The 72089-nt window shown below is 46.8% G+C and overlaps 11 non-coding genes across 11 annotated transcripts; 5 read left to right on the top strand and 6 right to left on the bottom strand.

Annotated features, from left to right (window-relative positions):
* The first annotated feature begins 55034 nt into the window (after positions 1–55034).
* On the top strand, positions 55035–55198 carry LOC134899116 (U1 spliceosomal RNA). Its single transcript, XR_010172799.1, has one exon. It is a non-coding gene; the product is annotated as a U1 spliceosomal RNA (small nuclear RNA).
* Positions 55199–55350: 152 nt separating this feature from the next.
* Positions 55351–55512, top strand: LOC134899390 (U1 spliceosomal RNA). Its single transcript, XR_010173066.1, has one exon. It is a non-coding gene; the product is annotated as a U1 spliceosomal RNA (small nuclear RNA).
* A 670-nt stretch (positions 55513–56182) lies between these two features.
* Positions 56183–56346, top strand: LOC134898927 (U1 spliceosomal RNA). Its single transcript, XR_010172616.1, has one exon. It is a non-coding gene; the product is annotated as a U1 spliceosomal RNA (small nuclear RNA).
* Positions 56347–56498: 152 nt separating this feature from the next.
* On the top strand, positions 56499–56661 carry LOC134899598 (U1 spliceosomal RNA). Its single transcript, XR_010173251.1, has one exon. It is a non-coding gene; the product is annotated as a U1 spliceosomal RNA (small nuclear RNA).
* A 671-nt stretch (positions 56662–57332) lies between these two features.
* On the top strand, positions 57333–57496 carry LOC134898972 (U1 spliceosomal RNA). The gene has a single exon (XR_010172660.1). It is a non-coding gene; the product is annotated as a U1 spliceosomal RNA (small nuclear RNA).
* Positions 57497–57853: 357 nt separating this feature from the next.
* Positions 57854–58016, bottom strand: LOC134899540 (U1 spliceosomal RNA). Its single transcript, XR_010173211.1, has one exon. It is a non-coding gene; the product is annotated as a U1 spliceosomal RNA (small nuclear RNA).
* A 152-nt stretch (positions 58017–58168) lies between these two features.
* LOC134899012 (U1 spliceosomal RNA) lies at positions 58169–58332 on the bottom strand. The gene has a single exon (XR_010172699.1). It is a non-coding gene; the product is annotated as a U1 spliceosomal RNA (small nuclear RNA).
* Positions 58333–59003: 671 nt separating this feature from the next.
* Positions 59004–59166, bottom strand: LOC134899580 (U1 spliceosomal RNA). The gene has a single exon (XR_010173234.1). It is a non-coding gene; the product is annotated as a U1 spliceosomal RNA (small nuclear RNA).
* A 152-nt stretch (positions 59167–59318) lies between these two features.
* LOC134899046 (U1 spliceosomal RNA) lies at positions 59319–59482 on the bottom strand. Its single transcript, XR_010172732.1, has one exon. It is a non-coding gene; the product is annotated as a U1 spliceosomal RNA (small nuclear RNA).
* Positions 59483–60152: 670 nt separating this feature from the next.
* LOC134899431 (U1 spliceosomal RNA) lies at positions 60153–60315 on the bottom strand. Its single transcript, XR_010173108.1, has one exon. It is a non-coding gene; the product is annotated as a U1 spliceosomal RNA (small nuclear RNA).
* A 152-nt stretch (positions 60316–60467) lies between these two features.
* Positions 60468–60631, bottom strand: LOC134898861 (U1 spliceosomal RNA). The gene has a single exon (XR_010172549.1). It is a non-coding gene; the product is annotated as a U1 spliceosomal RNA (small nuclear RNA).
* Positions 60632–72089: the final 11458 nt, after the last annotated feature.

The following is a 72089-nucleotide window of genomic DNA, read 5'->3' as shown; positions in this document are numbered from 1 at the left end:
TAAGCTGAAAATCGCTGCGATGCGAAGAAAATTACCGAGCGAACAACTCGGAATGACCACCTATGTGCACTGCAGGGAAGGCAGATTTAACATGTGCAGAGAGAGTTAGATTTGGGTGTGGTGTGTTCAATCTGCAATCTAATTTGCAGTGTAAAAATAAAGCAGTCAGTATTTACCCTGCACAGAAACAAAATAACTCACCCAAATCTAACTCTTTCTGCACATGTTATATCTGCCTCCCCTGCAGTACACATGGTTTTGCCCAACTGCTAACAAAATTCCTGCTGCGATCAACTTGGAATTACCCCCATCGAATTACCCCCATTTTCACACTGCTCGTGTATATAAGACATAGGGCCTAATTCAGTTTGGATCGTAATACGCGTTCCAACCGCAAAAACTATGAAGAGGATGGGGGCATATACGCAGGGTCCATCCTGTGCGTGTGCCTACATTTTCTCCGGGTGCCCCGCAGAAAATGCGAATGCCTCTGCCTGTCAATCAGTAGAGGGCGTACCTTCGCAGGTATATCGCGATCATGAGCCATGTCTCCCATTTTTGTCATTATAGGTGCTCTGTGAGCTGCTGGCCATGCCCCAGCCCCTCTGTCTCCCGTGAATAGACATTGAGGCTTATTCAGACCAGATCGCTTCAATTTATTTTCACCCAGCGGGCAATCAGGTCTGCACATGCGTATGCGCCACAATTAGAGATGAGCGCCTGAAATTTTTCGGGTTTTGTGTTTTGGTTTTGGGTTCGGTTCCGCGGCCGTGTTTTGGGTTCGAACGCGTTTTGGCAAAACCTCACCGAATTTTTTTTGTCGGATTCGGGTGTGTTTTGGATTCGGGTGTTTTTTTCCAAAAACACTAAAAAACAGCTTAAATCATAGAATTTGGGGGTCATTTTGATCCCAAAGTATTATTAACCTCAAAAACCATAATTTACACTCATTTTCAGTCTATTCTGAATACCTCACACCTCACAATATTATTTTTAGTCCTAAAATTTGCACCGAGGTCGCTGTGTGAGTAAGATAAGCGACCCTAGTGGCCGACACAAACACCGGGCCCATCTAGGAGTGGCACTGCAGTGTCACGCAGGATGTCCCTTCCAAAAAACCCTCCCCAAACAGCACATGACGCAAAGAAAAAAAGAGGCGCAATGAGGTAGCTGTGTGAGTAAGATTAGCGACCCTAGTGGCCGACACAAACACCGGGCCCATCTAGGAGTGGCACTGCAGTGTCACGCAGGATGGCCCTTCCAAAAAACCCTCCCCAAACAGCACATGACGCAAAGAAAAAAAGAGGCGCAATGAGGTAGCTGTGTGAGTAAGATTAGCGACCCTAGTGGCCGACACAAACACCGGGCCCATCTAGGAGTGGCACTGCAGTGTCACGCAGGATGGCCCTTCCAAAAAACCCTCCCCAAACAGCACATGACGCAAAGAAAAAAAGAGGCGCAATGAGGTAGCTGACTGTGTGAGTAAGATTAGCGACCCTAGTGGCCGACACAAACACCGGGCCCATCTAGGAGTGGCACTGCAGTGTCACGCAGGATGTCCCTTCCAAAAAACCCTCCCCAAACAGCACATGACGCAAAGAAAAAAAGAGGCGCAATGAGGTAGCTGTGTGAGTAAGATTAGCGACCCTAGTGGCCGACACAAACACCGGGCCCATCTAGGAGTGGCACTGCAGTGTCACGCAGGATGTCCCTTCCAAAAAACCCTCCCCAAACAGCACATGACGCAAAGAAAAAAAGAGGCGCAATGAGGTAGCTGACTGTGTGTGTAAGATTAGCGACCCTAGTGGCCGACACAAACACCGGGCCCATCTAGGAGTGGCACTGCAGTGTCACGCAGGATGTCCCTTCCAAAAAACCCTCCCCAATCAGCACATGATGCAAAGAAAAAGAAAAGAAAAAAGAGGTGCAAGATGGAATTGTCCTTGGGCCCTCCCACCCACCCTTATGTTGTATAAACAAAACAGGACATGCACACTTTAACCAACCCATCATTTCAGTGACAGGGTCTGCCACACGACTGTGACTGATATGACGGGTTGGTTTGGACCCCCCCCAAAAAAGAAGCAATTAATCTCTCCTTGCACAAACTGGCTCTACAGAGGCAAGATGTCCACCTCATCTTCACCCTCCGATATATCACCGTGTACATCCCCCTCCTCACAGATTATCAATTCGTCCCCACTGGAATCCACCATCTCAGCTCCCTGTGTACTTTGTGGAGGCAATTGCTGCTGGTCAATGTCTCCGCGGAGGAATTGATTATAATTCATTTTAATGAACATCATCTTCTCCACATTTTCTGGATGTAACCTCGTACGCCGATTGCTGACAAGGTGAGCGGCGGCACTAAACACTCTTTCGGAGTACACACTTGTGGGAGGGCAACTTAGGTAGAATAAAGCCAGTTTGTGCAAGGGCCTCCAAATTGCTTCTTTTTCCTGCCAGTATAAGTACGGACTGTGTGACGTGCCTACTTGGATGCGGTCACTCATATAATCCTCCACCATTCTATCAATGTTGAGAGAATCATATGCAGTGACAGTAGACGACATGTCCGTAATCGTTGTCAGGTCCTTCAGTCCGGACCAGATGTCAGCATCAGCAGTCGCTCCAGACTGCCCTGCATCACCGCCAGCGGGTGGGCTCGGAATTCTGAGCCTTTTCCTCGCACCCCCAGTTGCGGGAGAATGTGAAGGAGGAGATGTTGACAGGTCGCGTTCCGCTTGACTTGACAATTTTGTCACCAGCAGGTCTTTCAACCCCAGCAGACCTGTGTCTGCCGGAAAGAGAGATCCAAGGTAGGCTTTAAATCTAGGATCGAGCACGGTGGCCAAAATGTAGTGCTCTGATTTCAACAGATTGACCACCCGTGAATCCTTGTTAAGCGAATTAAGGGCTGCATCCACAAGTCCCACATGCCTAGCGGAATCGCTCCGTGTTAGCTCCTCCTTCAATGCCTCCAGCTTCTTCTGCAAAAGCCTGATGAGGGGAATGACCTGACTCAGGCTGGCAGTGTCTGAACTGACTTCACGTGTGGCAAGTTCAAAGGGCATCAGAACCTTGCACAACGTTGAAATCATTCTCCACTGCACTTGAGACAGGTGCATTCCACCTACTATATCGTGCTCAATTGTATAGGCTTGAATGGCCTTTTGCTGCTCCTCCAACCTCTGAAGCATATAGAGGGTTGAATTCCACCTCGTTACCACTTCTTGCTTCAGATGATGGCAGGGCAGGTTCAGTAGTTTTTGGTGGTGCTCCAGTTTTCTATACGTGGTGCCTGTACGCCGAAAGTGTCCCGCAATTCTTCTGGCCACCGACAGCATCTCTTGCACGCCCCTGTCGTTTTTTAAAAAATTCTGCACCACCAAATTCAAGGTATGTGCAAAACATGGGACGTGCTGGAATTGGCCCAGATTTAATGCACACACAATATTGCTGGCGTTGTCCGATGCCACAAATCCACAGGAGAGTCCAATTGGGGTAAGCCATTCCGCGATGATCTTCCTCAGTTGCCGTAAGAGGTTTTCAGCTGTGTGCGTATTCTGGAAAGCGGTGATACAAAGCGTAGCCTGCCTAGGAAAGAGTTGGCGTTTGCGAGATGCTGCTACTGGTGCCGCCGCTGCTGTTCTTGCGGCGGGAGTCCATACATCTACCCAGTGGGCTGTCACAGTCATATAGTCCTGACCCTGCCCTGCTCCACTTGTCCACATGTCTGTGGTTAAGTGGACATTGGGTACAGCTGCATTTTTTAGGACACTGGTGACTCTTTTTCTGAGGTCTGTGTACATTTTCGGTATCGCCTGCCTAGAGAAATGGAACCTAGATGGTATTTGGTACCGGGGACACAGTACCTCCAACAAGTCTCTAGTTGGCTCTGCAGTAATGATGGATACCGGAACCACGTTTCTCACCACCCAGGATGCCAAGGCCTCAGTTATCCGCTTTGCAGTAGGATGACTGCTGTGATATTTCATCTTCCTCGCAAAGGACTGTTGAACAGTCAATTGCTTACTGGAAGTAGTACAAGTGGGCTTACGACTTCCCCTCTGGGATGACCATCGACTCCCAGCGGCAACAACAGCAGCGCCAGCAGCAGTAGGCGTTACACGCAAGGATGCATCGGAGGAATCCCAGGCAGGAGAGGACTCGTCAGAATTGCCAGTGACATGGCCTGCAGGACTATTGGCATTCCTGGGGAAGGAGGAAATTGACACTGAGGGAGTTGGTGGGGTGGTTTGCGTGAGCTTGGTTACAAGAGGAAGGGATTTACTGGTCAGTGGACTGCTTCCGCTGTCACCCAAAGTTTTTGAACTTGTCACTGACTTATTATGAATGCGCTGCAGGTGACGTATAAGGGAGGATGTTCCGAGGTGGTTAACGTCCTTACCCCTACTTATTACAGCTTGACAAAGGGAACACACGGCTTGACACCTGTTGTCCGCATTTCTGGTGAAATACCTCCACACCGAAGAGCTGATTTTTTTGGTATTTTCACCTGGCATGTCAACGGCCATATTCCTCCCACGGACAACAGGTGTCTCCCCGGGTGCCTGACTTAAACAAACCACCTCACCATCAGAATCCTCCTGGTCAATTTCCTCCCCAGCGCCAGCAACACCCATATCCTCCTCATCCTGGTGTACTTCAACACTGACATCTTCAATCTGACTATCAGGAACTGGACTGCGGGTGCTCCTTCCAGCACTTGCAGGGGGCGTGCAAATGGTGGAAGGCGCATGCTCTTCACGTCCAGTGTTGGGAAGGTCAGGCATCGCAACCGACACAATTGGACTCTCCTTGTGGATTTGGGATTTCGAAGAATGCACAGTTCTTTGCTGTGCTGCTTTTGCCAGCTTGAGTCTTTTCATTTTTCTAGCGAGAGGCTGAGTGCTTCCATCCTCATGTGAAGCTGAACCACTAGCCATGAACATAGGCCAGGGCCTCAGCCGTTCCTTGCCACTCCGTGTGGTAAATGGCATATTGGCAAGTTTACGCTTCTCCTCCGACAATTTTATTTTAGGTTTTGGAGTCCTTTTTTTACTGATATTTGGTGTTTTGGATTTGACATGCTCTGTACTATGACATTGGGCATCGGCCTTGGCAGACGACGTTGCTGGCATTTCATCGTCTCGGCCATGACTAGTGGCAGCAGCTTCAGCACGAGGTGGAAGTGGATCTTGATCTTTCCCTAATTTTGGAACCTCAACATTTTTGTTCTCCATATTTTAATAGGCACAACTAAAAGGCACCTCAGGTAAACAATGGAGATGGATGGATTGGATACTAGTATACAATTATGGACGGGCTGCCGAGTGCCGACACAGAGGTAGCCACAGCCGTGAACTACCGCACTGTACTGTGTCTGCTGCTAATATATAGACTGGTTGATAAAGAGATAGTATACTCGTAACTAGTATGTATGTATAAAGAAAGAAAAAAAAACCACGGTTAGGTGGTATATACAATTATGGACGGGCTGCCGAGTGCCGACACAGAGGTAGCCACAGCCGTGAACTACCGCACTGTACTGTGTCTGCTGCTAATATAGACTGGTTGATAAAGAGATAGTATACTCGTAACTAGTATGTATGTATAAAGAAAGAAAAAAAAACCACGGTTAGGTGGTATATACAATTATGGACGGGCTGCCGAGTGCCGACACAGAGGTAGCCACAGCCGTGAACTACCGCACTGTACTGTGTCTGCTGCTAATATATAGACTGGTTGATAAAGAGATAGTATACTCGTAACTAGTATGTATGTATAAAGAAAGAAAAAAAAACCACGGTTAGGTGGTATATACAATTATGGACGGGCTGCCGAGTGCCGACACAGAGGTAGCCACAGCCGTGAACTACCGCACTGTACTGTGTCTGCTGCTAATATATAGACTGGTTGATAAAGAGATAGTATACTCGTAACTAGTATGTATGTATAAAGAAAGAAAAAAAAACCACGGTTAGGTGGTATAAACAATTATGGACGGGCTGCCGAGTGCCGACACAGAGGTAGCCACAGCCGTGAACTACCGCACTGTACTGTGTCTGCTGCTAATATAGACTGGTTGATAAAGAGATAGTATACTACTAATATTATATACTGGTGGTCAGGTCACTGGTCACTAGTCACACTGGCAGTGGCACTCCTGCAGCAAAAGTGTGCACTGTTTAATTTTAATATAATATTATGTACTCCTGGCTCCTGCTATAACCTATAACTGGCACTGCAGTAGTGCTCCCCAGTCTCCCCCACAATTATAAGCTGTGTGAGCTGAGCAGTCAGACAGATATATAATATATATAGATGATGCAGCACACTGGCCTGAGCCTGAGCAGTGCACACAGATATGGTATGTGACTGACTGAGTCACTGTGTGTATCGCTTTTTTCAGGCAGAGAACGGATATATTAAATAAACTGCACTGTGTGTCTGGTGGTCACTCACTATATAATATATTATGTACTCCTGGCTCCTGCTATAACCTATAACTGGCACTGCAGTAGTGCTCCCCAGTCTCCCCCACAATTATAAGCTGTGTGAGCTGAGCAGTCAGACAGATATATATAATATTATATATAGATAATAGATGATGCAGCACACTGGCCTGAGCCTGAGCAGTGCACACAGATATGGTATGTGACTGAGTCACTGTGTGCTGTGTATCGCTTTTTTCAGGCAGAGAACGGATTATATTATGTACTCCTGGCTCCTGCTATAACCTATAACTGGCACTGCAGTAGTGCTCCCCAGTCTCCCCCACAATTATAAGCTGTGTGAGCTGAGCAGTCAGACAGATATATATAATATTATATATAGATAATAGATGATGCAGCACACTGGCCTGAGCCTGAGCAGTGCACACAGATATGGTATGTGACTGAGTCACTGTGTGCTGTGTATCGCTTTTTTCAGGCAGAGAACGGATTATAAATAAAAGTGGTGGTCACTGGTCACTATCAGCAAAACTCTGCACTGTACACTACTGAGTACTCCTAATGCTCCCCAAAATTAGTAAATCAAGTGTCTCTCTAATCTATTCTAATTCTAAACGGAGAGGACGCCAGCCACGTCCCTATCAATCTCAATGCACGTGTGAAAATGGCGGCGACGCGCGGCTCCTTATATAGAATCCGAGTCTCGCGATAGAATCCGAGCCTCGCGAGAATCCGACAGCGTCATGATGACGTTCGGGCGCGCTCGGGTTAACCGAGCAAGGCGGGAAGATCCGAGTCGCTCGGACCCGTGAAAAAAAACATGAAGTTCTGGCGGGTTCGGATTCAGAGAAACCGAACCCGCTCATCTCTAGCCACAATGCGTAAGTGCGACGGTCCGGAGATCACAAGAATATTGACAAGAAGAGGGTGTTTGTGTGGGTGGCAACTGAATGTTTCTAGGGAGTGTCCGAAAAAACCCTGGAGGGACCGGGCGTTTTGTGGGAGGATTTGTGACGTCACCTCAATGGCTGAGTAAGTGCTGAGCTGTGCAGCTCTTGTGCACATGTGATCACACACCTGCACAGCAAATTTTCCCTTCCGCTGTAGGCGGCAACTACCTGATTACAGGGATGCAAAAAACACACCCTAGCGATCAGGTCTGAATTACCCACAATGTGCATATTTGCAGAGCAACAAGCTACAGGGAGCCATCCACACCCCCCCCCCCCCCCCCGTTCCCCATGACTATGGGACACTGCGGCCCCCACAGGGGGGGGGGGTTGTTTGGGTTAGCTGGACATTCCCAAAAAAAGTGACTGTCCTGCAAAAATTGGTATAGTTGGGAGGTATGTTCAAATACATTTATTGTTTTGCATGCAGGGTAAATACTGGCTTCTTTGACATTTAGCCACAAATGCTGCACAGCTGAATTACAGTATTACACTGCAATTAACAGTTATGCTAGGACATTCCCCCTCCCAAATCTACCTCTCTCTGCATGTTACATCTGTCCCACAGTGGCGTGCGGTGAGGTCAGTGGCTAGTGAGGCACTACAGCCATAATTTCCGCCGAATCCTGCCGATGACCCTTAGCCAATGCCCGCTACTGCCTCTGAGCCGATACCCGCTGCCACCGCCAATGGCTTACAAACTCTCCCACAATCAACTGACCCAGCCCTCCACCACTAATTTCTATCTCAGTCCGATGCCGCCAATGCCCGCTGCCTGCCTGCTCATTGTTCTTGTTATATATTATACATTTTTAAAGAAAAAAAAAATGAGTGTTTGGGACTGGGAAGGGTGAGGGAGGAGGACATGAATGCAATTTTGTTGTCCAGGGCTTCCATTAACTTAAAGGAGAAGGGTCTGAATGGGTTAAAAAAAATGCGTGAGGTCCCCCCTCCTTAGTATAACCAGCCTCGGGCTCTTTGAGCCGGTCCTGGTTATTTAAATACTGGGGGAAAAATTGGACAGGGGTTCCCCGTATTTAGACAACCAGCACCGGGCTCTTAGAACGGTCCAGGTTCCAAAAATACGTGGGACAAAAGATGTAGGGGTCCCCCATATTTTTAAAACCAGCACCGGGCTCCACTAGCCAGAGAGATAATGCCACAGCCGGGGGACACTTTTATGTAGGTCCCTGCGGCCCTGGCATTACCCCTCCAACTAGTCACCCCTGGCCGGGGTTCCCTGGAGGAGTGGGGACCCCTTAAATCAAGAGGTTCCTCCCCTCGAGGCACCCAAGGGCCAGAGGTAAAGCTCGAGGCTGTCCCCAGCACCCCTGGGTGGTGGGTGCCGGGCTGATAGCCATGTGTGTAAAAAAAGAATATTGTTTTTTGTTGTTGTGGAACTACAAGGCCCAGCAAGCCTCCCCCGCTTGCTGGTACTTGGAGAACCTCAAGTACCAGCAGGCGGGGAAATAACGGGCTTGCTGGTACCTGTAGTTCTACAACAACAAAAAATACCCAAATAAAAACACAAACACACACAGCGTGACAGTAAAATTATTGAGACAGGCTGTAGCATGTGGGTGCATGTAACCCTATAAAAGTGATGGATTGGGTGACTATTACAATACCCACTGTTGCTGTCTGAAAAATTATGGATTTATAGATTGCTCTGCCGAGACATGTTTTTTTTCTAAAATGCACCACAGGTATGGATGGATAGTATACTTGACGACACAGAGGTAGGTAGAGCAGTGGCCTACTGTACCGTACTGCTATATATTATATTATTTATTATTATTATTATCCTTTATTTATATGGCGCCACAAGGGTTCCGCAGTGCCCAATTACAGAGTACATAAACAAATAATCAAACAGGAAAACAGCAACTTACAGTTGACGACAATATAGGACAAGTACAGGGTAAATAAACATAGCTACATCAGCAGATGACACTGGAATAAGTATCAGGAGGCAGAAGACTGCTGGATTTGGTGCAGCTGAAGATTATTAAAGTAAGAAAAGAGTAAGCACATGAGGGAAGAGGGCCCTGCTCGTGAGAGCTTACATTCTAAAAGGGAGGGGTAGACAGACAGGGGTGAGACAGATGGGGTACATAGAGAGCGTGGAACAGAGGTTTAGGATGAGATTTGTCTGGGTTTGGTGAAGAAGTGGGTTTTGAGAGCCCGTTTGAAGTTTTGTAGAGAGGTGGAGAGTCTGAGGGGGAGAGGTAGGGAATTCCAGAGAAGTGGTGCAGCACGTGAAAAATCTTGGAGGTAGGAGTGGGAGGAAGTAATCCGTAGGCAGGAGTCGGTGTGCATTAGCAGAGCGAAGAGGACGGGTGGGAGTGTAAAGCGAGATAAGATCAGAGATGTAGATGGGAGAGGAGTGGGTGAGGGCTTTGTAAGCAAGTGTGAGAAGCTTGAAATGGATTCTGAAAGGGAAGGGGAGCCAGTGAAGGACTAGTAAGAGAGGAGAGGTGGACGTAGTGCGTTTGGTGAGGAAAATGAGCCGGGAAGCAGCATTGAGGATAGATTGGAGTGGAGAGAGGTATTTGTCAGGAATGCCAGTCAGGAAGAGATTACAGCAGTCCAGTCTGGAGATGACCAGTGAGTGGATAAGAGTCTTAGTAGCATCCTGGGTCAGAAAGGGTCTGATCCTGGAAATATTTTTTAGATGAAAACGGCAGGTTTGTGAGAGGTGCTGAATGTGTGGTTTGAAGGAGAGGGAGGAGTCAAGGATTACTCCAAGACAGCGCACTTGGGGGGTAGAGGAGATAGTAGTGCCATCAATAGATAATGAGATTGTAGGAGGTGAGGTTATGCGGGAGGGAGGGAAGATGATCAGCTCGGTCTTAGACATGATAAGTTTAAGAAAGAGCTGGGACATCCAGGAAGAGATAGCAGAGAGACAGTTGGAGATACGAGTGAGGAGAGTAGGGGAGAGGTCTGGAGAGGAAAGATAGATTTGAGTGTCATCAGCATAGAGATGATATTGGAAACCAAAAGAACTAATGAGCTTACTTAGTGAGGACGTATAGAGAGAGAAGAGAAGAGGACCAAGGACAGAACCTTGGGGTACCCCTACAGTTAGTGGAAGTGAGGGGGAGGTGGAGTCATGAGAGGAGACAGAGAATGAACGGTCAGAAAGGTAGGACGACAACCAAGAGAGGGCTGTGTTACGCAGACCAATGGAGTGAAGGATTTGCAGTAGGAGAGGATGGTCCACAGTGTCAAAAGCAGCAGAGAGATCAAGTAGAATAAGTAGAGAGTAGTGTCCCTTAGATTTAGCAGCATGGAGGTCATTGCATACTTTTGTAAGGGCAGTTTTAGTGGAGTGGAGAGGACGGAAGCCAGACTGGAATGGGTCAAGCAGTGAGTGTGAGGAAAGAAAGGAAGTAAGGCGGTTGTAGACAATACGCTCAAGGAGTTTGGAGGCAAAAGGGAGGAGAGAGATGGGTCGGTAGTTGGAGAGAGTGTTTGGATCAAGGGTAGGTTTTTTAAGAATAGGAGAGATGAGAGCGTGCTTGAAGGCAGAGGGGACAGTGCCTGATGAGAGGGAGAGATTGAGAAGGTGGGAAAGATGGGAAAAAGCAGAAGAAGAGAGGTGGCAAAGGAGGCAGGAGGGGATTGGGTCAAGTGGGGAGGTGGTGAGGGGACAGGAACGAATGAGGGCCATGACTTCCTCTCCAGATGCATGGGAGAAAGATGACAGAGTTGGTGCGAGGGATGGGGAGGGTTCGTAAGGGTTGTGAGAAGGCTGGTTACTGATAGTCTGGTGTGATGTGATGTCCTGACGTATGGAGTCAATTTTGGATGTGAAGTAAGTGGCAAAGTCAAGAGCAGAGAGTGAGGAAGGGAGACGAGGTGGAGGTGGGCAGAGGAGTGAGTTGAGAGTGGCAAAGAGGCGCCGGGGGTTGGAAGACTGGGAGGAGATGAGGTTCTTTAAGTATGACTGTTTAGCAAGAGAAAGGGCAGCACTGAAGGATGAGAGCATAAGTTTGAAATGGAGGAAGTCTGCCTTAGAGCGTGATTTCCTCCAGTGTCGCTCAGCCGTACGTGAGCATTTTTGCAGATATCTGGTGCATTTGGTGTGCCAGGGTTGAGGTGTTAATTTGTGAGGGTGAATAGTGGTTGGTGGAGCAACAGAGTCAAGAGCAGAAGTAAGGGAAGCATTGTATGTGGAAGTGGCTTGTTCAGGGCATGAGAGAGAGAGAATAGGAGAGAGAAGTGAGTCAAACAGGGAGGAAAGGAATGTGGTGTCAATAGCTTCAATGTTACGCTTAGTGATGGTAGCCTTAGGAGGTAGAGATGGGGAAGTCGAGAGAGATAGGTTGAAGGAGAGCAGGTGGTGGTCAGAGAGGGGAAATGGGGAGTTGGAAAAATCAGAAATATCACAGCGGTGAGTGAAGACCAGATCCAGTGAGCTCCCATTCACATGGGAGGGTGAGGAGGTCCACTGGGAGAGACCAAGTGAAGAGGTGAGGTTAAGGAGTTTAGAGGCAGGGGATTGTGTGGGGATGTCAATAGGGATGTTGAAATCGCCTAGGATAATGGTGGGAATGTCAGAAGAGAGGAAGTGAGGAAGCCAGGAAGCAAAGTTGTCGATTAATTTGGAAGCAGTGCCAGGGGGGCGGTAAGTGACAGCTACTCTAAGATGGACTGGTTGGAAGAGGCATATGGCGTGGACCTCAAATGTAGAGAATATAAGGGATGGTTCTGGTGGTATGAGTTGGTAGGAGTAACTAGAAGGTAAAAGGACCCCAACACCACCCCCATGGCGACCCCCAGGTCGGGGTGTGTGTGTGAATGTAAGGCCCCCAGCAGAGAGAGCAGCAGCAGAAGTAGTGTCAGAGGGCGTAATCCAAGTTTCAGTAATGGCTAGTAGGTGTAGGGAGTTGGAAATGAAAAGGTCATGAGTGGGGACCAGTTTGTTATAAACAGATCTGGCATTCCAGAGGGCACAGGATAGGGGGTATGAGTTTGTGGGAGAGATGTGAATTAGATTTTCAGGGTTGCTGTAGCGATGAGGTGGGATTAACTTTGAGGGCAGGGATGATGAGAGAGTAGTGTTGGTACGGGTGCCTGAGCTAGGAGGGGAAACTGCAGGAGGTGGGCAGGGAGGGAGGTCAGTGTGATGTGGATGGGGGTGTGGGGAGGTGACAGGGAAGGGAGAGAGGGAGCAGGGCTGAGTTGTGGGGTAGCAGGACCATGGGGCAGAGGTGAATGAAAGTGGGGTAACAGGAAAGGTGGGGGAAGAAAACAGAGGGATGGAGGGGAGACAGAGGAGGGGAGAGAGGAGGAGGTGGAGGAGACTAGGGGGGAAGGCTAAAGATACATTATTAGGTAGACACTGAGTGATGTGGGGAGTATAAGAAAACCTTGACATAGTGTTAAGTAGGTAAATAGGTTGAGGGAAAGTGGAAGTAGGAGAGGAGACTGTAAGGCAATCCGAGCAGAAGAATTGCAGAAATGCAGGTGAGAAAAGCAGTGTAGGCTCAAGGGGTGTAGATTTAGTATGAAATGAGTCAAAAGCGTAGATAAAGTGGGTGCAGAAAAGTATTTGGAGTGTAAGAAATGAAAGGCTTGTGAGAGGTTTAAGAAGCAATGGTAATTATGTTAGATGTTTTAAGTAGAGATGAGCGCCTGAAATTTTTCGGGTTTTGTGTTTTGGTTTTGGGTTCGGTTCCGCGGCCGTGTTTTGGGTTCGAACGCGTTTTGGCAAAACCTCACCGAATTATTTTTGTCGGATTCGGGTGTGTTTTGGATTCGGGTGTTTTTTTCAAAAAACCCTAAAAAACAGCTTAAATCATAGAATTTGGGGGTAATTTTGATCCCAAAGTATTATTAACCTCAAAAAACATAATTTACACTCATTTTCAGCCTATTCTGAACACATCACACCTCACAATATTATTTTTAGTCCTAAAATTTGCACCGAGGTCGCTGTGTGAGTAAGATAAGCGACCCTAGTGGCCGACACAAACACCGGGCCCATCTAGGAGTGGCACTGCAGTGTCACGCAGGATGTCCCTTCCAAAAAACCCTCCCCAAACAGCACATGACGCAAAGAAAAAAAGAGGCGCAATGAGGTAGCTGACTGTGTGAGAAAGATAAGCGACCCTAGTGGCCGACACAAACACCGGGCCCATCTAGGAGTGGCACTGCAGTGTCACGCAGGATGTCCCTTCCAAAAAACCCTCCCCAAACAGCACATGACGCAAAGAAAAAAAGAGGCGCAATGAGGTAGCTGTGTGAGAAAGATAAGCGACCCTAGTGGCCGACACAAACACCGGGCCCATCTAGGAGTGGCACTGCAGTGTCACGCAGGATGTCCCTTCCAAAAAACCCTCCCCAAACAGCACATGACGCAAAGAAAAAAAGAGGCGCAATGAGGTAGCTGTGTGAGTAAGATTAGCGACCCTAGTGGCCGACACAAACACCCATCTAGGAGTGGCACTGCAGTGTCACGCAGGATGGCCCTTCCAAAAAACCCTCCCCAAACAGCACATGACGCAAAGAAAAAAAGAGGCGCAATGAGGTAGCTGACTGTGTGAGTAAGATTAGCGACCCTAGTGGCCGACACAAACACCGGGCACATCTAGGAGTGGCACTGCAGTGTCACGCAGGATGTCCCTTCCAAAAAACCCTCCCCAAACAGCACATGACGCAAAGAAAAAAAGAGGCGCAATGAGGTAGCTGTGTGAGTAAGATTAGCGACCCTAGTGGCCGACACAAACACCGGGCCCATCTAGGAGTGGCACTGCAGTGTCACGCAGGATGTCCCTTCCAAAAAACCCTCCCCAATCAGCACATGATGCAAAGAAAAAGAAAAGAAAAAAGAGGTGCAAGATGGAATTCTCCTTGGGCCCTCCCACCCACCCTTATGTTGTATAAACAAAACAGGACATGCACACTTTAACCAACCCATCATTTCAGTGACAGGGTCTGCCACACGACTGTGACTGATATGACGGGTTGGTTTGGACCCCCCCCAAAAAAGAAGCAATTAATCTCTCCTTGCACAAACTGGCTCTACAGAGGCAAGATGTCCACCTCATCTTCACCCTCCGATATATCACCGTGTACATCCCCCTCCTCACAGATTATCAATTCGTCCCCACTGGAATCCACCATCTCAGCTCCCTGTGTACTTTGTGGAGGCAATTGCTGCTGGTCAATGTCTCCGCGGAGGAATTGATTATAATTCATTTTAATGAACATCATCTTCTCCACATTTTCTGGATGTAACCTCGTACGCCGATTGCTGACAAGGTGAGCGGCGGCACTAAACACTCTTTCGGAGTACACACTTGTGGGAGGGCAACTTAGGTAGAATAAAGCCAGTTTGTGCAAGGGCCTCCAAATTGCCTCTTTTTCCTGCCAGTATAAGTACGGACTGTGTGACGTGCCTACTTGGATGCGGTCACTCATATAATCCTCCACCATTCTATCAATGTTGAGAGAATCATATGCAGTGACAGTAGACGACATGTCCGTAATCGTTGTCAGGTCCTTCAGTCCGGACCAGATGTCAGCATCAGCAGTCGCTCCAGACTGCCCTGCATCACCGCCAGCGGGTGGGCTCGGAATTCTGAGCCTTTTCCTCGCACCCCCAGTTGCGGGAGAATGTGAAGGAGGAGATGTTGACAGGTCGCGTTCCGCTTGAATTGACAATTTTGTCACCAGCAGGTCTTTCAACCCCAGCAGACCTGTGTCTGCCGGAAAGAGAGATCCAAGGTAGGCTTTAAATCTAGGATCGAGCACGGTGGCCAAAATGTAGTGCTCTGATTTCAACAGATTGACCACCCGTGAATCCTTGTTAAGCGAATTAAGGGCTGCATCCACAAGTCCCACATGCCTAGCGGAATCGCTCCGTGTTAGCTCCTTCTTCAATGCCTCCAGCTTCTTCTGCAAAAGCCTGATGAGGGGAATGACCTGACTCAGGCTGGCAGTGTCTGAACTGACTTCACGTGTGGCAAGTTCAAAGGGCATCAGAACCTTGCACAACGTTGAAATCATTCTCCACTGCACTTGAGACAGGTGCATTCCATCTCCTATATCGTGCTCAATTGTATAGGCTTGAATGGCCTTTTGCTGCTCCTCCAACCTCTGAAGCATATAGAGGGTTGAATTCCACCTCGTTACCACTTCTTGCTTCAGATGATGGCAGGGCAGGTTCAGTAGTTTTTGGTGGTGCTCCAGTCTTCTGTACGTGGTGCCTGTACGCCGAAAGTGTCCCGCAATTTTTCTGGCCACCGACAGCATCTCTTGCACGCCCCTGTCGTTTTTTAAAAAATTCTGCACCACCAAATTCAAGGTATGTGCAAAACATGGGACGTGCTGGAATTTGCCCATATTTAATGCACACACAATATTGCTGGCGTTGTCCGATGCCACAAATCCACAGGAGAGTCCAATTGGGGTAAGCCATTCCGCGATGATCTTCCTCAGTTGCCGTAAGAGGTTTTCAGCTGTGTGCGTATTCTGGAAAGCGGTGATACAAAGCGTAGCCTGCCTAGGAAAGAGTTGGCGTTTGCGAGATGCTGCTACTGGTGCCGCCGCTGCTGTTCTTGCGGCGGGAGTCCATACATCTACCCAGTGGGCTGTCACAGTCATATAGTCCTGACCCTGCCCTGCTCCACTTGTCCACATGTCCGTGGTTAAGTGGACATTGGGTACAACTGCATTTTTTAGGACACTGGTGAGTCTTTTTCTGACGTCCGTGTACATTCTCGGTATCGCCTGCCTAGAGAAGTGGAACCTAGATGGTATTTGGTAACGGGGGCACACTGCCTCAATAAATTGTCTAGTTCCCTGTGAACTAACGGCGGATACCGGACGCACGTCTAACACCAACATAGTTGTCAAGGACTCAGTTATCCGCTTTGCAGTAGGATGACTGCTGTGATATTTCATCTTCCTCGCAAAGGACTGTTGAACAGTCAATTGCTTACTGGAAGTAGTACAAGTGGGCTTAAGACTTCCCCTCTGGGATGACCATCGACTCCCAGCGGCAACAACAGCAGCGCCAGCAGCAGTAGGCGTTACACGCAAGGATGCATCGGAGGAATCCCAGGCAGGAGAGGACTCGTCAGACTTGCCAGTGACATGGCCTGCAGGACTATTGGCATTCCTGGGGAAGGAGGAAATTGACACTGAGGGAGTTGGTGGGGTGGTTTGCGTGAGCTTGGTTACAAGAGGAAGGGATTTACTGGTCAGTGGACTGCTTCCGCTGTCACCCAAAGTTTTTGAACTTGTCACTGACTTATTATGAATGCGCTGCAGGTGACGTATAAGGGAGGATGTTCCGAGGTGGTTAACGTCCTTACCCCTACTTATTACAGCTTGACAAAGGGAACACACGGCTTGACACCTGTTGTCCGCATTTCTGGTGAAATACCTCCACACCGAAGAGCTGATTTTTTTGGTATTTTCACCTGGCATGTCAACGGCCATATTCCTCCCACGGACAACAGGTGTCTCCCCGGGTGCCTGACTTAAACAAACCACCTCACCATCAGAATCCTCCTGGTCAATTTCCTCCCCAGCGCCAGCAACACCCATATCCTCCTCATCCTGGTGTACTTCAACACTGACATCTTCAATCTGACTATCAGGAACTGGACTGCGGGTGCTCCTTCCAGCACTTGCAGGGGGCATGCAAATAGTGGAAGGCGCATGCTCTTCACGTCCAGTGTTGGGAAGGTCAGGCATCGCAAACGACACAATTGGACTCTCCTTGTGGATTTGGGATTTCAAAGAACGCACAGTTCTTTGCGGTGCTTTTGCCAGCTTGAGTCTTTTCAGTTTTCTAGCGAGAGGCTGAGTGCTTCCATCCTCATGTGAAGCTGAACCACTAGCCATGAACATAGGCCAGGGCCTCAGCCGTTCCTTGCCACTCCGTGTGGTAAATGGCATATTGGCAAGTTTACGCTTCTCCTCCGACAATTTTATTTTAGGTTTTGGAGTCCTTTTTTTTCTGATATTTGGTGTTTTGGATTTGACATGCTCTGTACTATGACATTGGGCATCGGCCTTGGCAGACGACATTGCTGGCATTTCATCGTCTCGGCCATGACTAGTGGCAGCAGCTTCAGCACGAGGTGGAAGTGGATCTTGATCTTTCCCTAATTTTGGAACCTCAACTTTTTTGTTCTCCATATTTTATAGGCAGAACTAAAAGGCACCTCAGGTAAACAATGGAGATGGATGGATTGGATACTAGTATACAATTATGGACGGACTGCCACGGTTAGGTGGTATAAAAAAACCACGGTTAGGTGGTATATATTATAATAATAATACAATTATGGATGGACGGACTGCCTGCCGACTGCCGACACAGAGGTAGCCACAGCCGTGAACTACCGCACTGTACACTGGTTGATAAAGAGATAGTAGTATACTCGTAACAACTAGTATGACACTATGACGACGGTATAAAGAATGAAAAAAAAACCACGGTTAGGTGGTATATATTATAATAATAATACAATTATGGAAGGACGGACTGCCTGCCGGCTGCCGACACAGAGGTAGCCACAGCCGTGAACTACCGCACTGTACACTGGTTGATAAAGAGATAGTAGTAAACTCGTAACAACTAGTATGACACTATGACGGTATAAAGAATGAAAAAAAAAACCACGGTTAGGTGGTATATATTATAATAATAATACAATTATGGATGGACGGACTGCCTGCCAACTGCCGACACAGAGGTAGCCACAGCCGTGAACTACCGCACTGTACACTGGTTGATAAAGAGATAGTAGTATACTCGTAACAACTAGTATGACACTATGACGACGGTATAAAGAAAGAAAAAAAAATACCACAGTTAGGTGGTATATATTATAATAATAATACAATTATGGATGGACGGACTGCCTGCCGACTGCCGACACAGAGGTAGCCACAGCCGTGAACTACCGCACTGTACACTGGTTGATAAAGAGATAGTAGTATACTCGTAACAACTAGTATGACACTATGACGACGGTATAAAGAATGAAAAAAAAACCACGGTTAGGTGGTATATATTATAATAATAATACAATTATGGATGGACGGACTGCCTGCCGACTGCCGACACAGAGGTAGCCACAGCCGTGAACTACCGCACTGTACACTGGTTGATAAAGAGATAGTAGTATACTCGTAACAACTAGTATGACACTATGACGACGGTATAAAGAATGAAAAAAAAACCACGGTTAGGTGGTATATATTATAATAATAATACAATTATGGATGGACGGACTGCCTGCCGACTGCCGACACAGAGGTAGCCACAGCCGTGAACTACCGCACTGTACACTGGTTGATAAAGAGATAGTAGTATACTCGTAACAACTAGTATGACACTATGACGACGGTATAAAGAATGAAAAAAAAACCACGGTTAGGTGGTATATATTATAATAATAATACAATTATGGATGGACGGACTGCCTGCCGACTGCCGACACAGAGGTAGCCACAGCCGTGAACTACCGCACTGTACACTGGTTGATAAAGAGATAGTAGTATACTCGTAACAACTAGTATGACACTATGACGACGGTATAAAGAATGAAAAAAAAACCACGGTTAGGTGGTATATATTATAATAATAATACAATTATGGATGGACGGACTGCCTGCCGACTGCCGACACAGAGGTAGCCACAGCCGTGAACTACCGCACTGTACACTGGTTGATAAAGAGATAGTAGTATACTCGTAACAACTAGTATGACACTATGACGACGGTATAAAGAATGAAAAAAAAACCACGGTTAGGTGGTATATATTATAATAATAATACAATTATGGATGGACGGACTGCCTGCCGACTGCCGACACAGAGGTAGCCACAGCCGTGAACTACCGCACTGTACACTGGTTGATAAAGAGATAGTAGTATACTCGTAACAACTAGTATGACACTATGACGACGGTATAAAGAATGAAAAAAAACCACGGTTAGGTGGTATATATTATAATAATAATACAATTATGGATGGACGGACTGCCTGCCGACTGCCGACACAGAGGTAGCCACAGCCGTGAACTACCGCACTGTACACTGGTTGATAAAGAGATAGTAGTATACTCGTAACAACTAGTATGACACTATGACGGTATAAAGAATGAAAAAAAAACCACGGTTAGGTGGTATATATTATAATAATAATACAATTATGGATGGACGGACTGCCTGCCGACTGCCGACACAGAGGTAGCCACAGCCGTGAACTACCGCACTGTACACTGGTTGATAAAGAGATAGTAGTATACTCGTAACAACTAGTATGACACTATGACGACGGTATAAAGAAAGAAAAAAAAATACCACGGTTAGGTGGTATATATTGTAATACAATTATGGATGGACGGACTGCCTGCCGAGTTCCGACTGCCGACACAGAGGTAGCCACAGCCGTGAACTACCGCACTGTACTGTGTCTGCTGCTAATATAGACTGGTTGATAAAGAGATAGTATACAATACATACAACAATATACTACTATACTGGTGGTCAGGCACTGGTCACCACTAGTCACACTGGCAGTGGCACTCCTGCAGCAAAAGTGTGCACTGTTTAATTTTAAATTAATATAATATTATGTACTCCTGGGGGCTCCTGCTATAACAACCTGCAGTGCTCCCCAGTCTCCCCCACAATTATTATAAGCTTTGCCTTTTATACATTGATGTGCAGCACACTGGGCTGAGCTGAGTGCACACAGACTGAGTCACACTGTGTGACTGGCTGCTGCTGTGTATCGTTTTTTTTCAGGCAGAGAACGGATATAGCAGAGAACGGATATATTATATTAAAATAAATAAAAGTTAACTAACAACAACTGCACTGGTCACTGTGGTAAACTCTGTCTGACTCTGCACAATCTCTCTCTCTCTTCTAATCTAATTTCTAATGGAGAGGACGCCAGCCACGTCCTCTCCCTATCAATCTCAATGCACGTGTGAAAATGGCGGCGACGCGCGGCTCCTTATATAGAATCCGAGTCTCGCGAGAATCCGACAGCGTCATGATGACGTTCGGGCGCGCTCGGGTTAACCGAGCAAGGCGGGAGGATCCGAGTCTGCTCGGACCCGTGAAAAAAACATGAAGTTCGTGCGGGTTCGGTTTCAGAGAAACCGAACCCGCTCATCTCTAGTTTTAAGTGTTTGCAGGTAAAATTGCATTGGTGCAGCTGTGCTTAAAAAACAAAATTACAATAATACAGATACAGGCATTTGTAGGTGAAATGGATGGTTTATGAAATGTCCAAGTAAGGTAGTTCTGTGCTATGTAATCAGATGCAACAATCAGGAGGTGAGTGATCTGAGGAGTAAGTGACTCACATTTGTTATTAGTTCTTCAGTTTTCTTTGTTTTGTTAGATTGGTGTGCTTCTGTTTTCCTTCTTTTTCACTTCGATTGAACGCTGATTGAACACTGCTGTTATGTGTCAATTTTATCACGCTTTGATAAAAATGCACGCTTAGATCAATAAATGCACAGCCAAATGGCTTTGCACAGCCTACACCATTGGACTTAAGTAGAAGACTATCACAAGTGAAACCAATAATTGAAATCTGTAACCACACCCCACCCCCTCAAATGCCAGGCAATAAATTACCGTAAAAACAACAACCAGGCATTCCACAAAGATTAAACTGGGTCTATATCATTCAAAACTTTAAAAAAGTACTTCAAAATCACATACTATGCAATAATGTTTCAATTTGCATAACCCAGCAGAATTAGCTTTGCATATATAGATATAGTGCAGCAGAATATATTGGTGGTTGTAGTCAATTGTAATTACCTGTAGGTGACAAGAAGAGAAGAAACGTCAATTCACAATCAATATCAGCTGAAGATAAATTAACGCTGATTGAACGCTGCTGTTATGTGTCAATTTTATCACGCTTTGATAAAAATGCACGCTTAGATCAATAAATGCACAGCCAAACGGCTTTGCACAGCCTACACCATTGGACTTAAGTAGAAGACTATTACAAGTGAAACCAATAATTGAAATCTGTAACCACACCCCACCCCCTCAAATGCCAGCAATAAATTACCTTAAAAACAACAACCAGGCATTCCACAAAGATTAAACTGGGTCTATATCATTCAAAACTTTAAAAAAGTACTTCAAAATCACATACTATGCAATAATGTTTCAATTTGCATTACCCAGCAGAATTAGCTTTGCATATATAGATATAGTGCAGCAGAATATATTGGTGGTTGTAGTCAATTGTAATTACTCAGCAGAATTAGCTTTGCATATATAGATATAGTGCAGCAGAATATATTGGTGGTTGTAGTCAATTGTAATTACCCAGCAGAATTAGCTTTGCAAATATAGATATAGTGCAGCAGAATAAATTGGTGGTTGTAGTCAGTTGTAATTACCCAGCAGAATTAGCTTTGCATATATATAGTGCAGCAGAATATATTGGTGGTTGTAGTCAATTGTAATTACCCAGCAGCAGCTCTACTGCACTCAACATCACCAGTGCTCACAATATATATAATGCTATATACTATGCCATAGTGGTGCTTACTATATAACACCTCCTACTGCGTTCCCCCTGGCAATGAGCATGACACCCAGAGAGTGAAACCCCTGGCAATGAGCATGACACCCAGCACGTGAAACTCTTGGCATTGAGCAGTTTTTGTAAAAGTAATTAGAAGCTTTACTGTAGGGCATAGTGTATCACAGATATTGTGGTGAGTGACATAATATGTTCCAAAGGGCATTAATGTGTGGGGCTTAACATGGTGGAAATTACTGTACTTTTTTCCCTGTGGTGGCCGAGGTCTGTTGGTGCAGGGTCAAGAACTGGGGTGTAAGGTAGTCTTTGCCTGCAAGGCTACGCCCATTTTATGGAGACCATACCCATTTTTGCGAGGTCACGCCCCCCCATCCCGTCCGGAGCGCTCACGCAAATATAGTTTTTTATATATATATATATATGGGGGAGGGGCACAATTTTTAATGCCAATGGTGGCGGGGGGCACGCATTTGAAGCCAAATTGTTTAGAAACACCCCTGCAAGAAAATATCTGCAAATCCAATGTTACCATAAGTGTGGCATATACCTGCGCTTGCTCGCGGGGTGAGAACATCTCCCTAATTGAATTCAGCGATATGAATAGAGGTTGTGCAGCAGCCACAGAAAGGGTTAATCTCTGCAGCTTGTCACGAAATTACATTGTTGCAATTTTAGCTGGGAGCTGCAATAATTACTCTAATACATAACACAGCCAACACTTCTATATTCACACAATATACTGCATGGTGAATATAGAAGTGGTGCTTACTAAACAGCACCTCCTACTGCATTCCACATCACCGCTGGTCACACTCATATCAGGCCCATAATGCTGTATACTATGCCATAGTGGTGCTTACTATATAACACCAGGTGCTGTGCAGTGGTCAAAACACACTAACTGGTCCCATGCTGTTGTTGAACTAAAGGCCTATACACACACGATGAGATTCGGTCTTTGCTAATAGGTTTAAAAAGGTTACATAAAAGCTACTTTATGTATTTATTCATTAAAGTTTTTAAGTTGTATTTTACAACCATACAATGATATGATATATAATGTATCGTATAATCATTACATAATGTTGATGGCATTGAATTGTCTCTGCCTTGACTAGTGGCAGCAGCTTCAGCACTAGGTGGAAGTGGATCTTGATCTTTCCCTATTTTCTCTGACGTCCTAAGTGGATGCTGGGGACTCCGTCAGGACCATGGGGAATAGCGGCTCCGCAGGAGACAGGGCACAAAAGTAAAAGCTTTAGGATCAGGTGGTGTGCACTGGCTCCTCCCCCTATGACCCTCCTCCAAGCCTCAGTTAGATTTTTGTGCCCGGCCGAGAAGGGTGCAATCTAGGTGGCTCTCCTAAAGAGCTGCTTAGAGTAAAAGTTTTGTTAGGTTTTTTTTATTTTCAGTGAGTCCTGCTGGCAACAGGCTCACTGCATCGAGGGACTTAGGGGAGAGAAGTGAACTCACCTGCATGCAGGATGGATTGGCTTCTTAGGCTACTGGACACCATTAGCTCCAGAGGGAGTCGGAACACAGGTATCACCCTGGGGTTCGTCCCGGAGCCGCGCCGCCGACCCCCTTGCAGATGCCGAAAAGTGAAGAGGTCCAGAAACCGGCGGCAGAAGACTTTTCAGTCTTCATAAGGTAGCGCACAGCACTGCAGCTGTGCGCCATTGTTGTCAGCACACTTCATAGCAGCGGTCACTGAGGGTGCAGGGCGCTGGGGGGGGCGCCCTGGGCAGCAATGATAGTACCTTATTCTGGCTAAAAATACATCACATATAGCCCCTGGGGGCTATATGGATGTATTTAACCCCTGCCAGGTCTCAGAAAAACGGGAGAAGAAGCCCGCTGAAAAGGGGGCGGGGCCTATTCTCCTCAGCACACAGCGCCATTTTCCCTCACAGAAATGCTGGTGGGAAGGCTCCCAGGCTCTCCCCTGCACTGCACTACAGAAACAGGGTTAAAACAGAGAGGGGGGGCACTTATTTGGCGATATGACTATATATATTAAAATGCTATAAGGGAAAAACACTTATATAAAGGTTGTCCCTGTATTAATTATAGCGTTTTTGGTGTGTGCTGGCAAACTCTCCCTCTGTCTCCCCAAAGGGCTAGTGGGGTCCTGTCCTCTATCAGAGCATTCCCTGTGTGTGTGCTGTGTGTCGGTACGTGTGTGTCGACATGTATGAGGACGATGTTGGTGAGGAGGCGGAGCAATTGCCTGTAATGGTGATGTCACTCTCTAGGGAGTCGACACCGGAATGGATGGCTTATTTAAGGAATTACGTGATAATGTCAACACGCTGCAAGGTCGGTTGACGACATGAGACGGCCGGCAAACCAATTAGTACCTGTCCAGGCGTCTCAAACACCGTCAGGGGCGTTAAAACGTCCTTTTACCTCAGTCGGTCGACACAGACACAGACACGGACACTGACTCCAGTGTCGACGGTGAAGAAACAAACGTATTTTCCTTTAGGGCCACACGTTACTTGTTAAGGGCAATGAAGGAGATGTTACATATTTCTGATACTACAAGTACCACAAAAAAGGGTATTATGTGGAGTGTGAAAAAACTACATGTGGTTTTTCCTGAATCAGATAAATTAAATGAAGTGTGTGATGATGCGTGGGTTTCCCCCGATAGAAAATTATTGGCGGTATACCCTTTCCCGCCAGAAGTTATGGCGCGTTGGGAAACACCCCTTAGGGTGGATAAGGCGCTCACACGCTTATCAAAACAAGTGGCGTTACCGTCTCCAGATACGGCCGCCCTCAAGGAGCCAACTGATAGGAGGCTGGAAAATATCCTAAAAAGTATATACACACATACTGGTGTTATACTGCGACCAGCGATCGCCTCAGCCTGGATGGGCAGCGCTGGGGTGGCTTGGTCGGATTCCCTGACTGGAAATATTGATACCCTTGACAGGGACAGTATTTTATTGACTATAGAGCATTTAAAGGATGCATTTCTATATATGCGAGATGCACAGAGGGATAATTGCACTCTGGCATCAAGAGTAAGTGCGATGTCCATATCTGCCAGAAGATGTTTATGGACACGACAGTGGTCAGGTGATGCAGATTCCAAACGGCACATGGAAGTATTGCCGTATAAAGGGGAGGAGTTATTTGGGGTCGGTCCATCGGACCTGGTGGCCACGGCAACAGCTGGAAAATCCACCTTTTTTACCCCAAGTCACATCTCAGCAGAAAAAGACATAGTCTTTTCAGCCTCAGTCCTTTCATCCCCATAAGGGCAAGCGGGCAAAAGGCCAGTCATATCTACCCAGGGATAGAGGTAAGGGAAGAAGACTGCAGCAGGCAGCCCATTCCCAGGAACAGAAGCCTTCCACCGCTTCTGCCAAGTCCTCAGCATGACGCTGGGGCCGTACAAACAGGTGCGGTGGGGGGTCGTCTCAAGAGTTTCAACACGCAGTGGGCTCACTCGCAAGTGGACCCCTGGATCCTACAAGTAGTATCCCAGGGGTACAGATTGGAAATTCGAGACGTCTCCCCCTCGCAGGTTCCTGAAGTTTGCTTTACCAACGTCTCCCTCCGACAGGGAGGCAGTATTGGAAACAATTCACAAGCTGTATTCCCAGCAGGTGATAATCAAAGTACCCCTCCTACAACAAGGAAAGGGGTATTATTCCACACTATATTGTGGTACTGAAGCCAGACGGCTCGGTGAGACCTATTCTAAATCTGAAATATTTGAACGCTTACATACAAAGGTTCAAATCAAGATGGAGTCACTCAGAGCAGTGATAGCGAACCAGGAAGAAGGGGACTATATGGTGTCCCTGGACATCAAGGATGCTTACCTCCATGTCCCAATTTGCCCTTCTCACCAAGGGTACCTCAGGTTCGTGGTACAAAACTGTCACTATCAGTTTCAGACGCTGCCGTTTGGATTGTCCACGGCACCCCGGGTCTTTACCAAGGTAATGGCCGAAATGATGATTCTTCTTCAAAGAAAAGGCGTCTTAATTATCCCTTACTTGGACGATCTCCTGATAAGGGCAAGGTCCAGAGAACAGTTGGAGGTCGGAGTAGCACTATCTCAAGTAGTTCTACGACAGCACGGGTGGATTCTAAATATTCCAAAATCGCAGCTGTCTCCGACGACACGTCTGCTGTTCCTAGGGATGATTCTGGACACAGTCCAGAAAAAGGTGTTTCTCCCGGAGGAGAAAGCCAGGGAGTTATCCGAGCTAGTCAGGAACCTCCTAAAACCAGGAAAAGTGTCAGTGCATCATTGCACAAGGGTCCTGGGAAAAATGGTGGCTTCTTACGAAGCGATTCCATTCGGCAGATTTCACGCAAGAACTTTTCAGTGGGATCTGCTGGAAAAATGGTCCGGATCGCATCTTCAGATGCATCAACGGATAACCCTGTCTCCAAGGACAAGGGTGTCTCTTCTGTGGTGGCTGCAGAGTGCTCATCTACTAAAGGGCCACAGATTCGGCATTCAGGACTGGGTCCTGGTGACCACGGATGCCAGCCTGAAAGGCTGGGGAGCAGTCACACAAGGAAAAAATTTCCAGGGAGTGTGATCAAGTCTGGAGACTTCTCTCCACATAAATATACTGGAGCTAAGAGCAATTTACAATGCTCTAAGCTTAGCAAGACCTCTGCTTCAAGGTCAGCCGGTATTGATCCAGTGGGACAACATCACGGCAGTCGCCCACGTAAACAGACAGGGCGGCACAAGAAGCAGGAGGACAATGGCAGAAACTGCAAGGATTCTTCGCTGGGCGGAAAATCATGTGATAGCACTGTCAGCAGTGTTCATTCCGGGAGTGGACAACTGGGAAGCAGATTTCCTCAGCACGACCTCCACCCGGGAGAGTGGGGACTTCATCGGGAAGTCTTCCACATGATTGTGAACCGTTGGGAAAGACCAAAGGTGGACATGATGGCGTCCCGCCTGAACAAAAAACTGGACAGGTATTGCGCCAGGTCAAGAGACCCTCAGGCAATAGCTGTGGACGTTCTGGTAACACCGTGGGTGTACCAGTCGGTGTATGTGTTCCCTCCTCTGCTTCTCATACCTAAGGTACTGAGAATTATAAGACGTAGAGGAGTAAGAACTATACTCGTGGCTCCGGATTGGCCAAGAAGGACTTGGTACCCGGAACTTCAAGAGATGCTCACAGAGGACTCATGGCCTCTGCCGCTAAGAAGGGACTTGCTTCAGCAAGTACCATGTCTGTTCCAAGACTTAACGCGGCTGCGTTTGACGGCATGGCGGTTGAACGCCGGATCCTAAGGGAAAAAGGCATTCCGGAAGAGGTCATTCCTACCCTGGTCAAAGCCAGGAAGGAGGTGACCGCACAACATTATCACCACATGTGGCGAAAATATGTTGCGTGGTGTGAGGCCAGGAAGGCCCCACGAAGAAATTTCAACTTGGTCGATTCCTGCATTTCCTGCAAACAGGAGTGTCTATGGGCCTCAAATTGGGGTCCATTAAGGTTCAAATTTCGGCCCTGTCGATTTTCTTCCAGAAAGAATTGGCTTCAGTTCCTGAAGTCCAGAAGTTTGTCAAGGGAGTACTGCATATACAACCCCCTTTTGTGCCTCCAGTGGCACTGTGGGATCTCAACGTAGTTCTGGGATTCCTCAAATCACATTGGTTTAAACCGCTCAAATCTGTGGATTTGAAATATCTCACATGGAAAGTGACCATGATGTTGGCCCTGGCCTCGGCCAGGCGAGTGTCAGAATTGGCGGCTTTGTCTCACAAAAGCCCATATCTGATTGTCCATTCGGACAGGGCAGAGCTGCGGACTCGTCCCCAGTTTCTCCCTAAGGTGGTGTCAGCGTTTCACCTGAACCAGCTTATTGTGGTACCTGCGGCTACTAGGGACTTGGAGGACTCCAAGTTGCTAGATGTTGTCAGGGCCCTGAAAATATAGGTTTCCAGGACGGCTGGAGTCAGGAAAACTGACTTGCTGTTATCCTGTATGCACCCAACAAACTGGGTGCTCTTGCTTCTAAGCAGACGATTGCTAGTTGGATGTGTAGTACAATTCAGCTTGCACATTCTGTGGCAGGCCTGCCACAGCCAAAATATGTAAATGCCCATTCCACAAGGAAGGTGGGCTCATCTTGGGCGGCTGCCCGAGGGGTCTCGGCTTTACAACTTTGCCGAGCTGCTACTTGGTCAGGGGCACACCCTGGCTGAGGAGGACCTGGAGTTCTCTCACTCGGTGCTGCAGAGTCATCCGCACTCTCCCGCCCGTTTGGGAGCTTTGGTATAATCCCCATGGTCCTGACGGAGTCCCCAGCATCCACTTAGGACGTCAGAGAAAATAAGAATTTACTTACCGATAATTCTATTTCTCGTAGTCCGTAGTGGATGCTGGGCGCCCATCCCAAGTGCGGATTGTCTGCAATACTTGTACATAGTTATTGTTACAAAAATCGGGTTATTATTGTTGTGAGCCATCTTTTCAGAGGCTCCGCTGTTATCATGCTGTTAACTGGGTTCAGATCACAGGTTGTACAGTGTGATTGGTGTGGCTGGTATGAGTCTTACCCGGGATTCAAAATCCTTCCTTATTGTGTACGCTCGTCCGGGCACAGTATCCTAACTGAGGCTTGGAGGAGGGTCATAGGGGGAGGAGCCAGTGCACACCACCTGATCCTAAAGCTTTTACTTTTGTGCCCTGTCTCCTGCGGAGCCGCTATTCCCCATGGTCCTGACGGAGTCCCCAGCATCCACTACGGACTACGAGAAATAGAATTATCGGTAAGTAAATTCTTATTTTACCCTCCACCTTTTTGTTCTCCATTTTTTAATGTGTGGAATTATATGCCAGTAATATATCTGGAATTAGACGGTGGTAATGTCTGGAATTAGATACCACTAGATAGATACCAGATATCACTGCATACCCTCCAACATTTTACACACAAAAATCGGTACAAATTAGAAAAAGGGGCGTGGTCACAGGTAAAGGGGCGTGGTCACGCCCCTTTTCCTATACTTTCAATGGAAGTTTGGAGAGCCAAAAATAGGTACAGACCATGAAAAAAAGGTACTGTACCTATTAAAAAGGTACAGTTGGAGGGTATGTCACTGTGACTGGAATGATGACATATGCACAGTGACAGGACACTACCACAGCACCCTACAGCAGCCATATGCGGCACAAGACACTGGAGTATTAGTAATGTACTGTAGTATACTGAGCACCACAAGACAATGAGCAGTGATACGGAGCACTGATGAGATTACTAGAACTGACACAGAGCAGCCAGATGCAGCACTGGACTATTAGTAATGTTCTGTAGTATACTGAGCACCACAATGCAGCACAAAACAATGAGCAGTGATACTGAGCACTGATGAGGATACTAGAACTGACACTGAGCAGCAAGATGCAGCACTGGACTATTAGTAATGTACTCTAGTATACTGAGCACCACAATGCAGCACAAGACAATGAGCAGTGATACTGAGCACTGATGAGGATACTACTGAGAACTGACACTGAGCAGGAGAGACACACTACAATTTCATCTTGCGCCTCTTTTTTTATTTATCTTTGCATCATGTGCTGTTTGGGGCTATTTTTTTAAGTGCCATCCTGTCTGACACTGCAGTGCCACTCCTAGATGGGCCAGGTGTTTGTGCTGCCCACTTGGGTCGCTTAGCTTAGTCATCCAGGGACCTTGGTGCAAATTTTAGGACTAAAAATAATATTGGGAGGTGTGAGGTGTTCAGAATAGACTGGAAAGGAGTAGAAATTGGTTATTGAGCTTAATACTATAGGATCAAAATTACCCCCAAATTCTATGATTTTAGCTGTTTGAGGTTTTAAAAAAAAATCACCCGAATCCAAAACCCGAAAGTGTGGTTTTGCCAAAACGCGTCCGTATCCAAAACACAACTGCGGATCCGAAACCAAAACCAAAACATGAAACACGAAAAATGCCCGCTGCACATCTCTAGTTAGGGGAGAAGCATGTAGCCTTGTAGACTATGCACAGCTATATCTAGAAAAATATACGATCTAATCTTTAACCAACCAATGCAAGAAAGTATTTAATGTGAAAATACGAAACACTAGACTAATTGGAGGTGCGCCCTAAAGCAAATTACAATGTTAGGATTAGGGGGTTCGGAAAGACCTCTAGTGTATACACTACTATATACATTTTAAGATAGGAAGGTACAAATTACATATTCACATTGCATCTATGGGCTGGATTCAAATGTCCCTTTCCTCCCTCAATCGTGCCCGTCAGCAGCTATTCTAATGTTGCTGCCAACGGGTGCGACATGTTTATTTCAGCTCGCTACCCCCAGGGGAAACAAGCTGAAATGTGTGCAAAGAGACCCATTTGGGCAACCAAACGGTGTCTTTTCACGATCGCGCCCATTACTTTATTCAGGTTTAGGTGCTTTGTGCACCTAAACCAGAGTGTAATGGGCGCAATAATTGAGGGCATTTGAATTTCCCTTATATGTGTGTGTGTGATATACACATAGACACACATACTGTATTTCTTTATATAATGGACACCTCAGTTTCTATTCATTCATGTCCTGCCCCCTACTCTGTCAGACCCCTTCCCCTCTACTTTTCTGACCCCAAACGCCACTCATTCTTGTTGAGTGCTGGTGGGCCTATTCAGAATTTTGCTATGGGGCCCACAAAGGTCTAGTTACGCCACTGGGCAGGGTTATAGAGGAGGCAGTGCAAGGCATCCTGGGAACAGTCAAAGCTTTAGCCTGTTGGTGCCTTGGATCAACATCCAACTCTACACCCCGATGTTAGTGTAGTGCCTTTTGGGGTTAAGGTTTTACAGAAAGTTACAGGTTTTTTTAATTTAGTAAAATATGCCCCATTTTAAAGATAGGGCATTTAAATTTGTTGCACCTGTGCAGTACATAGCAGCCTGCAGGGCATGTACAGTGGCTTCATTTGGGTGCACATACATTACCGGCTCCTGGTCGCAAACTGAAATGATTGTGTGTAAGTGGAATAGCGGTGTTTATGTCATACAGGGGGGTGGGGGAGGTTTGTGGTTGGCGGGGGGCACGCTGTGCGATTATTATCCTGCATCTATACATACATGCGCTAACACCTGGACATACACTGATGTACCCACACCTAATATCCATACATACACGCCCTGACACCTGGACATACACCAACATTCCCACACCTGCATCTATACATACACATGCTGACACCTGGACATACACCAACATACAAGCACCTGCATCTATATATACACGCGCTGACAAATGGACATACACCGACGTACCCACACTTGCATCTATACATATATGCACTGACATCTGGACATACAAGCACCTGCATCTATACATACACGCGCTGACACCTGAACCTACACTGACGTTCCCACACCTGCATCTATACATACACATTCTGACACCTGGACATACACAGACGTACCCACACCTGCATCTATACATACACGCGTTGACACCTGGACGTACACTGACGTACACACACCTACATCTATATATGCATGGATGCAAATGTGGGTACGTCTGTATACGTCCAGTTGTTAGCATGTGTATGTATAGATGTTAGGTGTGGGTACATCAGTGTATGTCCAGGTGTCAGCACATGTATGTATAGATTCACATGTGGGTACGTTGGTGTACGTTTAGGGGTCAGCGTGTTTATGTATAGATGTTGGTGTGTGTATGTCAGTGTACGTACAGATATAGGTGTGTGTATTAGAGATGAGCGCCGGAAATTTTTCGGGTTTTGTGTTTTGGTTTTGGGTTCGGTTCCGCGGCCGTGTTTTGGGTTCGACCGCGTTTTGGCAAAACCTCACCGAATTTTTTTTGTCGGATTCGGGTGTGTTTTGGATTCGGGTGTTTTTTTCAAAAAACCCTAAAAAACAGCTTAAATCATAGAATTTGGGGGTAATTTTGATCCCAAAGTATTATTAACCTCAAAAAACATAATTTACACTCATTTTCAGCCTATTCTGAACACATCACACCTCACAATATTATTTTTAGTCCTAAAATTTGCACCGAGGTCGCTGTGTGAGTAAGATAAGCGACCCTAGTGGCCGACACAAACACCGGGCCCATCTAGGAGTGGCACTGCAGTGTCACGCAGGATGTCCCTTCCAAAAAACCCTCCCCAAACAGCACATGACGCAAAGAAAAAAAGAGGCGCAATGAGGTAGCTGTGTGAGTAAGATTAGCGACCCTGGTGGCCGACACAAACACCGGGCCCATCTAGGAGTGGCACTGCAGTGTCACGCAGGATGTCCCTTCCAAAAAACCCTCCCCAAACAGCACATGACGCAAAGAAAAAAAGAGGCGCAATGAGGTAGCTGACTGTGTGAGAAAGATAAGCGACCCTAGTGGCCGACACAAACACCGGGCCCATCTAGGAGTGGCACTGCAGTGTCACGCAGGATGTCCCTTCCAAAAAACCCTCCCCAAACAGCACATGACGCAAAGAAAAAAAGAGGCGCAATGAGGTCGCTGACTGTGTGAGAAAGATAAGCGACCCTAGTGGCCGACACAAACACCGGGCCCATCTAGGAGTGGCACTGCAGTGTCACGCAGGATGTCCCTTCCAAAAAACCCTCCCCAAACAGCACATGACGCAAAGAAAAAAAGAGGCGCAATGAGGTAGCTGTGTGAGTAAGATTAGCGACCCTAGTGGCCGACACAAACACCGGGCCCATCTAGGAGTGGCACTGCAGTGTCACGCAGGATGTCCCTTCCAAAAAACCCTCCCCAAACAGCACATGACGCAAAGAAAAAAAGAGGCGCAATGAGGTAGCTGACTGTGTGAGAAAGATAAGCGACCCTAGTGGCCGACACAAACACCGGGCCCATCTAGGAGTGGCACTGCAGTGTCACGCAGGATGTCCCTTCCAAAAAACCCTCCCCAAACAGCACATGACGCAAAGAAAAAAAGAGGCGCAATGAGGTAGCTGTGTGAGAAAGATAAGCGACCCTAGTGGCCGACACAAACACCGGGCCCATCTAGGAGTGGCACTGCAGTGTCACGCAGGATGTCCCTTCCAAAAAACCCTCCCCAAACAGCACATGACGCAAAGAAAAATAAAAGAAAAAAGAGGTGCAAGATGGAATTGTCCTTGGGCCCTTCCCACCCACCCTTATGTTGTATAAACAAAACAGGACATGCACACTTTAACCAACCCATCATTTCAGTGACAGGGTCTGCCACACGACTGTGACTGAAATGACGGGTTGGTTTGGACCCCCCCCAAAAAAGAAGCAATTAATCTCTCCTTGCACAAACTGGCTCTACAGAGGCAAGATGTCCACCTCATCATCATCCTCCGATATATCACCGTGTACATCCCCCTCCTCACAGATTATCAATTCGTCCCCACTGGAATCCACCATGTCAGCTCCCTGTGTACTTTGTGGAGGCAATTGCTGCTGGTCAATGTCTCCGCGGAGGAATTGATTATAATTCATTTTAATGAACATCATCTTCTCCACATTTTCTGGATGTAACCTCGTACGCCAATTGCTGACAAGGTGAGCGGCGGCACTAAACACTCTTTCGGAGTACACACTTGTGGGAGGGCAACTTAGGTAGAATAAAGCCAGTTTGTGCAAGGGCCTCCAAATTGCCTCTTTTTCCTGCCAGTATAAGTACGGACTGTGTGACGTGCCTACTTGGATGCGGTCACTCATATAATCCTCCACCATTCTATCAATGGTGATAGAATCATATGCAGTGACAGTAGACGACATGTCCGTAATGGTTGTCAGGTCCTTCAGTCCGGACCAGATGTCAGCATCAGCAGTCGCTCCAGACTGCCCTGCATCACCGCCAGCGGGTGGGCTCGGAATTCTGAGCCTTTTCCTCGCACCCCCAGTTGCGGGAGAATGTGAAGGAGGAGATGTTGACAGGTCGCGTTCCGCTTGACTTGACAATTTTCTCACCAGCAGGTCTTTGAAACCCAGCAGACTTGTGTGCGCCGGAAAGAGAGATCCAAGGTAGGTTTTAAATCTAGGATCGAGCACGGTGGCCAAAATGTAGTGCTCTGATTTCAACAGATTGACCACCCGTGAATCCTTGTTAAGCGAATTAAGGGCTCCATCCACAAGTCCCACATGCCTAGCGGAATCGCTCTGTCTTAGCTCCTCCTTCAATGTCTCCAGCTTCTTCTGCAAAAGCCTGATGAGGGGAATGACCTGACTCAGGCTGGCAGTGTCTGAACTGACTTCACGTGTGGCAAGTTCAAAAGGTTGCAGAACCTTGCACAACGTTGAAATCATTCTCCACTGCGCTTGAGACAGGTGCATTCCACCTCCTATATCGTGGTCAGTTGTATAGGCTTGAATGGCCTTTTGCTGCTCCTCCAACCTCTGAAGCATATAGAGGGTTGAATTCCACCTCGTTACCACCTCCTGCTTCAGATGATGGCAGGGCAGGTTCAGGCGTTTTTGGTGGTGCTCCAGTCTTCTGTACGTGCTGCCTGTACGCCGAAAGTGTCCCGCAATTTTTCTGGCCACCGACAGCATCTCTTGCACGCCCCTGTCGTTTTTTAAAAAATTCTGCACCACCAAATTCAAGGTATGTGCAAAACATGGGACGTGCTGGAATTTGCCCAGATGTAATGCACGCACAATATTGCTGGCGTTGTCCGATGCCACAAATCCACAGGAGAGTCCAATTGGGGTAAGCCATTCCGCGATGATCTTCCTCAGTTGCCGTAAGAGGTTTTCAGCTGTGTGCGTATTCTGGAAACCGGTGATACAAAGCGTAGCCTGCCTAGGAACGAGTTGGCGTTTGCGAGATGCTGCTACTGGTGCCGCCGCTGCTGTTCTTGCGGCGGGAGTCCATAGATCTACCCAGTGGGCTGTCACAGTCATATAGTCCTGACCCTGCCCTGCTCCACTTGTCCACATGTCCGTGGTTAAGTGGACATTGGGTACAGCTGCATTTTTTAGGACACTGGTAACTCTTTTTCTGAGGTCTGTGTACATTTTCGGTATCGCAACCCTAGAGAAATGGAACCTAGATGGTATTTGGTACCGGGGACACAGTACCTCCAACAAGTCTTTAGTTGGCTCTGCAGTAATGATGGATACCGGAACAACGTTTCTCACCACCCAGGATGTCAAGGCCTCAGTTATCCGCTTTGCAGTAGGATGACTGCTGTGATATTTAATCTTCCTCGCAAATGACTGTTGGACAGTCAATTGCTTGGTGGAAGTAGTAAAAGTGGTCTTACGACTTCCTCTCTGGGATGACCATCGACTCCCAGCAGCAACAACAGCAGCGCCAGCAGCAGTAGGCGTTACACGCAAGGATGCATCGGAGGAATCCCAGGCAGGAGAGGAATCGTCAGAATTGCCAGTGACATGGCCTGCAGGACTATTGGCATTCCTGGGGAAGGAGGAAATTGACACTGAGGGAGTTGGTGGGGTGGTTTGCGTGAGCTTGGTTACAAGAGGAAGGGATTTACTGGTCAGTGGAGTGCTTCCGCTGTCACCCAAAGTTTTTGAACTTGTCACTGACTTATTATGAATGCGCTGCAGGTGACGTATAAGGGAGGATGTTCCGAGGTGGTTAACGTCCTTACCCCTACTTATTACAGCTTGACAAAGGGAACACACGGCTTGACACCTGTTGTCCGCATTTCTGGTGAAATACCTCCACACCGAAGAGCTGATTTTTTTGGTATTTTCACCTGGCATGTCAACGGCCATATTCGTCCCACGGACAACAGGTGTCTCCCCGGGTGCCTGACTTAAACAAACCACCTCACCATCAGAATCCTCCTTGTCAATTTCCTCCCCAGCGCCAGCAACACCCATATCCTCCTCATCCTGGTGGACTTCAACACTGACATCTTCAATCTCACTATCAGGAACTGGACTGCGGGTGCTCCTTCCAGCACTTGCAGGGGGCGTGCAAATGGTGGAAGGCGCATGCTCTTCACATCCAGTGTTGGGAAGGTCAGGCATCGCAACCGACACAATTGGACTCTCCTTGTGGATTTGGGATTTCGAAGAACGCACAGTTCTTTGCTGTGCTTTTGCCAGCTTGAGTCGTTTCATTTTTCTAGCGAGAGGCTGAGTGCTTCCATCCTCATGTGAAGCTGAACCACTAGCCATGAACATAGGCCAGGGCCTCAGCCGTTCCTTGCCACTCCGTGTGGTAAATGGCATATTGGCAAGTTTACGCTTCTCCTCCGACAATTTTAGTTTAGGTTTTGGAGTCCTTTTTTTTCTGATATTTGGTGTTTTGGATTTGACATGCTCTGTACTATGACATTGAGCATCGGCCTTGGCAGACGACGTTGCTGGCATTTCATCGTCTCGGCCATGACTAGTGGCAGCAGCTTCAGCACGAGGTGGAAGTGGATCTTGATCTTTCCCTAATTTTGGAACCTCAACTTTTTTGTTCTCCATATTTTATAGGCAGAACTAAAAGGCACCTCAGGTAAACAATGGAGATGGATGGATTGGATACTAGTATACAATTATGGACGGACTGCCACGGTTAGGTGGTATAAAAAAACCACGGTTAGGTGGTATATATTATAATAATAATACAATTATGGATGGACGGACTGCCTGCCGACTGCCGACACAGAGGTAGCCACAGCCGTGAACTACCGCACTGTACACTGGTTGATAAAGAGATAGTAGTATACTCGTAACAACTAGTATGACACTATGACGACGGTATAAAGAAAGAAAAAAAAATACCACAGTTAGGTGGTATATATTATAATAATAATACAATTATGGATGGACGGACTGCCTGCCGACTGCCGACACAGAGGTAGCCACAGCCGTGAACTACCGCACTGTACACTGGTTGATAAAGAGATAGTAGTATACTCGTAACAACTAGTATGACACTATGACGACGGTATAAAGAATGAAAAAAAAACCACGGTTAGGTGGTATATATTATAATAATAATACAATTATGGATGGACGGACTGCCTGCCGACTGCCGACACAGAGGTAGCCACAGCCGTGAACTACCGCACTGTACACTGGTTGATAAAGAGATAGTAGTATACTCGTAACAACTAGTATGACACTATGACGACGGTATAAAGAAAGAAAAAAAAATACCACAGTTAGGTGGTATATATTATAATAATAATACAATTATGGATGGACGGACTGCCTGCCGACTGCCGACACAGAGGTAGCCACAGCCGTGAACTACCGCACTGTACACTGGTTGATAAAGAGATAGTAGTATACTCGTAACAACTAGTATGACACTATGACGACGGTATAAAGAATGAAAAAAAAACCACGGTTAGGTGGTATATATTATAATAATAATACAATTATGGATGGACGGACTGCCTGCCGACTGCCGACACAGAGGTAGCCACAGCCGTGAACTACCGCACTGTACACTGGTTGATAAAGAGATAGTAGTATACTCGTAACAACTAGTATGACACTATGACGACGGTATAAAGAATGAAAAAAAAACCACGGTTAGGTGGTATATATTATAATAATAATACAATTATGGATGGACGGACTGCCTGCCGACTGCCGACACAGAGGTAGCCACAGCCGTGAACTACCGCACTGTACACTGGTTGATAAAGAGATAGTAGTATACTCGTAACAACTAGTATGACACTATGACGACGGTATAAAGAATGAAAAAAAAACCACGGTTAGGTGGTATATATTATAATAATAATACAATTATGGATGGACGGACTGCCTGCCGACTGCCGACACAGAGGTAGCCACAGCCGTGAACTACCGCACTGTACACTGGTTGATAAAGAGATAGTAGTATACTCGTAACAACTAGTATGACACTATGACGACGGTATAAAGAATGAAAAAAAAACCACGGTTAGGTGGTATATATTATAATAATAATACAATTATGGATGGACGGACTGCCTGCCGACTGCCGACACAGAGGTAGCCACAGCCGTGAACTACCGCACTGTACACTGGTTGATAAAGAGATAGTAGTATACTCGTAACAACTAGTATGACACTATGACGACGGTATAAAGAATGAAAAAAAAACCACGGTTAGGTGGTATATATTATAATAATAATACAATTATGGATGGACGGACTGCCTGCCGACTGCCGACACAGAGGTAGCCACAGCCGTGAACTACCGCACTGTACACTGGTTGATAAAGAGATAGTAGTATACTCGTAACAACTAGTATGACACTATGACGACGGTATAAAGAATGAAAAAAAAACCACGGTTAGGTGGTATATATTATAATAATAATACAATTATGGATGGACAGACTGCCTGCCGACTGCCGACACAGAGGTAGCCACAGCCGTGAACTACCGCACTGTACACTGGTTGATAAAGAGATAGTAGTATACTCGTAACAACTAGTATGACACTATGACGGTATAAAGAATGAAAAAAAAACCACGGTTAGGTGGTATATATTATAATAATAATACAATTATGGATGGACGGACTGCCTGCCGACTGCCGACACAGAGGTAGCCACAGCCGTGAACTACCGCACTGTACACTGGTTGATAAAGAGATAGTAGTATACTCGTAACAACTAGTATGACACTATGACGACGGTATAAAGAAAGAAAAAAAAAATACCACGGTTAGGTGGTATATATTGTAATACAATTATGGATGGACGGACTGCCTGCCGAGTTCCGACTGCCGACACAGAGGTAGCCACAGCCGTGAACTACCACACTGTACTGTGTCTGCTGCTAATATAGACTGGTTGATAAAGAGATAGTATACAATACATACAACAATATACTACTATACTGGTGGTCAGGCACTGGTCACCACTAGTCACACTGGCAGTGGCACTCCTGCAGCAAAAGTGTGCACTGTTTAATTTTAAATTAATATAATATTATGTACTCCTGGGGGCTCCTGCTATAACAACCTGCAGTGCTCCCCAGTCTCCCCCACAATTATTATAAGCTTTGCCTTTTATACATTGATGTGCAGCACACTGGGCTGAGCTGAGTGCACACAGACTGAGTCACACTGTGTGACTGGCTGCTGCTGTGTATCGTTTTTTTTCAGGCAGAGAACGGATATAGCAGAGAACGGATATATTATATTAAAATAAATAAAAGTTAACTAACAACAACTGCACTGGTCACTGTGGTAAACTCTGTCTGACTCTGCACAATCTCTCTCTCTCTTCTAATCTAATTTCTAATGGAGAGGACGCCAGCCACGTCCTCTCCCTATCAATCTCAATGCACGTGTGAAAATGGCGGCGACGCGCGGCTCCTTATATAGAATCCGAGTCTCGCGAGAATCCGACAGCGTCATGATGACGTTCGGGCGCGCTCGGGTTAACCGAGCAAGGCGGGAGGATCCGAGTCTGCTCGGACCCGTGAAAAAAACATGAAGTTCGTGCGGGTTCGGTTTCAGAGAAACCGAACCCGCTCATCTCTAGTGTGTATGTATGTATGTATGTATGTATATGTATAGAGGAAGGTGTGATACATACATATAACACATACATGATAGATACATACATATATCACACACACGATAGATAGATAGATAGATAGATAGATAGATAGATAGATAGATAGATAGATAGATAGAACACATACCTACAAGATAGATACATACATACATACATGATAGATACATATATACACACACATACGATAGATAGATAGATAGATAGATAGATAGATAGATAGATAGATAGATAGATACATATATATATATATATATATCAAAAAATAGGGGAGAGTTTATTGCGCCACTTGTGTACAACACCAAATAATCTAGAATCCACGTAAGAATTAACGACACTCCCTAGGAATTAGCACAGGGCGTCAGCTGTCCCCCAGAAAACACAGGGATGGTAGTTCCCTGAAACAACGAGTAATGCACACAGGGGGGTGGGGGATATAGCGACCGTCGGTGTCTTAAAAATAGTTCAGAAATTGTGGAGTTAAAATCGTATCTAAAATGAGTAACCAGATCTAGAAATTATTTAAAAAAGGGGGGTGATGTTTATTTAAACACTAAAACAGACAAATTAATTACATACAATCTCTAAAATTTAAGCAGCAACAATTCTTAAAAAATGGGATAAAAACAATAAACACAATGCTATAAATACCAGTTAAAAGATATAAAACAATTTTAACTTAACTTGGTATGAGGTCACTGCCAGGTAGCGACCTCATACCAAGTTAAGTTAAAATTGTTTTATATCTTTTAACTGGTATACTATTTATAGCATTGTGTTTATTGTTTTTATCCCATTTTTTAAGAATTGTTGCTGCTTAAATTTTAGAGATTGTATATAATTAATTTGTCTGTTTTAGTGTTTAAATAAACATCACCCCCCTTTTTTAAATAATTTCTAGATCTGGTTACTCATTTTAGATACGATTTTAACTCCACAATTTCTGAACTATTTTTAAGACACCGACGGTCGCTATATCCCCCACCCCCCTGTGTACATATATATATATATATATATATGTATCTATCACAAACATATATGATTCATACATATATCACACACACATACATGATACATACATGAGAAAGACCTGGGATGGTGATGAGGCCCGGGCCCCCTGCTGATGTTGCGTTGAGGAAGGCAGTGTTCCAGGGCGGATGCCAGTCGGGGAGAGCGCCGCGCAGCCCGGGAAAAATACTGCTGAGGAGCTACATCTGGAAGAGCCCCAGGGAGGGAGAGTGTCACATGCCCCATCCTGCGCGGCACACTCTGCAGGCCTGCACATGGGAAGGGAGGTCTCTGGCCACACATACTCACCCTGCTGCTGAAGCCCCGCTGCTGTCCCCATCAGCGCTCTCCAGCGGGGAGCGGGGCCAGGATGAACCTCAACCTGTGAGAACTATCTTCATGATCAAGAGATCTCATATGCAAGATAAGTATGTGTTGGGAAAGGGCTGGGGAGGGCGGCTGCTCGGGCACACCCTCGTCAAGTTAAGGAGATTTAACTGAGGAAGCACAAGGGAACTCTCGTCTGGGGACAACAACTGCAGGGAGACCACATCTTTTCAGATGAACATGGGAGGGCGGAAGGCTGCCTAATACTGAAGCACCCTCAGACATTAAACCATATGCAACAACTATTGCAAGCATTCCTGGGGGAAGGTCTGCAGCAGACGGATTTGCATTCGGTGATGTCATCCAAGCAGTGGGCCAAAGTTGGCTGGAACCCTCATCTGTATATGAAAAGAGAAAAGGGGCATGCGGGGCATGGCGGTCTTTTGCGGCGCTTGGATAACCCCAAGTTTGCATTAAACACCCCCACCCTCCTTCGGTGTGGGGCTCATGTTGGCCATGCCCAAGCCCCTGAAGCATTCAAGCTGATTTCTTGCAGCAGCTGGGCACTGTAACAGCTTCAGAGCTGCTCTACAAGACAAGTAAAAGGGTGTGGGCCCTGCAGCACCACCGGTAGTTTGCATACACACATATATAGGACAGCATCTCTTATATGCCTCAGGGTCAATAAAATAGTATCCTTGTCTAGGCTATCCATCCCCTCAGATAAGGCATTTGTCCATGCCGCTACAGCACTACACACCCTGGTCGACGCAATTGCCGGTCTGAGTAAGGTACCTGAATGTGTATAAATGGACTTCAGGGTAATCTCCTGTTTGCGGTCAGCACACTCTTTGAGGGTAGCCGTATCCTGGGACGGGAGGGCTACCTTCTTGGATAAGCGTGTTAATGCTTTGTCCACCCTAGGGGAGGATTCCCATCGTAACCTATCCGTTGATGGGAAAGGATACGCCATAAGAATCCTTTTGGAAATCTGCAGTCTTTTATCTGGAGATTTCCAAGCTTTTTCACATAACTCGTTCAGCTCGTGTGAGGGGGGAAAGGTTACCTCAGGCTTCTTTCCCTTGTACATATGTACCCTCTTGTCAGCGACAGGGGGTTACTCTGTGATGTGCAAAACCTTTTTTATTGCCATAATCATAAATCGAATGGATTTTGCCAATTTTGGCTGTAACTTTGCATCATCGTAATCGACACTGGAGTCAGAATCCGTGTCGGTATCTGTGTCAACAAACTGGGATAGTGGGCGCTTATGAGACCCTGACAGTCCCTGCAACATAGGATCAGGCATGGGTTGAGACCCTGACTGTCCCAAAGCTTCTGCCTTGTCTAATCTTTTGTGCAATGAGTTTACACTAGCATTTAAAACATTCCACATATCCATCCAATCAGCTGTCGGCGGAGACACCACATTCATTTGCTCCCGCTCCTCTCTAATATAGCCTTCTTCCTCAGACATGTCGACACACGTGTACCGACACACCACACACACAGGGAATGCTTTTTCTGAAGACAGTTTCTCCACAAGGCCCTTTGGAGAGACAGAGAGGGAGTATGCCAGCACACACCCCAGCGCTATATAACCCAGGAATAAAACAGTAACTTAATGTTTGCCCAGTAGTGCTGCTGTATGTAATTTGCGAATTATGTGCCCCCCCCCCCCCCCCCTCTTTTCAACCCTCTTGTCTAACGTGGTATAAGCAGGGTAGAGTCCGGGGAGCTTCCTCTCAGCGGTGCTGTGGAGAAAAAATGGCGCTGGTGAGTGCTGAGGGAGAAGCCCCGCCCCCTCGGAGGCGGGCTTCTGTCCCGCTTAAACTGTAAAATTGGTGGGGGCTCATACATATATACAGTGCCCAGCTGTATATATGTTATATTTTTGCGAAAGAGGTTTATATTGCTGCCCAGGGCGCCCCCCCTGCGCCCTGCACCCTTACAGTGACCGGAGTATGTGAGGTGTATGGGAGCAAAGGCACACAGCTGCAGTGCTGTGCGTTACCTCAGTGAAGATCATGAAGTCTTCTGCCGCCTCTGAAGTCTTCTTTTCTTCTCATACTCACCCGGCTTCTATCTTCCGGCTCTGCGAGGGGGACGGAGGCGCGGCTCTGGGACGGACGGCGAGGGTGAGATCCTGCGTACCAATCCCTCTGGAGCTAATGGTGTCCAGTAGCCTAAGAAGCAGGACCTTGCAACTCAGAGAGTAGGGCTGCTTCTCTCCCCTCAGTCCCTCGATGAGGGAGTCTGTTGCCAGCAGTGCTCCCTGAAAATTAAAAACCTAACAAAATACTTTCTGTCAGAAAGCTCAGGAGAGCTCATGAAAAGCACCCAGTCTCCACTGGGCACAGTATCAAACTGAGGTCTGGAGGAGGGGCATAGAGGGAGGAGCCAGTGCACACCCAGAACTAAAGTCTTTCTTAAAGTGCCCATGTCTCCTGCGGAGCCCGTCTATCCCCATGGTCCTTACGGAGTCCCCAGCATCCTCTAGGACTTTAGAGAAAATAGGATTTTAATACCTACTGGTAAATCCTTTTCTCTTAGTCCGTAGAGGATGCTGGGCACCCGTCCCAGTGCGTACTGTGTCTGCAGTTATTAAATGGCCCTTAACTCCAGAACATTTATGTGGAGACAACTTTCCTGACTTGACCATCTTCCTTGGATGTTTTCCCCCTGTGTGACCGCTCCCCAGCCTCGGAGGGTTGCATCCGTGGTCCCTAGGATCCCGTCCTGGATCCCAAACCATCGCCCCTCTAGGTGGTGAGAACTGTGCAGCCACCAATGGAGTGAGATTCTGGTCTTGGAAGACAGGATTATCCTCCGGTGCATGTGTAGGTGGGATCCGGACCACTTGTCCAACAGGTCCCACTGGAACACTCTGGCATGGAGCCTGCCAAACTGAATGGCCTCGTAGGCCGCAACCATCTTCCCCAGCAACCGAATGCATTGATGGATTAACACTCTTGCTGGTTTCAGAATTTGTTTGACCAGACTCTGGATCTCCAGAGCCATTCCACTAGAAGAAAACCTCTTCTGTGTCCAGTATCACTCCCAAAAACAACAACCGCGTCATTAGGACCAACTGCGATTTTGGCAAGTTTAGGAGCCAACCATGTTGTTAAAGAACTGTCAGGGAGAGTAGATGTTTTGCACCAACTGGTACCTGGATCTCGCCTTTATCAGGAGATCATCCAAGTACGGGATAATTGTGACTCCTTGCTTGCGAAGGAGAACCATCATTTCCGCCATCACCCTGGTGAAAATCCTCGGAGCCGTGGACAGACCAAACGGCAACGTCTGAAATTGGTAATGACAATCCTGAATTGCAAACCTCAGGTAGCTTGATGCAGTGGCTAAATGGGAACATGTAAGTAGGCATCCTTTATGTCTACCAAAACCAGGAAATCTCCTTTATCCCCCGGACTGGAGATCACTACCCTGAGAGATTCCATCTTGAAATTGAATTTCTTTAGGTAGAAATTAAGGGATTTCAGATTTAAGATTGGTCTGACTGAGCCGTCCGGCTTCGGGACCACGAATAGGCTTGAATAAAAACCTTCTCCCTGCTGACTAAGGCTGATTTGAACAATCGGTGAGGGGGAACTTCTTGAAACCCCAGTTTGTACCCTTGGGACACTATTTGTAAAACCCACGAGTCCAGGTCCGAATGAATCCAGAACTGACTGAAGAGTTTTAGACGTGCCCCCCAGTGGTGGAACTAGCGAGCAGTGGGCCCATGTGCGACAAAATGGCTTGGGCCCCCCCCCCCCATCCCTTCCCATCCAAGTCCACCCCCTCACCCCTGGAGAGGATCTGGTGAGGGGGGCCTGCTCAGGGAAGTGGATACCTAGCAACAGTGCCGTAACTAGACATTTTAGCAGTGTGTGCAAGAAACTGCATTGGAGCCCCACCCCTGCATGCAAAACAGGGGCAGTGCGCGCTGTAGGCGCGCGCAAAAAAACATAGTGGCGTGGCTTCGTGGTTAAGGGGTGTGGCCACAAAATAATACCAATTCATAAAACGGTGCACAGTAGTCTCCATTATTCAAATTACGCCGCACAGTAGCACCACTACACCAGGTAGAGACCCTTTTACACCTCACGGCGGACAGATTCCTCTTTTTACACATTACAGCAGACAGCGTCCTCTTTTTACACATTACAGCAGACAGCGTCCCCTTTTTACACATTACGGCAGACAGCATCCCCCTTTTTTACACAACGGCAGACAGCGTGCCCTTGTTACACATAGCGGCAGACAGCGTACATTTTTTTCACATAACGGCAGACAGCCTGCCCTTGTTAAACATAGCGGCAGACAGCGTACACTTTTTACACATAACGGCAGACAGCCTGCCCTTGTTAAACATAGCGGCAGACAGCGTACACTTTTTTCACATAACAGCAGTCAGCCTGCCCTTGTTACACATAATGGCAGACATCGTACACTTTTTACACATTACAGCAGACAGCTTGCCCTTGTTACACATTACAGCAGACAGCTTGCCCTTGTTACACATTATGGCAGACAGCGTGCCCTTGTTACACATTACGGCAGACAGCATCCCCCTTGTTACACATTACGGCAGGCAGATTCCCCCTTGTTACACATTGCGGCAAGCAGATTCCCCCTTTTTACACATTGCGGCAAGCAGCTTCCCCCTTTTTACACATTGCGGCAGGCAGATTCCCCCTTTTTACACATTGCGGCAGGCAGTCCCCCTTTTTACACATAGCTGCAGGCAGATTCCCCCTTTTTACACATAGCGGCAGGCAGATTCCCCCTTTTTACACATTGCGGCAGGCAGTCCCCCTTTTTACACATAGCTGCAGGCAGATTCCCCCTTTTAACACATAGCTGCAGGCAGATTCCCCCCTTTTACACATAGCTGCAGGCAGATTCCCCCTTTTTACACATAGCGGCAGGCAGATTCCCCCTTTTTACACATAGCGGCAGGCAGATTCCCCCTTTTTACACATAGCGGCAGGCAGATTCCCCCTTTTTACACATAGCGGCAGGCAGTCCCAACAAAGAAAGAAAGAGTCGAAAGAAAGAAAGAAAGAAAGAAAGAAAGAAAGAAAGAAAGAAAGAAAGAAAGAAAGAAAGAAAGAAAGAAAGAAAGAAAGAAAGAAAGAAAGAAAGAAAGAAGAATTATACTTACCCTCTCCGCTGGCTCAGGCTTCTCGTGCAGCTTGACGATTCCCGGGCAGTAGAGAAGGAGGAGGAGGGAGGTGGAGGAGGGAGCCGCAGCAGCGCTGTCTTATTGGTGGAGGCGCTGCTGCTGCTGCCCCTCTGCTTCACTATAGGCTGTTCTCGGAAGACAGCCTATAGTGAAGCAGAGGGGCAGCAGCAGCAGCGCCTCCACCAGTAACAAAGCGCTGCTGCGGCTCCTTCCTTCACCTCCCTCCTCCTCCTCCTCCCACCCGTGCCGCTGCTCCTCTCATCTCCAAGCGACCCTCCTCCCTCTTCGTGTGTTACAGAGGCGGCAGCGTGTCTGGTGCTGCGGCTGCTGCCCGTAGTGCCCTGGCCTGATCTGTTCGTTACGACGGGCGGGCGGCGGGAGTCGCAGGACGCATACCTGACGGGAGCGCTGGTGTGCGGCTGCGGCATGATACAATGAGTCATTGTGACTCATTGTAATGCCGGCGGCTGTGGGCCCTTGAGTGCGGCGGGGCCCCAGTGCAATGCACTGCCTGCCCTGCCAGTAGTTTCGCCCCTGGTGCCCCCCACTGGTGTGGGCTCCTGCAAGAGAGCCCCAGCGTCATGCAGTGGATTTGGCAGAAGCAGAGGACTCTGCTCCTGCGATCTTGAAGAGGCTTCTTGGAGTCAGCATCAGCATTCCCTTGGTGAATCCACAATGCCCTCCTATCCGAGACTGCCATGAAATTGGCCCGTGAGCACTTGTGCCCGGTGTAGGATTTTTAAATATGTGTAGTTTACTGTATGCAAGGGTTTAAAACCTTTTAGGAACTGAGATCTAAGGTGTATTACATGTAGTTTAAAAAAAACAAAAAAGGTTTATTTTATGGCAGTAGTTTCCAAACTGGGGTTCTTGCACTGGTAGCATAGTTTGGTGGTCCAGGACCAATTAAAATTATTTATACTTTATTAAATTGGCAAAACCATTCCCTCACAACATAACTGAACCTGAGGATGACATGCTATAAACACAATTTACTTAATTTTATATTTTTTTCTGAATTTCTCAATAAAAAAAACTTTGGCCTAGGGGTGCCGTGAAACAAATTTTGATACTATTTATTTATATAGTGCTCTTTCTCCAACAGGACTTGAGATATGGCTTCTGGAACTGAACACAGGATTCTAAATGTGGCTGTACCAAGGACCTATACAGTGGCATTACAGGTTGAGTATCCCTTATCCAAAATGCTTGGGACCAGAGGAATTTTGGATATCGGATTTTTCTGTATTTTGGAATAATTGCATACCATAACGAGATATTATGGTGATGGGACCTAAATCTAAGCACAGAATGCATTTATGTTTCATATATACCATATACACACAGCCTGAAGGTCATTTTAGCCAATATTTTTTATAACTTTGTGCATTAAACAAAGTGTGTGTACATTCACAGAATTCATTTATGTGTCATATACACCTTATACACACAGTCTGAAGTTCATTTAATACAATATTTTTAATAACTTTGAGTATTAAACAAAGTTTGTGTACACTGAGCCATCAAAAAACAAAGGTTTCACTATCTCAGTCTCACTCAAAAAAGTCCGTATTTCGGAATATTCCGTATTTCGGAATATTTGGATATGGGATACTCAACCTGTATTACTTTTTTCTGCTACTGGTTCTTTACCTATGCAAACAAGCATCTGACTTGCCTTTCCTATTGCTTTGTTACATTGCTCACCTGAAATAGTAATACTTAGATAGCTTTCCTCTTGCCATTATAATGCCCTTAATATTATAGTTAGCCTTTGTATTTTTGAGACGTGTATGATTTTGCATTTTTTGGCATTAAATGTTGCCATGTTCTTGACCATTCCTCTAGTCCAGGGGCGGAACTGCCAGAGACAACGGAGTCAGTTGCCGCCGGGCTCCAGCCCTAAAGGGGCTTCCTCCATTGCCCTCCGGCTGTTACGTGCCCTTCCTACTAAATAGACAAAGGCGCTACCAGCAGGGTCTCGCAGTTTGTACATTCCATGCCGTAACACCCTTCTTTCCACCTTTTTCAAGACCCAGCCCAGCAGCCTCGCCGCTGCCACCACCGCTAGCTGCAGCACTGCCAGCGGTGGGGTGCCCCTGCTTCTTCTCACACCACAGATAGCTGGGCAGCACTGCAACTGCCTGCCTGATTGCTCCGCCCCCTTCCGGCTCCCAAGCACCTCTGCTGCCCAGTGATCCAGGAGCCTGCTGCTAGGAAGAAGTGGCCGAGCTTCAGCAAGCGAGTCTGGACACTGGCGGAGGAAGCCATGATAACCAGATAATGGGGAGTGGAGAGCCAGTTCCAAGGTAATACTTTATACAGCTGGTTGAGATCCTGGTCGGTGGATATGGATTCCAAGAAAACCCTGGAGGTGCTTCCTTTCAAGGGAGACACTCTCTTTGGAGAAGACCTCAATAAGATTGTAGCTGATCTGGCTACTGCTAAAACAGCTTGCCTACCTAGTATGACTCCTACCACGCAGAAGGCTAAAAGTACTTTCCCTTGGCCCTTTCATCCTCAAGGTAAAGCGTACCCAAGGTCAGGCATACCCAAAGCAAGCTCATGCTTCCAGACCTGCCAAGCCCAGACTGAAGCAAGCCTGGGCTGCCCATCAGCCTGCTTCCAAAACGGACAAGCCTGCCGCATGACGGTGCAGGCCTCCCTCTGGGGGATCCCAGGGTGGGGGGCCCGACTTCTAGGTTTGGCATAATTCTAAGCTAGAGAATTCTGTTTGGAGCTCACCTTGTACTTTGTGAAGAAATAATCAGCATTGTGGCTGAGCAGATACATGTAGTGTGTGGCTGCAAACTGCATGGATCTCCTGCGTTGTAATGCTGATACTTTTTTTTTCAAAGTACCAATAGCTTCATATAATGTTCACAATTTTTATGCAGGATCAAATAGCTCAATAGGTAGGGTGTTTGATTAGAATTCAACAGGTTATAGGTTTGAATCCTGGGTATGGTAGTTTGAGATGTGTTATTTAATAAAGTATGTTGTTCTGACTGCCGGCATCCTATCACCTGGGATATCATACTAAATAAATGGAGTTGATCAATTTTTTTTTATTTTTTTTTTAAACTAGGGACAATTTCCAGATACTTTTCTTTATAACTGAGATTGCCCCCTGGAACTTCACATCAGTTGACAACTATGCATGAGTGAGCAGTGCTTGCTCTGGATCTGCCCACCCATTTATGTGCCGTCATAAAAGAAAGCACAACTGACAGTTATCCTGGGCGTACACTACACAATTATCTGTCAGGCTATCTATCCAGTCTGGATGGATGGAATGAAAATCTGGTAATGTATAGGAGCAAATGTCAATTAACCATTTGCTCCCAAACACTAGAAAAGTGGTCAAAAATGGTCATTACACAAATTGGTTAAACCCAAAATTTAACCAATTTGTTTAGGGGACCATTTTTGTCCATTTTCTAGTGTTTGAGAGTAAATCGTTGATGGTCATTTGCTCACATAGATAACCGGATTTCTATTCCAACCAGCCAGTGTTGGAGATATGGTCTGCCAGATTACATAATGCATACCAGAGCCATAACTAGACTTTTTGGTGCCCTGTGACAGATAATTATATGCCCCCCCCCCTCCCCATTTTTGCAATATGGACAAAAGGCGCATGCCTTGTGGGGAAGGGGCATAACAAGATTGGTCTCAGAGAAAGCACATGAGATATGAAGATATATCTAGTATACTTGACACTCAATGGTTTGTGGTATTGCCGGGGTGCCCTCCTTAAATGCATATACAGTCACACATGGCGTGTTTGTGCAAATGGCATATCAGCAGTCAGCACTAACTGGTGACATGCCATTTGTACAAGTAAGCCATGTGTGACTAATATATAAACATACTTTATTAAATAACACCTCAAACTATCATACCCAGGATTCAAACCTATAACCTGTTGAATTCTAATCAAATACCCTACCCATTGAGCTACTTGATCATGCATCTATTCTAACCTCCAAAAACAGATTCAGTTGCATTTTCCAGCGTGTTTTGTTTGCGCCTTTGCAAATGTCTTACATCGACAAACTTATTTAGTACTATTTTGCAAATAGGGTTACATTGTCGCAACATTGTGTTCCCTAATTGCTTGATTTTTTTAAATGCAACAATTGATAAAGACACCTGATAATTGCTCTGTGGAGTCTTATTTTGTGTCTACTTCTTATCTACATTTAATCAAGGCATTTTTAAATGCTGGGGGCTGCCAGGACGTGAGGCCTACCTAGACTTTAGATCTGAATTTGAATGTACTTGTGAACTAACTTAATTTCCTACTTCTAAATTCATTCCTAAATTCACTACTTACATGAATCCTGTAGTTGGGCATTTTGGGACTTCGATTGTGGGCATTGTTTTGTGTCCAGACCAGCAGCAGGTGGTGTGCATTTGCTGGAAAGGCATCGAAGACCTCCGATATGCTGCATCTCCTGATGTGTGTCTCCCTCAAGTGGCTGTCAGCAAATGCCTGCTAGACACCCCATTCCAAGCTGATTGTGACATCACGGTACATGCATCATAGAACAGGCATGCTAGAACATGGGTCTTCAACCTGCGACCCTCCAGCTGCTGTGGAACTACACATCCCAGCATGCCCTGCCTCAGTTTTAGCATACCTTAATAGCAAAACTGTGGCAGGGCATGCTGGGATGTGTAGTTTCACAGCAGCTGGAGGGCCACAGGATGAAGACCCATGTGCTAGAGCCAAGCCGCAGGTACATTGAATGCTAGCAAGCTGAATATTTAAATCCTTTTTGTTCCGCAGCATTCCAATGTGGAAGATTCCATGGAACCAGAGATCCTTCCATTGAGAAGGACATGCTGCCTGGATGACTACACTGTGCAAATTAAATCACGGAGCCAGTTGGTTTGTGGGTGGCTCTGGTGACTGGGTGGTTGGGTGGGTGGTGTGTCGGAGGTGGAGCACATGCAAATGATTGTGTATCATCCAGCTAGTGAGAGAGAAAACTCATGCAGGAGTGTGCCTGCTTGTCAGTGGGTTATGCACCTTGCCAGACGTCAAATCTACATAGAGCAGCTGGAGGGGACAAGAGCAGGTTTGCAAAATATAGATAGAAGAGCATATATGCTGGCACATTCTCCATGATTGTGTCAGCTTATGTTTTGGTGCACTGCACTTTCCTCCACTAAGTTTTAGCCATTTTTGTTAAGCTCAAGTGTAGTTGCTTCTCGGCCTTTTGGCTGTGATCTTGTATCGTGGTTGAAGGGTCTGCTGGAGGGAGGGATTGTTTTCTTCATTGGCGAAAAACCAAAGATATTCCAGGATGGAAGGCTATCCGTTTTTCAGTTGTGGAAGAGCACAGAGGTCGGATTAGACTACATTCTATAGTAAAGGATACCTTTCTATTTATTGCCCCTCCCCTTATATGTGTCTGTGTTACAATAAAGCTTAGGTCTTGTGATTCCCTCACCCTCTTACACTCCACACACATAGCCTTATTAACTGTTGTATTATTGTATAGTTTAAATGTATAGTGCAGTTCATGATTTATAGTGTAGGCTGGCCTGTGCTGTAGTTCTTGAACTGTACTATACCGACAGCATTTGTATTGTGTTTTATCTGTGCTGCAACACAGTACTTATGTGTGTAATGTTTATGTATGTTTTTTTGCTTCTTTATGTCAATAAAGACTGCTTTTTCAATCCAATATCTGAAAACAATCAATGTTTATCTTTGATGGCAATAGAAGTGGTATGATATTTGCTGCTTTTGAAAGGCAATATCTGATATGTCCCCTATCTGGGAACCATATATTAAATGGCTTTTCAGAAAAGGGAGATGGTAGAAGAGCTTTCAGTACTTGTAGGACCGATGCACATTTCCTATTCTAGCCTCCAAAAACAGATTCAGTTGCATTTTCCAGCGTGTTTTGGATGCGCCTTTGCAAATGTCTTACATCGACAAACTTATTCAGTACTATTTTGCAAATAGGGTTACATTGTTGCAACATTGTGTTCCCTAATTGCTTGATTTTTTAAATGCAACAATTGATAAAGACACCTGATAACTGCTCTGTGGAGTCTTATTTTGTGTCTACTTTTTATCTACATTGAATTCTCTACCTCTAATCAAGGCATTTTTAAGTGCTGGGGGCTGCCAGGACGTGAGGCCTACCTAGACTTTAGATCTGAATTTGAATGTACTTGTGAACTAACTTAATTTCCTACTTCTAAATTCATTCCTAAATTCACTACTTACATGAATCCTGTAGTTGGGCATTTTGGGACTTCGATTGTGGGCATTGTTTTGTCTCCAGACCAGCAGCAGGTGGTGTGCATTTGCTGGAAAGGCATCGAAGACCTCCGATATGCTGCATCTCCTGATGTGTGTCTCCCTCAAGTGGCTGTCAGCAAATGCCTGCTAGACACCCCATTCCAAGCTGATTGTGACATCACGGTACATGCATCATAGAACAGGCATGCTAGAACATGGGTCTTCAACCTGCGACCCTCCAGCTGCTGTGGAACTACACATCCCAGCATGCCCTGCCTCAGTTTTAGCATACCTTAATAGCAAAACTGTGGCAGGGCATGCTGGGATGTGTAGTTTCACAGCAGCTGGAGGGCCACAGGATGAAGACCCATGTGCTAAAGCCAAGCCGCAGGTACATTGAATGCTAGCAAGCTGAATATTTAAATCCTTTTTATTCCGCAGCATTCCAATGTGGAAGATTCCATGGAACCAGAGATCCTTCCATTGAGAAGGACATGCTGCCTGGATGACTACACTGTGCAAATTAAATCACGGAGCCAGTTGGCTTGTGGGTGGCTCTGGTCACTGGGTGGTTGGGTGGGTGGTGTGTCGGAGGTGGAGCACATGCAAATGATTGTGTATCATCCAGCTAGTGAGAGAGAAAACTCATGCAGGAGTGTGCCTGCTTGTCAGTGGGTTATGCACCTTTCCAGACGTCAAATCTACATGGAGCAGCTGGAGAGGACAAGAGCAGGTTTGCAAAATATAGACAGAAGAGCTCTCCAGCCTAGTTTGCTGTCTGTTTCCACTTCTCTTTTCTTGAGCCGCTCCCTTCTATGCCCTTGCGCACTATCCTGACTTCTCACATCTGCTTACTTTGTGCCTTCCAACGCACAATGCGAATTACAGGTAGTGCTGCAGGGCCCACACCCTTTTACTTGCCATACAGAGCAGCTCTGGAGCTGTTACAGTGCCCAGCTTCTGCAAGAAATCAGCTTGAATGCTTCAGGGGCTGGGGCATAGCCAACATGAGCCCCACACCGAAGGAGGGTGGAGGTGTTTAATGCAAACTATAGGTCATCCAAGCGCCGCAAAAGGCCGCCATGCCCTGCACGCCCCTTTTCTCTTTTCATATGCAGACGAGGGTTGAAGCCAACTTTGACCCACTGCTTGGATGACATCACCATATGCAAATCCATCTGCTGCAGGCCTTCCCGCAGGAATGCTTGCACTAGTTGTTGCATTTGGTTTGTTGTTTGGGGGTGCTTCAGTATTAGGCAGCCTTCTGCCCTCCCATGTTCATCTGAAAATATGTGTTCTCCCTGCAGTTGTTGTCCCCAGATGAGAGTTCCCTTGTGCTGCCTAATGATTTTGAATTGAAGTGGTTCATGTAGGTGCTATTTTAATCTGATTTTATATATGCATTTTAGTATATTTTTTTTTTTGCTTTACCATATTTATCTTTTTATTCTAGAACCACTATTTGTCTGATCAGTTATTTAATATTGGAACCAGTAGATATAAGGTGGATTTTATATATTAATTAAACACTTTTAATTGACTGTAAAGAAGTCTACGCCAGCTTATCTCTGATTACGGACATTGGAATAGAAGTATACTGAAGAGAGATGAGCGTTGTGCGGCAAGTTGTCATGACAACGGACTCCAAGACGACGTAACCGGAAGTGACGTATCGCTAGACCTAGCGACTACGAGAAAAAGATCTAGGACTCCGGAGGCGGAAGTGACGGAGTGGGAGTTCAGGTTGCTATGGTAACCCGGCGGTTTCCGAACATGACGCCAGGTGGAATCAATTTGGAATCTGGCTGTGATTTGCTATTTAAATCTGGATGTGTGGTGCAGTGAGTATTCAGCCTCGAAAAAGACTCCAGGAATAGGAGTTGAAACGCGTCGGCGTATTCCATCTGTGACTGGCATTTACGGTGGTCTGCACTTCTAAGAACCAGAGGACTTTCCAGCTCCAGCCCGGGCGGTTTTGGGATTTAAAAGAACTTGTTTGAGAACTTTTTTGGGTTCTCAAACCCTCTGGTAATTGCTCTGCATATCTCTTTGTGGCTGTCACATTTTGGAGAATCATTCTGCACATTTTTACCCTACCTGTTTATTGTGTTATGTCCATGTTCCCCGATATGTGTCATTAAAAAACTTTATTGCACATGTGGTTCCCCTCTCCCCTCTGTTTTACATGCTACTACATTGAGAGGAGGAGGAGTGAGGAGTAAGAACCTGGACTTTCACGGTGACCTTAAGGGTTGTATGTTTTGTTTTTTTATTGCATGCAAGCACTTTATGCATTCATTTATGCACTGTTACTAGGCGCCTGTTGGTACCCGCAGCCTAATTTGTTTATTGTTCATTCATTTCTGGTGCTCTGGAGAGGCACTTATCCTGGTTGCGGGGGCTATTGTGCAGCCTTGTTTTAGACTGCGCGACACGTGGATAAAACTAGACAGATTCTTTGTTATACATTCCCTGCATACCCCTTTTCTCTTTTCATATGCAGATGAGGGTTCCAGCCAACTTTGGCCCACTGCTTGGATGACATCACTGTATGCAAATCCATCTTCTGCAGACCTTCCCCCAGGAATGCTTGTACTAGTTGTTGCATTTGGTTTGTTGTTTGGGGGTGCTTCAGTATTAGGCAGCCTTCTGCCCTCCCATGTTCATCTGAAAATATGTGTTCTCCCTGCAGTTGTTGTCCCCAGATGAGAGTTCCCTTGTGCTGCCTCAGTTGAATCTCCTTTACTTGACAGAGATGTGCCTGAGCAGCGGCCCTCCCCAGCCCTATCCCAAATCATACTTATTTTGCATAGGAGATATCATGGTAATGAAGACTGTTATCCCAGGGTGAGGTTCATTCATTGCATTCTGGGTATGCTGACCCCTGTGATTTCCCCAAATGTGGGAAACTTGACTGCATTATTTGTGGTAGTGGGGGACTGTGTTTGTGCTTTCCTCTGGTCAGCTCTGGTAAAAGTCAGATTTCTTTGTCTCAGATCTTCCTCTAGCCTTGTTCTTCTTTCGAGAGTTCCCTTGTGCTGACTCAGTTGGATCTCCTTCACTTGACAGGGAAGTGCCCGAGCAGCGACCCTACCCAGCTCTAGCCCAACTCCTACTTACCTGCCAGGTGAGATACTATGATCATGAAGGTGTTCTCCCAGGGCAAGGCTCACCCATTGCACTCTGGGTGTGCTGCTCTTGCGATTTCCCCAAATGTGGGAAACTTGACTGCATAATTTGTGTTTCCCCTGGTCGGCTCTCGTATAATTCAGATCTCTTTGTCTCAGGTCTCTCTCCAGCCTAGTTTGCTGTCTGTTTCCACTTCTCTTTTCTTGAGCCGCTCCCTTCTATGCCCTTGCGCACTATTATGACCTCTCCTGTCTGCTTACTTTGTGCCTTCCAACGTCAATGCAAACTACAGGTAGTGCTGCAGGGCCCACACCCTTTTACATGCTTTACAGAGCAGCTCTGGAGCTGTTACAGTGCCCAGCTGCTGCAAGAAATCAGCTTGAATGCTTCAGGGGCTGGGGCATAGCCAACATGAGCCCCACACCGAAGGAGGGTGGAGGTGTTTAATGTGAATTAGGGGTCATCCAAGCGCCGCAAAAGGCCGCCATGCCCTGCACATCCCTTTTTTCTTTTCATATGCAGACGAGGGTTGAAGCCAACTTTGACCCACTGCTTGGATGACATCACCATATGCAAATCCATCTGCTGCAGGCCTTCCCCCAGGAATGCTTGCACTAGTTGTTGCATTTGGTTTGTTGTTTGGGGGTGCTTCAGTATTAGGCAGCCTTCTGCCCTCCCATGTTCATCTGAAAATATGTGTTCTCCCTGCAGTTGTTGTCCCCAGATGAGAGTTCCCTTGTGCTGCCTCAGTTGAATCTCCTTTACTTGACAGAGATGTGCCTGAGCAGCGGCCCTCCCCAGCTCTATCCCAAATCATACTTATTTTGCATAGGAGATACCATGGTCATGAAGATTGTTCTCCCAGGTTGAGGTTCATTCATTGCATTCTGGGTATGCTGACCCCTGTGATTTCCCCAAATGTGGGAAACTTGACTGCATTATTTGTGGTAGTGGGGGACTGTGTTTGTGCTTTCCTCTGGTCAGCTCTGGTAAAAGTCAGATTTCTTTGTCTCAGATCTTCCTCTAGCCTTGTTCTTCTTTCGAGAGTTCCCTTGTGCTGCCTCAGTTGGATCTCCTTCACTTGACAGGGGGGTGCCCGAGCAGCGACCCTCCCCAGCTCTAGCCCAACTCCTACTTACCTGCCAGGTGAGATACTATGATCATGTAGGTGCTTCTCCCAGGGCAAGGCTCACCCATCGCACTCTGGGTGTGCTGCCCCTGTGATTTCTCCAAATGTGGGAAACTTGACTGCATAATTTGTGTTTCCCCTGGTCGGCTCTCGTATAATTCAGATGTCTTTGTCTCAGGTCTCTCTCCAGCCTAGTTTGCTGTCTGTTTCCACTTCTCTTTTCTTGAGCCGCTCCCTTCTATGCCCTTGCGCACTATCCTGACTTCTCCCGTCTGCTTACTTTGTGCCTTCCAACGCACAATGCGAACTACAGGTAGTGCTGCAGGGCCCACACCCTTTTACTTGCCTTACAGAGCAGCTCTGGAGCTGTTACAGTGCCCAGCTGCTGCAAGAAATCAGCTTGAATGCTTCAGGGGCTGGGGCATAGCCAACATGAGCCCTACACCGAAGGAGGGTGGAGGTGTTTAATGCGAACTAGGGGTCATCCAAGCGCCGCAAAAGGCCGCCATGCCCTGCACGCCCCTCTTCTCTATTCATATGCAGATGAGGGTTGAAGCCAACTTTGACCCACTGCTTGGATGACATCACCATATGCAAATCCATCTGCTGCAGGCCTTCCCCCAGGAATGCTTGCACTAGTTGTTGCATTTGGTTTGTTGTTTGGGGGTGCTTCAGTATTAGGCAGCCTTCTGCCCTCCCATGTTCAACTGAAAATATGTGTTCTCCCTGCAGTTGTTGTCCCCAGATGAGAGTTCCCTTGTGCTGCCTCAGTTGAATCTCCTTTACTTGACAGAGATGTGCCTGAACAGCGGCCCTCCCCAGCTCTATCCCAAATCATACTTATTTTGCATAGGAGATACCATGGTCATGAAGATTGTTTTCCCAGGGTGAGGTTCATTCATTGCATTCTGGGTATGCTGACCCCTGTGATTTCCCCAAATGTGGGAAACTGGACTGCATTATTTGTGGTAGTGAGGGACTGTGTTTGTGCTTTCCTCTGGTCAGCTCTGGTAAAAGTCAGATTTCTTTGTCTCAGATCTTCCTCTAGCCTTGTTCTTCTTTCGAGTTGCTCCCTCGGTGTGGGGCTCATGATGGCTATGCCCCAGCCCCTGAAGCATTCAAGCTGATTTCTTGCAGCAGCTGGGCACTGTAACAGCTGCAAAGCTGCTCTGTAAGGCAAGTAAAAGGGTGTGGGCCCTGCAGCACTACCTGTAGTTTGCATTGTGCGTTGGAAGGCACAAAGTAAGCAGACAGGAGAAGTCAGGATAGTGCGCAAGGGCATAGAAGGGAGCAACTCAAGAAAAGAGAAGTGGAAACAGACTGCAAATTAGGCTGGAGAGAGACCTGAGACAAAGAGATCTGAATTATACGAGAGCCGACCAGGTGAAACACAAATTATGCAGTCAAGTGTCCAACATTTGGGGAAACCGCAGGAGTAGCACACCCAGAGTGCAATGGGTGAGCCTTGCCCTGGGAGAAGCACCTTCATGATCATAGTATCTCACCTGGCAGGTAAGTAGGAGTTGGGCTAGAGCTGGGGAGGGTCGCTGCTCGGGCACCCCCCTGTCAAGTGAAGGAGATCCAACTGAGGCAGCACAAGAGAACTCTCGAAAGAAGAACAAGGCTAGAGGAAGATCTGAGACAAAGAAATCTGACTTTTACCAGAGCTGACCAGAGGAAAGCACAAACACAGTCCCTCACTACCACAAATAATGCAGTCCAGTTTCCCACATTTGGGGAAACCACAGGGGTCAGCATACCCAGAATGCAATGAATGAACCTCACCCTGGGAAAACAATCTTCATGACCATGGTATCTCCTATGCAAAATAAGTATAATTTGGGATAGAGCTGGGGAGGGCCGCTGCTCAGGCACATCTCTGTCAAGTAAAGGAGATTCAACTGAGGCAGCACAAGGGAACTCTCATCTGGGGACAACAACTGCAGGGAGAACACATATTTTCAGATGAACATGGGAGGGCAGAAGGCTGCCTAATACTGAAGCACCCCCAAACAACAAACCAAATGCAACAACTAGTGCAAGCATTCCTGGGGGAAGGCCTGCAGCAGATGGATTTGCATATGGTGATGTCATCCAAGCAGTGGGTCAAAGTTGGCTTCAACCCTCATCTGCATATGAATAGAGAAGAGGGGCGTGCAGGGCATGGCGGCCTTTTGCGGCGCTTGGATGACCCCTAGTTCGCATTAAACACCTCCACCCTCCTTCGGTGTGGGGCTCATGTTGGCTATGCCCCAGCCCCTGAAGCATTCAAGCTGATTTCTTGCAGCAGCTGGGCACTGTAACAGCTCCAGAGCTGCTCTGTAAGGCAAGTAAAAGGGTGTGGGCCCTGCAGCACTACCTGTAGTTCGCATTGTGCGTTGGAAGGCACAAAGTAAGCAGACGGGAGAAGTCAGGATAGTGCGCAAGGGCATAGAAGGGAGCGGCTCAAGAAAAGAGAAGTGGAAACAGACAGCAAACTAGGCTGGAGAGAGACCTGAGACAAAGACATCTGAATTATACGAGAGCCGACCAGGGGAAACACAAATTATGCAGTCAAGTTTCCCACATTTTGGGAAATCACAGGGGCAGCACACCCAGAGTGCGATGGGTGAGCCTTGCCCTGGGAGAAGCACCTACATGATCATAGTATCTCACCTGGCAGGTAAGTAGGAGTTGGGCTAGAGCTGGGGAGGGTCGCTGCTCGGGCACCCCCCTGTCAAGTGAAGGAGATCCAACTGAGGCAGCACAAGGGAACTCTCGAAAGAAGAACAAGGCTAGAGGAAGATCTGAGACAAAGAAATCTGACTTTTACCAGAGCTGACCAGAGGAAAGCACAAACACAGTCCCCCACTACCACAAATAATGCAGTCAAGTTTCCCACATTTGGGGAAATCACAGGGGTCAGCATACCCAGAATGCAATGAATGAACCTCAATCTGGGAGAACAATCTTCATGACCATGGTATCTCCTATGCAAAATAAGTATGATTTGGGATAGAGCTGGGGAGGGCCGCTGCTCAGGCACATCTCTGTCAAGTAAAGGAGATTCAACTGAGGCAGCACAAGGGAACTCTCATCTGCGGACAACAACTGCAGGGAGAACACATATTTTCAGATGAACATGGGAGGGCAGAAGGCTGCCTAATACTGAAGCACCCCCAAACAACAAACCAAATGCAACAACTAGTGCAAGCATTCCTGGGGGAAGGCCTGCAGCAGATGGATTTGCATATGGTGATGTCATCCAAGCAGTGGGTCAAAGTTGGCTTCAACCCTCGTCTGCATATGAAAAGAAAAAAGGGATGTGCAGGGCATGGCGGCCTTTTGCGGCGCTTGGATGACCCCTAATTCACATTAAACACCTCCACCCTCCTTCGGTGTGGTGCTCATGTTGGCTATGCCCCAGCCCCTGAAGCATTCAAGCTGATTTCTTGCAGCAGCTGGGCACTGTAACAGCTCCAGAGCTGCTCTGTAAAGCATGTAAAAGGGTGTGGGCCCTGCAGCACTACCTGTAGTTTGCATTGACGTTGGAAGGCACAAAGTAAGCAGACAGGAGAGGTCATAATAGTGCGCAAGGGCATAGAAGGGAGCGGCTCAAGAAAAGAGAAGTGGAAACAGACAGCAAACTAGGCTGGAGAGAGACCTGAGACAAAGAGATCTGAATTATACGAGAGCCGACCAGGGGAAACACAAATTATGCAGTCAAGTTTCCCACATTTGGGGAAATCGCAAGAGCAGCACACCCAGAGTGCAATGGGTGAGCCTTGCCCTTGGAGAAGCACCTTCATGATCATAGTATCTCACCTGGCAGGTAAGTAGGAGTTGGGCTAGAGCTGGGTAGGGTCGCTGCTCGGGCACTTCCCTGTCAAGTGAAGGAGATCCAACTGAGTCAGCACAAGGGAACTCTCGAAAGAAGAACAAGGCTAGAGGAAGATCTGAGACAAATAAATCTGACTTTTACCAGAGCTGACCAGAGGAAAGCACAAACACAGTCCCCCACTACCACAAATAATGAAGTCGAGTTTCCCACATTTGGGGAAATCACAGGGGTCAGCATACCCAGAATGCAATGAATGAACCTCACCCTGGGAGAACAATCTTCATGACCATGGTATCTCCTATGCAAAATAAGTATGATTTGGGATAGGGCTGGGGAGGGCCGATGCTCAGGCACATCTCTGTCAAGTAAAGAAGATTCAACTGAGGCAGCACAAGGGAACTCTCATCTGGGGACAACAACTGCAGGGAGAACACATATTTTCAGATGAACATGGGAGGGCAGAAGGCTGCCTAATACTGAAGCACCCCCAAACAACAAACCAAATGCAACAACTAGTGCAAGCATTCCTGGGGGAAGGCCTGCAGCAGATGGATTTGCATATGGTGATGTCATCCAAGCAGTGGGTCAAAGTTGGCTTCAACCCTCGTCTGCATATTAAAAGAGAAAAGGGGCATGCAGGGCATGGCGGCCTTTTGCGGCGCTTGGATGACCTATAGTTCGCATTAAACACCTCCACCCTCCTTCGGTGCGGGGCTCATGTTGGCTATGCCCCAGCCCCTGAAGCATTCAAGCTGATTTCTTGCAGAAGCTGGGCACTGTAACAGCTCCAGAGCTGCTCTGTATGGCAAGTAAAAGGGTGTGGGCCCTGCAGCACTACCTGTAGTTCGCATTGTGCGTTGGAAGGCACAAAGTAAGCAGATGGGAGAAGTCAGGATAGTGCGCAAGGGCATAGAAGGGAGCGGCTCAAGAAAAGAGAAGTGGAAACAGACATCAAACTAGGCTGGAGAGCTCTTCTGTCTATATTTTGCAAACCTGCTCTTGTCCTCTCCAGCTGCTCCATGTAGATTTGACGTCTGGAAAGGTGCATAACCCACTGACAAGCAGGCACACTCCTGCATGAGTTTTCTCTCTCACTAGCTGGATGATACACAATCATTTGCATGTGCTCCACCTCCGACACACCACCCACCCAACCACCCAGTGACCAGAGCCACCCACAAGCCAACTGGCTCCGTGATTTAATTTGCACAGTGTAGTCATCCAGGCAGCATGTCCTTCTCAATGGAAGTATCTCTGGTTCCATGGAATCTTCCACATTGGAATACTGCGGAATAAAAGGATTTAAATATTCAGCTTGCTAGCATTCAATGTACCTGCGGCTTGGCTTTAGCACATGGGTCTTCATCCTGTGGCCCTCCAGCTGCTGTGAAACTACACATCCCAGCATGCCCTGCCACAGTTTTGCTATTAAGGTATGCTAAAACTGAGGCAGGGCATGCTGGGATGTGTAGTTCCACAGCAGCTGGAGGGTCGCAGGTTGAAGACCCATGTTCTAGCATGCCTGTTCTATGATGCATGTACCGTGATGTCACAATCAGCTTGGAATGGGGTGTCTAGCAGGCATTTGCTGACAGACACTTGAGGGAGACACACATCAGGAGATGCAGCATATCGGAGGTCTTCGATGCCTTTCCAGCAAATGCACACCACCTGCTGCTGGTCTGGACACAAAACAATGCCCACAATCGAAGTCCCAAAATGCCCAACTACAGGATTCATGTAAGTAGTGAATTTAGGAATTAATTTAGAAGTAGGAAATTAAGTTAGTTCACAAGTACATTCAAATTCAGATCTAAAGTCCAGGTAGGCCTCACGTCCTGGCAGCCCCCAGCACTTAAAAATGCCTTGATTAGAGGTAGAGAATTAAATGTAGATAAAAAGTAGACACAAAATAAGACTCCACAGAGCAGTTATCAGGTGTCTTTATCAATTGTTGCATTTAAAAAATCAAGCAATTAGGGAACACAATGTTGCAACAATGTAACCCTATTTGCAAAATAGTACTGAATAAGTTTGTCGATGTAAGACATTTGCAAAGGCGCATCCAAAACACGCTGGAAAATGCAACTGAATCTGTTTTTGGAGGCTAGAATAGGAAATGTGCATCGGTCCTACAAGTACTGAAAGCTCTTCTACCATCTCCCTTTTCTGAAAAGCCATTTAATATATGGTTCCCAGATAGGGGACATATCAGATATTGCCTTTCAAAAGCAGCAAATATCATACCACTTCTATTGCCATCAAAGATAAACATTGATTGTTTTCAGATATTGGATTGAAAAAGCAGTCTTTATTGACATAAAGAAGCAAAAAAACATACATAAACATTACACACATAAGTACTGTGTTGCAGCACAGATAAAACACAATACAAATGCTGTCGGTATAGTACAGTTCAAGAACTACAGCACAGGCCAGCCTACACTATAAATCATGAACTGCACTATACATTTAAACAATACAATAATACAACAGTTAATAAGGCTATGTGTGTGGAGTGTAAGAGGGTGAGGGAATCACAAGACCGAAGCTTTATTGTAACACAGACACATATAAGGGGAGGGGCAATAAATAGAAAGGTATCCTTTACTATAGAATGTAGTCCAATCCGACCTCTGTGCTCTTCCACAACTGAAAAACGGATAGTGTTCCCAAGCCTTCCATCCTGGAATATCTTTGGTCTTTCGCCAATGAAGAAAACAATCCCTCCCTCCAGCAGACCCTTCAACCACAATACAAGATCACAGCCAAAAAGCCGAGAAGCAACTACACTTGAGCTTAACAAAAATGGCTAAAACTTAGTGGAGGAAAGTGCAGTGCACCAAAACATAAGCTGACACAATCATGGAGAATGCGCCAGCATATATGCTCTTCTATCTATATTTTGCAAACCTGCTCTTGTCCCCTCCAGCTGCTCCATGTAGATTTGACGCCTGGCAAGGTGCATAACCCACTGACAAGCAGGCACACTCCTGCATGAGTTTTCACTCTCACTAGCTGGATGATACACATTCATTTGCATGTGCTCCACCTCCGACACACCGCCCACCCAACCACCCAGTCACCAGAGCCACCCACAAGCCAACTGGCTCCGTGATTTAATTTGCACAGTGCAGTCATCAAGGCAGCATGTCCTTCTCAATGGAATAATCTCTGGTTCCATGGAATCTTCCGCATTGGAATGCTGCGGAACAAAAATGATTTAAACATTCAGCTTGCTAGCATTCAATGTACCTGCGGCTTGGCTCTAGCACATGGGTCTTCATCCTGTGGCTCTCCAGCTGCTGTGAAACTACACATCCCAGCATGCCCTGCCACAGTTTTGCTATTAAGGTATGCTAAAACTGAGGCAGGGCATGCTGGTATATGTAGTTCCACAGCAGCTGGAGGGTCGCAGGTTGAAGACCCATATTCTAGCATGCCTGTTCTATGATGCATGTTCCGTGATGTCACAATCAGCTTGAAATGGGGTGTCTTGCATGCATTTGCTGACAGCCACTTGAGGGAGACACACATCAGGAGATGCAGCATATCGGAGGTCTTCGATGCCTTTCCAGCAAATGCACACCACCAGCTGCTGGTCTGGACACAAAACAATGCCCACAATTGAAGGCTCAAAATGCCCAACTACAGGATTAATGTAAGTAGTGAATTTAGGAATGAATTTAGAAGTAGGAAATTAAGTTAGTTCACAAGTACATTCAAATTCAGATCTAAAGTCTAGGTAGGCCTCACGTCCTGGCAGCCCCCAGCATTTAAAAATGCCTTGATTAGAGGTAGGGAATTAAATGTAGATAAGAAGTAGACACAAAATAAGACTCCAAAGAGCAATTATCAGGTGTCTTTATCAATTGTTGCATTTAAAAAAATCAAGCAATTAGGGAACACAATGTTGCGACAATGTAACCCTATTTGCAAAATAGTACTAAATAAGTTTGTCGATGTAAGATATTTGCAAAGGCGCAAACAAAACACGCTGGAAAATGCAACTGAATCTATTTTTGGAGGTTAGAATAGATGCAGGATCAAGTAGCTCAATGGGTAGGGTATTTGATTAGAATTCAACAGGTTATAGGTTTGAATCCAGGGTATGATAGTTTGAGGTGTTATTTAATAAAGTATGTTTATATATTAGTCACACATGGCTTACTTCAGTGGTTTCCAAACTTTTTTGAATCACGGCGCCCTAGAATATCAGAATTTTTTTCACGGCACCACTAGGCCAAAAATTTCTTATTGAGAAATTTAGAAAGAAATATTACATTAAGTTGATCACGTTTATATGTCATCCTAAAGGTCAGTTGTGTGGTGAGGGACAAGATTTGATTCTGTTTGGCCACATATTTTATGACTGGCAGCCACCAGCACTGGTTTTGCCTATTATATTGACCATGAATAATTTGAATTGGTCCTGGACCACCAACCCAGGGCACCCCTGCAAGTGTCCCGAGGCACCCCAGGGAGCCACGGCACACAGTTTGGGAACCTCTGGCTTACTTGTACAAATGGCATGTCACCAGTTAGTGCTGACTGCTGATATGCCATTTGCACAAACACGCCATGTGTGACTGTATATGCATTTAAGGAGGGCACCCCGGCAATACCACAAACCATTGAGTGTCAAGTATACTAGATATATCTTCATATCTCATGTGCTTTCTCTGAGACCAATCTTGTTATGCCCCTTCCCCACAAGGCATGCGCCTTTTGTCCATATTGCAAAAATGGGGAGGGGGGGGGGCATATAATTATCTGTCACAGGGCACCAAAAAGTCTAGTTATGGCTCTGGTATGCATTATGTAATCTGGCAGACCATATCTCCAACACTGGCTGGTTGGAATAGAGATCCGGTTATCTATGTGAGCACATGACCATCAACGATTTACTCTCAAACACTAGAAAATGGACAAAAATGGTCCCCTAAACAAATTGGTTAAATTTTGGGTTTAACCAATTTGTGTAATGACCATTTTTGACCACTTTTCTAGTGTTTGGGAGCAAATGGTTAATTGACATTTGCTCCTATACATTACCAGATTTTCATTCCATCCATCCAGACTGGATAGATAGCCTGACAGATAATTGTGTAGTGTACGCCCAGGATAACTGTCAGTTGTGCTTTCTTTTATGACGGCACATAAATGGGTGGGCAGATCCAGAGCAAGCACTGCCCACTCATGCATAGTTGTCAACTGATGTGAAGTTCCAGGGGGCAATCTCAGTTATAAAGAAAAGTATCTGGAAATTGTCCCTAGTTTAAAAAAAAAATAAAAAAAAATTGATCAACTCCATTTATTTAGTATGATATCCCAGGTGATAGGATGCCGGCAGTCAGAACAACATACTTTATTAAATAACACATCTCAAACTACCATACCCAGGATTCAAACCTATAACCTGTTGAATTCTAATCAAACACCCTACCTATTGAGCTATTTGATCCTGCATAAAAATTGTGAACATTATATGAAGCTATTGGTACTTTGAAAAAAAAAGTATCAGCATTACAACGCAGCAGATCCATGCAGTTTGCAGCCACACACTACATGTATCTGCTCAGCCACAATGCTGATTATTTCTTCACAAAGTACAAGGTAAGCTCCAAACAGAATTCTCTAGCTTAGAATTATGCCAAACCTAGAAGTCGGGCCCCCCCACCCTGGGATCCCCCAGAGGGAGGCCTGCACCGTCATGCGGCAGGCTTGTCCGTTTTGGAAGCAGGCTGATGGGCAGCCCAGGCTTGCTTCAGTCTGGGCTTGGCAGGTCTGGAAGCATGAGCTTGCTTTGGGTATGCCTGACCTTGGGTACGCTTTACCTTGAGGATGAAAGGGCCAAGGGAAAGTACTTTTAGCCTTCTGCGTGGTAGGAGTCATACTAGGTAGGCAAGCTGTTTTAGCAGTAGCCAGATCAGCTACAATCTTATTGAGGTCTTCTCCAAAGAGAGTGTCTCCCTTGAAAGGAAGCACCTCCAGGGTTTTCTTGGAATCCATATCCACCGACCAGGATCTCAACCAGCTGTATAAAGTATTACCTTGGAACTGGCTCTCCACTCCCCATTATCTGGTTATCATGGCTTCCTCCGCCAGTGTCCAGACTCGCTTGCTGAAGCTCGGCCACTTCTTCCTAGCAGCAGGCTCCTGGATCACTGGGCAGCAGAGGTGCTTGGGAGCCGGAAGGGGGCGGAGCAATCAGGCAGGCAGTTGCAGTGCTGCCCAGCTATCTGTGGTGTGAGAAGAAGCAGGGGCACCCCACCGCTGGCAGTGCTGCAGCTAGCGGTGGTGGCAGCGGCGAGGCTGCTGGGCTGGGTCTTGAAAAAGGTGGAAAGAAGGGTGTTACGGCATGGAATGTACAAACTGCGAGACCCTGCTGGTAGCGCCTTTGTCTATTTAGTAGGAAGGGCACGTAACAGCCGGAGGGCAATGGAGGAAGCCCCTTTAGGGCTGGAGCCCGGCGGCAACTGACTCCGTTGTCTCTGGCAGTTCCGCCCCTGGACTAGAGGAATGGTCAAGAACATGGCAACATTTAATGCCAAAAAATGCAAAATCATACACGTCTCAAAAATACAAAGGCTAACTATAATATTAAGGGCATTATAATGGCAAGAGGAAAGCTATCTAAGTATTACTATTTCAGGTGAGCAATGTAACAAAGCAATAGGAAAGGCAAGTCAGATGCTTGTTTGCATAGGTAAAGAACCAGTAGCAGAAAAAAGTAATACAGGTTGAGTATCCCATATCCAAATATTCCGAAATACGGAATATTCCGAAATACGGACTTTTTTGAGTGAGACTGAGATAGTGAAACCTTTGTTTTTTGATGGCTCAGTGTACACAAACTTTGTTTAATACTCAAAGTTATTAAAAATATTGTATTAAATGAACTTCAGACTGTGTGTATAAGGTGTATATGACACATAAATGAATTCTGTGAATGTACACACACTTTGTTTAATGCACAAAGTTATAAAAAATATTGGCTAAAATGACCTTCAGGCTGTGTGTATATGGTATATATGAAACATAAATGCATTCTGTGCTTAGATTTAGGTCCCATCACCATAATATCTCGTTATGGTATGCAATTATTCCAAAATACAGAAAAATCCGATATCCAAAATTCCTCTGGTCCCAAGCATTTTGGATAAGGGATACTCAACCTGTAATGCCACTGTATAGGTCCTTGGTACAGCCACATTTAGAATCCTGTGTTCAGTTCCAGAAGCCATATCTCAAGTCCTGTTGGAGAAAGAGCACTATATAAATAAATAGTATCAAAATTTGTTTCACGGCACCCCTAGGCCAAAGTTTTTTTTATTGAGAAATTCAGAAAAAAATATAAAATTAAGTAAATTGTGTCTATAGCATGTCATCCTCAGGTTCAGTTATGTTGTGAGGGAATGGTTTTGCCAATTTAATAAAGTATAAATAATTTTAATTGGTCCTGGACCACCAAACTATGCTACCAGTGCAAGAACCCCAGTTTGGAAACTACTGCCATAAAATAAACCTTTTTTGTTTTTTTTAAACTACATGTAATACACCTTAGATCTCAGTTCCTAAAAGGTTTTAAACCCTTGCATACAGTAAACTACACATATTTAAAAATCCTACACCGGGCACAAGTGCTCACGGGCCAATGTCATGGCAGTCTCGGATAGTAGGGCATTGTGGATTCACCAAGGGAATGCTGATGCTGACTCCAAGAAGCCTCTTCAAGATCGCAGGAGCAGAGTCCTCTGCTTCTGCCAAATCCACTGCATGACGCTGGGGCTCTCTTGCAGGAGCCCACACCAGTGGGGGGCACCAGGGGCGGAACTACTGGCAGGGCAGGCAGTGCATTGCACTGGGGCCCCGCCGCACTCAAGGGCCCACAGCCGCCGGCATTACAATGAGTCACAATGACTCATTGTATCATGCCGCAGCCGCACACCAGCGCTCCCGTCAGGTCTGCGTCCTGCGACTCCCGCCGCCCGCCCGTCGTAACGAACAGATCAGGCCAGGGCACTACGGGCAGCAGCCGCAGCACCAGACACGCTGCCGCCTCTGTAACACACGAAGAGGGAGGAGGGTCGCTTGGAGATGAGAGGAGCAGCGGCACGGGCGGGAGGAGGAGGAGGAGGGAGGTGAAGGAAGGAGCCGCAGCAGCGCTTTGTTACTGGTGGAGGCGCTGCTGCTGCTGCCCCTCTGCTTCACTATAGGCTGTCTTCCGAGAACAGCCTATAGTGAAGCAGAGGGGCAGCAGCAGCAGCGCCTCCACCAATAAGACAGCGCTGCTGCGGCTCCCTCCTCCACCTCCCTCCTCCTCCTTCTCTACTGCCCGGGAATCGTCAAGCTGCACGAGGAGCCTGAGCCAGCGGAGAGGGTAAGTATAATTCTTCTTTCTTTCTTTCTTTCTTCTTTCTTTCTTTCTTTCTTTCTTTCTTTCTTTCTTTCTTTCTTTCTTTCTTTCTTTCTTTCTTTCTTTCTTTTTTTCTTTCTTTCTTTCTTTCTTTCTTTCTTTCTTTCTTTCTTTCTTTCTTCTCTTTCTTTCTTGGGACTGCCTGCCGCTATGTGTAAAAAGGGGGAATCTGCCTGCCGCTATGTGTAAAAGGGGGGAATCTGCCTGCCGCTATGTGTAAAAAGGGGGAATCTGCCTGCCGCTATGTGTAAAAAGGGGGAATCTGCCTGCAGCTATGTGTAAAAGGGGGGAATCTGCCTGCAGCTATGTGTTAAAAGGGGGAATCTGCCTGCAGCTATGTGTAAAAAGGGGGACTGCCTGCCGCAATGTGTAAAAAGGGGGAATCTGCCTGCCGCTATGTGTAAAAAGGGGGAATCTGCCTGCAGCTATGTGTAAAAAGGGGGACTGCCTGCCGCAATGTGTAAAAAGGGGGAATCTGCCTGCCGCAATGTGTAAAAAGGGGGAAGCTGCTTGCCGCAATGTGTAAAAAGGGGGAATCTGCTTGCCGCAATGTGTAACAAGGGGGAATCTGCCTGCCGTAATGTGTAACAAGGGGGATGCTGTCTGCCGTAATGTGTAACAAGGGCACGCTGTCTGCCATAATGTGTAACAAGGGCAAGCTGTCTGCTGTAATGTGTAACAAGGGCAAGCTGTCTGCTGTAATGTGTAAAAAGTGTACGATGTCTGCCATTATGTGTAACAAGGGCAGGCTGACTGCTGTTATGTGAAAAAAGTGTACGCTGTCTGCCGCTATGTTTAACAAGGGCAGGCTGTCTGCCGTTATGTGTAAAAAGTGTACGCTGTCTGCCGCTATGTTTAACAAGGGCAGGCTGTCTGCCGTTATGTGAAAAAAATGTACGCTGTCTGCCGCTATGTGTAACAAGGGCACGCTGTCTGCCGTTGTGTAAAAAAGGGGGATGCTGTCTGCCGTAATGTGTAAAAAGGGGACGCTGTCTGCTGTAATGTGTAAAAAGAGGACGCTGTCTGCTGTAATGTGTAAAAAGAGGAATCTGTCCGCCGTAAGGTGTAAAAGGGTCTCTACCTGGTGTAGTGGTGCTACTGTGCGGCGTAATTTGAATAATGGAGACTACTGTGCACCGTTTTATGAATTGGTATTATTTTGTGGCCACACCCCTTAACCACGAAGCCACGCCACTATGTTTTTTTGCGCGCGCCTACGGCGCGCACTGCCCCTGTTTTGCATGCAGGGGTGGGGCTCCAATGCCGTTTCTTGCACACACTGCTAAAATGTCTAGTTACGGCACTGTTGCTAGGTATCCACTTCCCTGAGCAGGCCCCCCTAACCAGATCCTCTCCAGGGGTGAGGGGGTGGACTTGGATGGGAAGGGAAGGGGGGGGGGCCCAAGCCATTTTGTCGCACATGGGCCCACTGCTCGCTAGTTCCACCACTGGGGGGCACGTCTAAAACTCTTCAGTCAGTTCTGGATTCATTCGGACCTGGACTCGTGGGTTTTACAAATAGTGTCCCAAGGGTACAAACTGGGGTTTCAAGAAGTTCCCCCTCACCGATTGTTCAAATCAGCCTTAGTCAGCAGGGAGAAGGTTTTTATTCAAGCCTCTTCGTGGTCCCGAAGCCGGACGGCTCAGTCAGACCAATCTTAAATCTGAAATCCCTTAATTTCTACCTAAAGAAATTCAATTTCAAGATGGAATCTCTCAGGGTAGTGATCTCCAGTCCGGGGGATAAAGGAGATTTCCTGGTTTTGGTAGACATAAAGGATGCCTACTTACATGTTCCTGACACAGAAGAGGTTTTCTTCTAGTGGAATGGCTCTGGAGATCCAGAGTCTGGTCAAACAAATTCTGAAACCAGCAAGAGTGTTAATCCATCAATGCATTCGGTTGCTGGGGAAGATGGTTGCGGCCTACGAGGCCATTCAGTTTGGCAGGCTCCATGCCAGAGTGTTCCAGTGGGACCTGTTGGACAAGTGGTCCGGATCCCACCTACACATGCACCGGAGGATAATACTGTCTTCCAAGACCAGAATCTCACTCCATTGGTGGCTGCACAGTTCTCACCACCTAGAGGGGCGATGGTTTGGGATCCTGGACGGGATCCTAGGGACCACGGATGCAACCCTCCGAGGCTGGGGAGCGGTCACACAGGGGGAAAACATCCAAGGAAGATGGTCAAGTCAGGAAAGTTGTCTCCACATAAATGTTCTGGAGTTAAGGGCCATTTAATAACTGCAGACACAGTACGCACTGGGACGGGTGCCCAGCATCCTCTACGGACTAAGAGAAAAGGATTTACCAGTAGGTATTAAAATCCTATTTTCTCTAAAGTCCTAGAGGATGCTGGGGACTCCGTAAGGACCATGGGGATAGACGGGCTCCGCAGGAGACATGGGCACTTTAAGAAAGACTTTAGTTCTGGGTGTGCACTGGCTCCTCCCTCTATGCCCCTCCTCCAGACCTCAGTTTGATACTGTGCCCAGTGGAGACTGGGTGCTTTTCAGGAGCTCTCCTGAGCTTTCTGACAGAAAGTATTTTGTTAGGTTTTTAATTTTCAGGGAGCACTGCTGGCAACAGACTCCCTCATCGAGGGACTGAGGGGAGAGAAGCAGCCCTACTCTCTGAGTTGCAAGGTCCTGCTTCTTAGGCTACTGGACACCATTAGCTCCAGAGGGATTGGTACGCAGGATCTCACCCTCGCCGTCCGTCCCAGAGCCGCGCCTCCGTCCCCCTCGCAGAGCCGGAAGATAGAAGCCGGGTGAGTATGAGAAGAAAAGAAGACTTCAGAGGCGGCAGAAGACTTCATGATCTTCACTGAGGTAACGCACAGCACTGCAGCTGTGTGCCTTTGCTCCCATACACCTCACATACTCCGGTCACTGTAAGGGTGCAGGGCGCAGGGGGGGCGCCCTGGGCAGCAATATAAACCTCTTTCGCAAAAATATAACATATATACAGCTGGGCACTGTATATATGTATGAGCCCCCACCAATTTTACAGTTTAAGCGGGACAGAAGCCCGCCTCCGAGGGGGCGGGGCTTCTCCCTCAGCACTCACCAGCGCCATTTTTTCTCCACAGCACCGCTGAGAGGAAGCTCCCCGGACTCTACCCTGCTTATACCACGTTAGACAAGAGGGTTGAAAAGAGGGGGGGGGGCACATAATTCGCAAATTACATACAGCAGCACTACTGGGCAAACATTAAGTTACTGTTTTATTCCTGGGTTATATAGCGCTGGGGTGTGTGCTGGCATACTCCCTCTCTGTCTCTCCAAAGGGCCTTGTGGGGAAACTGTCTTCAGAAAAAGCATTCCCTGTGTGTGTGGTGTGTCGGTACAC

This window comes from Pseudophryne corroboree, chromosome 3 (assembly GCF_028390025.1).
Source record: "Pseudophryne corroboree isolate aPseCor3 chromosome 3, aPseCor3.hap2, whole genome shotgun sequence".
Classification (NCBI taxonomy): domain Eukaryota; kingdom Metazoa; phylum Chordata; class Amphibia; order Anura; family Myobatrachidae; genus Pseudophryne; species Pseudophryne corroboree.
The sequence above is the reverse complement of the archived record's forward strand: the minus strand, read 5'-3'. Positions and strand labels throughout refer to the sequence as shown.